A 72089-nucleotide genomic window follows, 5' to 3' on the forward strand; every position below is an offset into this window, starting at 1 on the left:
GGTGCCCAGTAAGATTGGCTAACAGCCCATTTTCCAGAGGAATGTTCTGCTTCTAGTAATTCCCAAGAACCTGAGATTTCTCACTGTCCAGCCAAGGGAAAAGGTAATGTTCTCAGCTCCGGATTTTTCTGGAGGCTTGGCTGGTTTAACACAGACATTTCCAGTTTGCTTGCAGTTAACTTGTAAATGATTACTCTTGGAATGAACAGGTCTGAGCCTTAAAGGAACTTTGTGGTAAACAATGCAATAAGGGACACCAACAAGTACCCGTGATATGTACAGGGAAATGTCACTGGGACTTTCTCCTCCACCTCATAGAGTACTTACCCCCAGATAATGTTGTGAAAGCAAGCCATTTACACCCCAAGGTGAGAGACAGCCACATGTATGGGTCACTCACCTCACGGTTTGTGCTTTGGGGACAGAGGCAGGGAAGGATTTGGCAGCACACAATTATAACACAGATGGAAATTTAGATCTGGGGGTCAATTTTTTGCTGGTGTGCCCAAAGACCAGAGAGGGTGTCAGATCCCCTTGAACTGGAGTTACAGATAGTAGTTTTGGGTTGTTTTGTTTTGTTTTGTTTTGTTTTTTCGAGACAGGGTTTCTCTGTATAGCCCTGGTTGTCCTGGACCTCCATCTGTAGACCAGGCTGGCTACGAACTCAGAAATGCACCTGCCTCTGCCTCCCAAGTATTGGGATTAAAGGCATGTGCCACCACTGCCAGGCCAGATAGTTGTAAGCCACGATGTGGGTGCTAGGAACTGAACCCCATTCCTCTAGAGGAGCAACAAGTACTTTTAACTGGCAAGTCATCATTTCTCCACCCCAATCTTTAAAACACACTCACGCGCATGCACACACATGTACAAGTGCACACATACACATGCACACACACACATGCCCAAGTGCACACATATACATGCACACATACACATAATTTTAAAGTTTTTGTCATTATTGCATATGGCTGTTTTGCTTTCATGTATGTCTGTGCACCACATGCATGCAGGGCTCTCAGACCAGAGAGGGCATCACATCCCCTGGAACTGGAATGACAGATGATTGTAAACTTCTGTGCTGGGAGTTGAACCTGCTCTCAACCTCTGAATCATTCCCTCTTTAAAAGGTGTTATTCCTCTAAGCTATGCCCTAGATGTGCTCATGTCTACACCACGAGTCTCTGCTTGAGTGTTCACGATCCCATTATTCATGTTTTGTGTTTGCTTCTGCAAAGAAAGAAAATACCTTAGGAAGCTCATCCTTGGGCCCAGACACTTGTGTTTGTTCTTATTTTTTGAGACAGGGTCTACTTTGTAGCCTGGATAGCCTGGAATTTTCTTGTAGACCAGGCCGGCCTCAAACTCACAAAGATTTGCCTGCCTCTACATTCCTGAGTTCTAGGATTAAAAGTAAGTGCCACCATGCCCAGTTTAGGCCTCATCATTTGAAAATGTGTGTATTCTGGATCACCTTTATGACTGACTTTAGAAAATGAATGTCAAGCAGATCTATCCTCAGCTTATTTTACAGAACAGCACACAAAGACTGTTCATTTTGTCATTTTAATAAATCCGTAGACTCTCCGTGCGGAAATAAAGTAGACAGTCCTAGATAAAGGAGCCTTAAACTGGAGTCTGTGGGGGCTACTCAGGTGAGCTGTGCCACACAGTCAGGAAAGCTGGGTTTGGGAACTTGTGTATGAGGTAGAAATACTACATGGTGGTATGTCACTGTGCATCTCTTCCCAGTGCCATAGTCTGGCAGCTTGAAATTGCTTCGTAGGAGTATTTACACCAGAGAAATGGGCAGCTGCTGATTGTGACTGGGCTTCTTTCTTAACTGATTGTCTAAGCCAAACAAGGCAGGGGAGTGTTGTGAATTTGTTGAGGATAATATTCACAGGCAGGCACATCTGAGCCACTGCATTGTGAATAGCAAAGATGTTTGTGGAAAAACGCTGCCAATCCTCTCTGTTATAGCAAGGAGGCCACAGGTGTCATGGGCAGATGAAGTTACACCAGACATCTTTACCAGCCTTGCTTGCTCATTAACATAAACAAATGCCAACTGACATTGATGTTGGAAAGAGACTCATCTGTCAATGACAGCAGCTACTTCTTTGCTGACTGAGTTGGATAATAAGCATTTCTTCTACGTCTTATTTTGTCCAGGCATGGTTAAACTGCAGACTGGGTATTGATGCAGGCACTTGGCAAAAATCAATGGAAGCATCTATGAGAATCAATTAGCTACACAGGCTTCACTATAGAGTAGCGGATATCTCTGAATGCTTTGCAGGGTGTGTGCTGTCCAGTCTATAAGTCAGCAAACATAAAATAAGTGTTTTTATGGATATACACACACATCTATTTTCAGAGACTAGCCTTTCAGTATTTACCAGCCCACTTTGAATACAATTCTATCTTTCCTGCCAACAGGCAGAGAAGTGGCCCTCCCAACTCTGATTCATGCTCCTGGAATTAAATACATATAGGATTAAAGCCCTGATACACTGAAATGCAAGCAAAGGCAACTAGTGTTAATAAATATTATTTGTCTTTCAGCAATTAAGGGAATGCCATTTGTTGTTTTCAAGCACTAAGAATAATACAAACAAGTGCCAGAGAAGGGCGGGGTTTGTTTTCATGGGAAAGCAAAACAAACCAAAAAAATAAGAGTTTAATTAGCACTCCATATGCAGATAGCTTTTGCTAAAGCTTTTAAAGAGTGCTTGCAATACTTTATTTTTTTTCTTAGATCACAGCACTGTCTTCATAGCTGGGTGTGGTGGTGCATGCCTGTGATCCCAGCACCAGTGAGGCTGAGTGGGAAGCTTAGGAATTTGAAGCTACAAATTCTGGGCAGCAGAGCCGATTAGAAGCCAGAGATAGTGAGATCCTATTTCTAGAAAACAAAACAAAGAAACAAAAAATCCCTCTTCCTTCAGCGTGTGGATGCATTCATAGGTTTCTCTCCCTCTCCTTTAGATGGGGCAGGCATTTGTCCATGTTTTCCTATTGTCTATGAAATAAAAGTGAAGCTCTTGATTCTACTCTAGCCCTTCCCCCAATCCTTCTCCTAGCTACCCTCTGACCTCTAAGCACCTCCAAACCCTGCCTGCATGTGTAGGGGCCTTCCACTAAGAATAACTTTGACAGGTTCAGTGGGACTCAGCCGTGAATGACTGGGAAACATTTTTTATTATGCATTTCATAACGTGCACATAGTATATAATATGCTGCATAGCCTTCTAACAGGAACAGATGAACATAGCTGAGTGATTTTTCTCATCAGCCAGGAAAACACTTCCTTAGTCAATGTTCTCCAGGCCCTTGGGACTGAACTTGAGCAGCTCTGTTTCCTTGCCCCTGTTGGTGAAATTGTGGATGGATGCAGTGGACACCCCAGGGATGATCAAGTACACCCCCATAATGGCGAGGCCAGGGAAAATCTAGAACCACAACTCCACACCTTTACTCACACTCCAACCCGTCACTGGCTCCTCTGAGGTGACCCGGCTTTACCTCTCTTCACCTGAGAAACTTTCTTTCTTTGTTTTTGCTTTTGTTTTTGTTTTTGCTTTTGTTTTTGTTTTTGGAGATAGGGTTTCATTGTATAGCCCTGGCTGTCCTGGAACTCACTTTGTAGACCAGGCTGGCCTCGAACTCAGAAATCTGCCTGCCTCAGCCTCCCCAGTGCTGGGATTAAAGGCATGTGCCACCATGCCCGGTCTGAGAAACTTTCTTGACCACACCATTCATTCACCTGTAGAGAGTTGAGAAGTTGCAGCACTCACCCAAGAGCCCCACACTAAAGCATCTGCAGTACACTAGACCTGCTCAGCAGAGAGTGTCAGCCACATCCTTGAGACTTCAAGCTGCCCTTCCCCAGAGCTCACAGCGCCCCTCTGTGTTTCCCCACTGAGAGCAGCTCTGCTCCTCATTGGCTTCCTGTAGGACAGGCTAGCTAGCTTTTGACCCTGGAACATTGTGAGCTTCCTCATCTTCACACACCTTCATAACCTCACACCAATTCCTTGGCCTGGAACACTTTCTTTTTCTTGACTGCTTGGGAAGTGTCTTGGTCATCTTTCAGAGTCAACCCCAAACCTGAGCCTGAGGGTCCAGCTCTTTTCAATTCTTTCTCAGCCTGTCTGGGCAAAATTCGTGGTCTTGGCTACTCTCCTTCCTTGAAGCATTAGACAGAGAATCTGTAAGGCAGCAAAAAGAAACAGAGCAGAGCACAGCACTAAGATCTTGGTGCATGGGGGCATTGAGAAGGGACATCGTCTTGAAGACTGGGAAGAGGAAAGGGATGAGAAACTGTCGGAGGTTAGACCAGGAGGGGGATAATGACTGGACTGTAGAAAAAAGAACTATTATTAATAAATAATACTAATAGATCTTGGTGCACAGTGAGACACCTACCACACTTTTCTCTGCCTGTCTCCATCCTCACTGATATGTGAAGTGATTGGTTTTTGGCCAAATACTGAGTCAGACAAGGTGAGAGCACTAATTTCACTGAACTTACAATACATCTCAACCCTAATCTGTTCTAGAAGCTTCCATTATAGAACGATTTGCACTTATTGCTAAAGCATCTGCTTCTTAATATTTATTTATTTATTTATTTATTTATTTATTTATTTATTTATTTATTATATGTAAGTACACTGTAGTTGTCTTCAGACACTCCAGAAGAGAACATCAGATTTTCTTACGGATGGTTGTGAGCCACCATGTGGTTGCTGGGATTTGAACTCAGGACCTTTGGAAGAGCAGTAGGCACTCTTAACCACTAAGCCAGCTCACCAGGCCCAGTATCTGCTGCTTGATGCTCACCTCTTGCACTCAGCTTCTGGGAAGCTCTAAAATGGGACCGACACAGAGTAGGACCTCCATAAATTTCATTTGTCTCTTTGAGACTGGGTCTTTCTATGGATTCCCTAACCACTACTAGAAAACTAATTGCATGGCACCACTTAGCTTTTGGAAGGCAGAATGAGAGGCGACATGAAATCCTTACTTAGAAAGCCTGCCATCTGCCAAGAAGAGAAGAAACAGCTGAGCCTAAGGGGCTGGGGAGAGTCCTCCAAAGGAATGTAGAGAGCCAAAGCCCTGAGGTGGGAACTTGTTAGCTGTGAGAAAGAAGGCCTTACCTGGGTTAGAGCCCTGCCCGCAAAGGAAAAGAAAGCCGGTGTTGCAGACATGGGCAGGCACTGATTGCACAGGGCCCTAGAACCTTCTAGAGTGTGGTTTTTCATGTCTGCAACTAACACAACTGTCCTTTCACTTTAAAAACAAAGAAGACTTGACTCTGGGGAGATGGCTCAGCAGGTAAAGTGGTCACTGCTCCAGCATGGGGATCCCTAACACTCGGGTACAAACTGGGTGTGGCAGCTTTTCATCCCGGGGTGTTGATAGACAGAGGCAGGAGAATCCCAGGGACACACTGCTCAACTCTGTAGCCAATTGGTGAGCGTCAGGTTAAGCAAGAGACCCTGTCTAAGCTTAACAAGACCAGAGGGCAAGGGAGCAATGAAAGGGGATATCCAACAATCCAATGTTAACAGTACTCCAGAAACTCACACACATGCATATACCACACACTACACACACACACACATACACACACACACACACACACATACACTAATATTCCTTTGGCTGCTTGCAGATAAATTATTTCATGGGTTTAGGGTGGAGCCAAAACAGATGGTAAAGCAGTTATTAGTAATAGAAAGTCGGATTACATCCACCTTTTAAATTAATTAGCTTATGTTATTTGTACAAAATGACAGGGTTCATTATAAAATTATACATGGGTGTGATTTGGCAGCACACATCAAGGAAGTAAAGGTGGGAGCCAGAGTGGGCTCCAGATAAAGGGGGCTCCTCGCAGTGCTGGCCTTGCTGCCTGCTGCTAAGCAAGCAAGCGATGGAGGTGAGCATAGTGATGAGCTACAGGCCCCAGAATGCAAGAATTAGAAGCTTTTGTTGGATGCTGGGTTTTAGGAGCCTATCAGAGCTCTGGAAAAGCCCCTCCTGACCATGCACTAACTTTTCAATGGATTCTTAATTCTCATCATGTGTCTCCTCCAAGACCAATCTGGGACTTCCTAAAAGCTTTGCTGAAAAATAGCTGGCACAGTCAACTGCATGTTAATCACTAACTAATTAATTACTCACTAATTAAGAAAATGCCCGGGGCTGGCGAGATGGCTCAGTGGGTAAGAGCACCCGACTGCTCTTCCGAAGGTCCAGAGTTCAAATCCCAGCAACCACATGGTGGCTCACAACCATCCGTAACCATCTGGCACCCTCTTCTGGAGTGTCTGAAGACAGCTACAGTGTACTTATATATAATAAATAAATAAATCTTAAAAAAAAAAAAGAATAATAAAAAAAAAAGAAAATGCCCTACAAACTTGCCTATGGATTATATAAAGTATATGATTTGGATAGCTAGAGAATACATATCTGGAGATACACATATACATACATATGAATGTGTGTATATCCATCTACAAATATTATCACAATCAAAATCGTAAATCACATGGGTTGTGGTATAGCTTTAAAAAATTTAGGAATGACTGAAAATTCAAAGTAAAGCTCAGTGGAAACAGTAGACTATTTAGCATGCAACAAACCCTGTGTCTTATTTAGGGTTCCTGTTGCTGAGACAAAACACCATGACCAAAGCTGGTGATGGTACACACCTTTCATCCAGCACATGGGAGGCAGAGGCAGGCAGATTTCTGAGTTTGAGGTCAGCTTTGTTTACAGAGGGAGTTCTGGGGTTGCTGGGCCTACATGGAGAAACTGGTCTCTGTGTTGAAAAACAAACAAAACAACCCCGAACAAACCAAAGAACAAAAGCAAATTGGGAAGGAAAGGAAAGGGTTAATTCCATCTTTTGCTTCCACATCACTGTTCTTTATTAAAGGAAGTAGGGGCAGAAACTCAGGGCAGGTACTGAAGCAGAGGCCAGTGAGAAGGGCTACTTACTGGCTTGTTCCTCATAAGTTGCTCGGCCTGCTTATACATTCCAGGACCACCTGCCCAGAGGTGCCCAAATGGGTAGGGCCTAACCCTAATAGTCACTAATTAAGAAAATGCCCTACAAACTTGCCTACAGGTCAGGTTTGTGGACGCATTTCTTAAAAATTATGGTTCACTCTTCCAGCTTGTGTCAAGTTCATATACGAAAAGAGATAGATGAATAAATAAATAAATTTACCTAGGAGACCCTGGTTTCATCCCCTATACCACAAAATAGGAAAGTAGATAATGGTTGACAAATATAGATTATAGATGATAGTGGTGGATAATAGAAGACAGATGACCAGATAGAAAGATTGATAGATAAATTATAGATAGATAGATAGACAAGATGATAGAAAATAATGATATAGGCAATAGGTAAAAGACAATAGAAGAGAGATGGATGACAGATAACGATACTATCTATAGATGATAGGGAATAATAAGGTACATGACCCGTAGATGAAGAGATAATAAAAGAGAAGACAGAGCTAGGTAGATAATAAAGACCATAGATAAATAAAATAGCCGAGCATGGTAGCCTGATTCTTTAACCACAGTACTCAGGGGCCAGAGTCAATAGGATGTTTGTGAGTTCAAAGCCAGACTGATCTAAATACTGAGTGCTAGGACAGGCAGGGCTATTCAGAGAAAGCTTGTCTTGAAAAACTAAAAATAAAACAAACCAAAATGTAAATGAAATAGATGACACATCTAGATCATAGAAGAAGATATCACAGAGATTGATTGTCATACAGGAGATCTGTAGTTAATAGAGACAGATACTAGAAGATTAGATTAGCTGGATAAGTAGATGAAGATAGAACAAATATAAGGGAAGGTCTGGTAAGGGAGCATGGGAATTGTTAGACCACAGAATGAGAGGACAGCCTAGTTGGAACTGGGCAAGCTTTCCACATTTCTCCTTTCATAAGGACAGCAGTCATATTAGTTACTTCCTATTGCTGAGGAAAAAACCCACCATGACCAGTAGTCCAGAGCTCATGTCTATCTTTTTTCTTCATTTTTCTACAATAGTTTTCTTTTTTTTTTTTAAGAAAATATTCGTTTTCATTGTAGTGCAATGGTATTTCACCTGCATAAATGTTTTTTTTTTAAGATTTTATTTATTTATTATATGTAAGTACACTGTAGCTGTCTTTAGACACTCCAGGAGAGGACGCCAGATCTTGTTATGGATGGTTGTGAGCCACCATGTGGTTGCTGGGATTTGAACTCTGGACCTTCGGAAGAGCAGTCTGGTGCTCTTACCCACTGAGCCATCTCACCAGCCCCTGCATGAATGTCTTAAGTTAGGATGTCCGATCTCCTCGAGCTAGAGTTACAGACAGTTGTGAACTTCCATGTGGGTGCTCACCTCGGGATTCATTCCATCAACAGCAGCCCCACGTTATTTCAGAAGTACTCTCCAAAGATGGGCTATAAACTCCAACACACAGAATAGTCCAGCAAAACCTCCCCTCTCCACCTGTTCAGAATGCTGGGTCCTTTCTCATGGCCAGCCTAGGCCTCTCCACTCCTGGGTTGCCATAGGTACAGTCCTCAGCATCTTTTCTCACCTACTGGGGCTATGGTTACAATGACCATGGTCCAAGCCATGATCATGTCTTTGGATGTGATCCCGTGCCAGAGCTGCCATGCTGCTGAATTAAAATTCCTCTCCACATGTGTGCTAGGCTTTGAACTCAAGTCATGCTTGCCCAATAAGTACACTTGCCCTGACCTCATTTTCCAAATCTAGATTCTGGGAGGCCTTACTTAGACCTTTAAAATTAGTCTTCAGGAGAGGAGCTCAGGTAGCTTGTATGCTTAATAGGATTTCCAGTATTTTCCATCAAACAAAATTCGGAAGCTTTATGTGGCAGTTAGGTGGAGAAGCTCAAAGCCAGAGTGTTGGGAATTTCTTTTTGAGTGTAGGCAGGCAGGGGGTCATTCTTGGAGGTAAGTGAGCAGTGAGCCCATTCCAGAGCCCACAATCCAGCAAACCTCTGAGGATCCGTCTACAAAATAATGACTCGAGAATAAACATGGCCAAAAAGTAGGGAAAAACACTTGCCACAAAGCCTGGTGACCTAAGTTCAGTTCTCAGAACCAACATGGTAGAAGAGAGAACCAAGTCCTGCAGAGTGCCCTCTGATTTCCACACTAGTGCATGCTCACACAAATATAATGAGAAATACTTTTAAGACCAAAAGTGTTCCCAGTGGAGCTGAAAGTGTCATATCCATGGTAGGATCAGTCCTTTGCTCTCCTGGTATTTTGAGACAGAGGGATTTGCTTGTAGGATTCTGAGCTACCTGTAAGTGGAAGCAATGCCCAAATCACAGAGGTGACCTAGTCCCTACAGACTGTTTTCTCAGTGCTGTGGAATTCCTAGTGTCTGACGCCCTGTGGGGGGCTTTCTTTGCAAAAAGCTTATAGATTGTTTTCCTGAAGCTTTTTGATTTGCTTGGAAAACTAACTCTAGCAGCCTGAGGGTTGGGCATAATCCCCCCAGACAGCAGTGGGGAGCCAGGCACATTGCCCCCAAACTTTCTCTTTCCTGTTAGTGCTTTAAAAACAGGGTTACATTCTGGTTCTGTTTGTTCCAGTACTCCTCTCCTCTCTCTCTCCTGACCTCTCCCACTCAGCTTGAGCTTCAAAGCCAATGCTGATCTCACTGGCTGACTCTGCATTGCATTTTGGTGAGTCCCACATACTAATGCCAAGAAGTGAACGCAGAAGCAGCTAGCTCCTGTCCTGGTCAAAGTTTCCTAGGGGCTCCCAGCCTCCCCAGGGTCATGCCCTGAACCCTCCCCTGGGTAGGACCCCTGAGTGTGGCAAAGAAGGTCCCTGCATGGGCCAGACCTGTAGAAATGTCTGATTAGGCAGGCTCTCTGTGTCCCTCTGAGTAATTAGCTGGAGATGGCAGCCCAGCAAGGCCAATACCAAGGGATTTGACATCATGGTTGCCAGCTGATCAATGTGGTCTTTGTTTTTGTTCCAAAAAAGATGACACAGCGATCCAGCCTGGAGCTTTTAGGAACAAGCAGCATCCCTGGAAGATGCTGCTCACTACAGTGAACCAGGAAGAGCACTGATGGCAAACCAGGAGTAACCTCCATCCTTCATGTCTCAGGGGACTCATAGCCCATATAAGCAGGCTTCACACTTGTCTGAAGTCTGATCTCAACATGGCAAAAGACCCTACAGATCCTGTCCTGGCTAGTTTTATGTCAACTTAACACAAGCTAGAGTCATCTGAGAGGAGAAATCTAGATTTAGAAAATGCTTCCATAAGATCCAGCTGTAAGGCATTTTCTTAATGAAGAAATTAAGGCAATTTCATAATTAGGTGGGGGAGGGCCCAGCCAATTGTGGGTGCTGTCATCTCTGGGCTGGTGGTCCTGGGTTCTATAACAAAGCAGGCTGAGCAAGCCAGGAGGAACAAACCAATAACTAGCACTCTCTCCTTCATGACCTCTGCATCAGCTCCTGACTCCAGGTTTCTGCCCTGCTCTAGTTCCTGTTCTGACTTCCTTTGATGATGAACTGTGAGGTGGAAGCCTAAGCCAAATAAGCCCTTTTCTCCCCCAAGATGCTTTGGTCATGCTGTTTCAGCACAGTAATGGTACCCCTGACTTCAACATGTCCCTTGTCAGATTAACTACTTTGGGCAGTAAAACATGTTCACTTTCACGGAGGTCCCAGTGGTTGCCAACCCACAGGGAGTGGACGCTTCTCTTGCCCACTGTTCCCTGTCTTTGTTCTTCTCCCTCTAGTTATCTAAGCAGAAGCTTCAGCACCACGTTCCGGGCTCTTCCTCTTCAACTAAGGACAATCAGTTGGTAACGAATCCACGGGCCATTGGATTGGATATTTCAGTTTATTATCCACGGGCACTGTGGTCCTGAGCCCTCATTTCCCATTGTGCCCTTATGCATTTAGGTCTCTCCTCATCTGCAAGTGTTATTTTATAATAAATCTTCCCATCTCTAGATTAATCAACTTTCCAATCACCCTGTTTACTGGGTGCCAGACTCTTTCCCATAGTGATCCTTCTAAAAATCAAATGTAGTTTTAAGTGGCTCAAAATCTTCCAAGATCTCCCTACAGTCTACAAATAAACCGTAAATTCTTCAATATGCTCTAAGAGATCCTTCATGGCCCAGAATGCCTGACTGTGCTGACTCACTTCTCCTCCAACCTTGCTTGTACCCAGAGATTGAACCATAGTCTATTGACTCAGGCATTTCCTCATTCAGTTCCTGCTTTCTTTTTTTAAAGGTGTATTTATTGTATGCATATGAGTACACTGTGGCTATCTTCAGACACACTAGAAGAGAGCATCAGACCCCATTACAGATGGTTGTGAGCCACCATGTGGTTGCTTGAAATTGAACTCAGGACCCCTGGAAGAGCAGTCATTGCTCTTAACTACTGAGCCATCTCTTCAGCCCCAGTTCCTGCTTTATTTATCATTACACAATTCGTGTTTGGGAAGGGGGGGGGGCTGGAGCATACATATAAGGGAGTGTGCATTTGCCCTAGCATGAGGTCAGAGGGCAACTTGCAGGAATTGGTTGTTCTATCTTCCCATGATTTAGGTCACAGGATCAAACTCAGGTTGTCTGCTCATGGAAAGTCACCAAACCACTTCAAGAAGGTTTGCATTTTCAAAGTATCTCCCTGATTGGGAATTTAAGAACATTTTGAAATCCAGGCATAGTGGTACATGCCTTGAATCCCAGCACTTGAGAAGCAGAGACAGATAGATCTCTGTGATTTTGAGGCCAGCCTGATCTCCATAGTGAGTTCCAGGTCAGCCAGGGCTACATAGTTAGACTCTGTCTCAAGAAAACAAAATCCAAAAAGAATGCCTTGAACCCAGATTACCACATGGTGTTCTGCGCTTAATAGAAGCCAACCAACCTTTTATCCACTAGGGCTGACTTCCACTTCAGTCTACCTGATGAAATCATTCCCACAGTTCAAAACTCAGCTTGCAAGCTTTAAAATTCAAGAGCACTCCTTCCCTTGCCATGGTGAGCATATCTTCAACACTTCCCAAGGCACCTTGTTCTGTTATAGCATGTGGTAGTTTAGATGTGAAATGTCTGCCAAAGAACCAAGTTTGAAGAATTGCTCCTCTAGGTGTGGCCTGAGGAAGAAAGTTAGATCATTGGGAGCATGCCTTTGAGGCTCTGTTGGGACCTTGCTCCCCTTCCCCTCCCTGTTTCTCTGCCATGGTAAACCTGCTACAAGCTGCTACCATGATGCACTAAGCTGCTAGATGCCCAAAGCTACAGGGCCAAGCAACCATGGACTGAAACCATGAGCCAAAACGTAACTCTTTCCTCCTAAATTGATTCTTTCATTTCGTCACAGTTATGTAAATGTGAGTGACACACAGCACTTTCCACTTACAGGTCTGTCTTTGTCACTAGAGTTTGCTGCAGATCAGGTATATAATCCTTTCAGCTTTATGTCCCTAAAACCCAGCACTTGATTTAATTGAATTTTTTGTATGGATACATTTATACTGGTGTTTGTGTGTGTGTGTGTGTGTGTGTGTGTGTATGTGTGTGTGTGTACGTGTACAGAAAGGTCCTCCTTTGAATCATAGAAAATGCCTTTATTCACTGTCTTTCTCTACTGGAGGACCCTGTCCATCTAAGACCCAAAAATCTTGTAAGGGATAGGTGGACCCTGTGTGTTGTTCAATATTCCACAAACAGGCTTCTAGAGGACAGGGAAAGAGGGCTTATTTTTATTGATTTGATTAGGTTTGGCTGTTGCTGTTGTTGTCCTGGGGAGTCAAACCCAGGGCCTTAAGCTTGCCAGACAAGCACTCTGCCATTGAGCTGTTCCTTAGCCCAAGGAGGGGGGTTTTGAGCATTCTCCCAACATTGCATGATTTGGAATAGAAGTCTCTTGAACACAGACCTACATGGGAGGTGTAAACTCACAGTAGGCTTCAGTGAAGCAGGGCAAAAGGCCATGCTGACTGTGTGACATGGAACTATGGGGAGGAAGGGTCCCCTTGTCCTTCACAATTGGCAAGATGGACCTGCAGATTTCCTGGGCTCCATGGCCTATGGTTGACATTGGAAATAAGAGAAATAGGTAACTTCCCCATGATGTAAACAGCTCCCCATGGACTAGACATAGTAAAGCTTGTGAGGTTTGAAAACCAGAAGGGGTGTTTGGGTGAGAAGAAGAATTTGTGACTAAATCCTGTCAGTCTTTAGTTGACATTAATGAGTCAACTAGGAGCAGGTTGGGACTCGAACTCAGAATGTACCTAACACCTTTGCTGAAATGGTAAGCTGATTTCTATGTACGAATCCTTAAAAACTGAGATTCACTCATTCTTTCATTCATTTCCTCATTCATCCACTCAACATGTTCATGAAGGGCCGCTTTTCTAATATTTTTATTTTATTTAACACTTTAAAATTATTATTTTAATAGCCGGGTGTGGTGGCACACGCCTTTAATCCCAGCACTCGGGAGGCAGAGGCAGGCGGATTTCTGAGTTCGAGGCCAGCCTGGTCTACAAAGTGAGTGCCAGGACAGCCAGGGCTACACAGAGAAACCCTGTCTCAAAAAAAAAATATTATTTTATCACTTTTATCATTATTAATCTGTTTGCATCACACACATACCATACTAGGCATGCAAAAGTCAGGGGACCATTTTCTTTTCTTTTTTCAAAAATTTTTTATTTTTAAAGTTTTATCTATTTATTATTTATGTGTACACTGTTGCTGTCTTCAGACACACCAGAAGGGTGCATCAGATCCCATTACAGATGGTGGTGAGACACCATGTGGTTGCTAGGAAGCGATCTCAGGACCTCTGGAAGAGTAGTCTCTGCTCTTAACCACTGAGCCATCTCTCCAGCCCCATCTGAGGACCATTTTCAAGAGTAAGTTTTCTCCTTCTACTGTGGGTTCCAGGGATTGAACTCAAGATGTCAGACTTGCATGCGGGCACTGTTACCTACTGAGCCATGTTACTGGTCCAAGCATCACTTTTGTGCCTAGCAATGACTCTGCACAGTTTATTCTCACAAAGCCTTTTTAGTGCATCTATTATAATCGCCACTGTGCTACTTACAAAGCTAAATAAGTGTGCTTAATTTAGGACATAATGTAGGGTTTCAGTCTGGGTCCTCTCCCTTTAAGAACTGAAGCATGCCAGGAAATACCAATGACCTGCAATAGAAGGTCCTATCCTGGAACTCACTATATAGACTAGGCTGGCCTCGAACTCACAGAACTCTGCCTGCTTCTGCCTCCCAAAGTGCTGGAATGAAATTTTATGCCACTATGCACTTTGATTTTTTTTCTTTTTTTTTTTTTTAGTTTTTTTATTTTGATTATTTTCTTTGTTTTATACAAACCCTTGTGTTGAGGGCTGACTTTCAATAGATCGCAGCGAGGGAGCTGCTCTGCTACGTACGAAACCCCGACCCAGAAGCAGGTCATCTACGAATGGTTTAGCGCCAGGTTCCCCGCGAACGTGCGTTCAGTTTGACGGGCGAGAGGGCGGCCCCCTTTCCGGCCGCACCCCGTTTCCCGAGAAGAACGGCTCTACGCACCGGACCCCGGTCCTGACGCCCGGCGAGGGGAGACCCGATTTTTTTAAAAATTTTTGATTATGTGTGTGTGTGTGTGTGTGTGTGTGTGTGTGTGTGTGTGTCTGTGTCTGTGTCTATGTGTGTGTGTGTGGGCTCGCCCACAGGTACGTTCATGAGTGTGCTTTCCCAAGAAGCCAGAAGCCAGAGTGTGATCCCCTGGATGCGATCCCCAGTTGGGAATGCTGGGAACTGAACCCAAATGTTCTGAAGGGGCAGTAGATCTTAATTGCTGAGTCATCTCTCATTGATCATTGATTCATCTCCCTGGCTCCAGGAAGAACCTTCCAGACTGGCAACCTATGAGGCGGCTTCTTGGCACTGACAGAATTTGGAGATGCAGAAAAGAGGATGAGATCACAGAGCAAGTGATTGTTGCATGGAGCTCTGGTTCTCAAGCTCAATCATCCTGGAAGGGTGCAAACATCAGGAGGTGTTGAAAACAGAAGGGTGGAAGGACTGAGTTATGCAAGCCTCAGCCCCTGGCACTAACCTTTGAAAAGTCATAGCCTCTGCTCCAGTGATCTAAAATTTAAGAGGCTAGGAAGGGACCCTATGCCATCCAAGCACACATAAGGTAGGAGGGCTTCAAATTAGCAGAACAACCTCCAGATTAGACTCTGTGTTCGATTGTATCTTCCTAGGCAATAAAACGTGAAGCACATTCTTTGGCAGCGAGGAGAAAGGCAGACTGTGGGCTATTCCTAATTCTTTGGAGTTTTATAGCATGTCAGTTATTATAGCTCTGCTTACCACAGAGCCTGTGTCTCAGGAGCTGGAGCAGGCTGTGGATATGAAAGGAAGTGTGGTCAGATCAGTAAAGCTCATGGTGGAGGGAGCGCTTGGTATCCAGGCTCTTAACTCTTTGGAGATCTGTTCAGCGAACAAATGCACGTCTGACTGACTGGGGTTAGAGCTCAGTTGGTAGAGAGCTCACTCAGTCCTGGCTTCAAGTCCCAGCACTGCACAATGTGGGAGTGGGGATGGTACAGGCCTGTCATTCCAGCCCTTGGAGGGTGGAGGCAAGGTCAAAGTTCAAGGCCATTTTCCTCCTTGCAGCAAGTTGGAGGTCAGCCATAGTTATATTGAGATCCTATTATTATAAACAAACAAACATAGAATACAGTTTGTATCTACATTACATACCAGGACTCCCCTGGGAAACACTCCCTAGACATTAGGGATCTATTTTACATGAAACCTGTTACCCTAGGCTCTCTACTGTTATGGATGCTTTAGTGTGGTCTATGCTGTTCATGTCTAAGGGGTTTGCTACCATTCAAATTTATTATGCTTTCAAAAGTACTTGGTAGATGGGATTGCTTTCAATCTTATAATTTCATAGCTATCTTTTGAATAGAGTTTAGCATATATAAAATGATTATACTATAAATCCTGATGATTATCCCTTCATGATAAACATCTGCTTAGGAGGATCAGTTCTTTTATAGAGTAATGCTAAGTTTTCCATGTCTGAAACACAAGTTCTCAGAAAGAAAGAAAAAAAAGACGGGATTACTGGGTGAGAAAATTTTTGGTGCTAAAACACTGGTGTCCAAACCTGTGTCTTCAGGCTTACCAAAGTGCTGGACTCAAAGATGAAGAACAGTTGGCATGAGAAGTAGAAAGGAACCTTCAGAAGATAGACCTGCGTCATTCAGTCCCATACCTGTTGCTGCTACTGTGAATGGAGCTGATCTCTGACCCTAACCCAGAGGGCTGGATCCCAAGGACTAAGCTGAATAGCAGGAATCATGGTACTGGAATGCTGGCCAGAGGGCCTTTAGCAGGTGAACATTGTTGTAGAACACAGCCCTCTGACCAATAACAGAAACCATCTTTATCAGATCAACCCTGCATTCTCTCAAGAGACCATCAGAAGCAACCTGTGGAATGCTGACCTTCCCTCAGAAAAGGAGTCCCTGGATCCTTGGGAGAGACTCCAGCTTCTCCTTGCAGGCATTTAATTCAATTCTGCCCTGATTGTACTTAGTCTGGGGCTTAGGGATTACTAAAGCACAATGGCTGTGGAGGGGATGTAGTTATATGGGATGTATCAGATGTGCTGAGTGAAGAGTTTCCAGTGTGCCTTCTTAGGGTTCACCCGTGTACCTGCTTGTAACTGTTCACACCCACACTGTAAGGAAATAGTTTGCTTAGTTTGTTTTCTATTGGTAGGATAGACTGCCGTTAACAGAAGTGACTTGGGGTAGAAAGGGTTTATTTCATCTTACAGCTTGTAGTCCATCATGACAGGAAGTCGGGGCGGGAGCTAAAAGCAGGGATCTGGAAGCAGGAACTGAAAAAGAAGCCATGGAAGTATGCCGCTTACTGGCTTGCTCCCATGGGTTGCTCAACCTCCTTTCTTATGCTGTTCAAGAGCATGTGCTTAGGGGAACACTATCCCTGGTGGGCTGGGTTGTCCTCTCTCAATTATCAGTCAAGATAACCCTGCAGATTTGCATATAGTAAATCTGATGGAGGCATTTTCTAAATTGTGGTTCTTTCTGTTTGACTCCAGCTTGTGTCAAGTTGAGAAAAAACTAACCAGGACGTAACCTCAGTAAACTCATTGGTTCTGCTGGATGATCCTCAGTAGAAACATATGTTGGTTTGTCATTGGGGCCTTAGGAGGAGGGAGTAGATGCTGCTTATGTTTCTCCAGAGAGAAACCAAGGCCTATCATTGCATATCTAGCCATAGAGTAAGAAGGAGGAATTTCCAAGATCATAAGACTAAGCTGGCACACTAAGCCTCACAGAAGCAAAAATCTATGTTCTGTGTTTTTCCCCATCAATTCCTTAGAAAGCAGATCCCTTGGGATGATAGAAAGGGAAAGTGGGTTCATTGCTTTTCTGTTGCTATAACCAAACCCCTCACCAAAAACAACTCATGGAAGACAGGGTTTGTTTTAGCTCATAGCTACAGTGGGATATGAGTCTCTCATGGCAGGAAGGCACAGCAGCAAGTGACAGGCACAGATGGAAGAAGATGAGGTTGAAAGATCACATCTTCAACTCCATTCAGAAAGAGGAGAAGAGCAAAAGTGGAAGTGGGGACCATTTATGAACTCTGAAAGCCCACCCCTATTCTATGCTTGATCCAGCAAAGCTATACCTCCTGAACTTCCTCTGACAGCACCAACTGGAGATTTGCTGTTTAAATCCCTGAGCCTATAGGGCAGTGGTTCTCAACCCGTGGGTGGCGATCCCTTGTGGGGAGCCACATGACCTTTTCATACAGATCATATATAAGATACTTACATTATGATTCACTACAGTAGCAAAATTACAGTTATGAATTAGCAGTGAAATACTTTTATGGTTGAGGGTCCCCACAACATGAGGAACTGTATTAAAGGTTCACAGCATCAGGATGGTTGAGAAGCACTGCTCTAGGGGATATTTCTATTTCAAACCACTACAGAAAGGAGGTGTGGCCTGTGTTCTGTCATACTTCACCATGTTAACTATCTGTGAGATAGGCTTTCCATGCACACCTTACACACAAGACTCAGTTGGCTCTGTGAGCTAACATCACTTCAAAGTGGTGCTCGCCCATCTGTAAGCACAGCAGCTTCCCTGCTGTCTGGTTGTCATTCTGTGAATGTTCTATATAAGCCAGACTCTAAGGATCAGGGTCCATATGGAGGTCGTATAACCTACGCTAAAGGAATATGTCTTTTTAGGTTTCAAACTAAGCTGGCTGCACAGTGAACAGTGCACCTTCCTTGGCAAGGGAATAAAAACAAGATGCCTAAATCAGATGGGAGAAGAGACATCCGTATTTGGTCTGTCCATGGGTGGAACATGCCAGAAGCCTACCTGCTCTTGGAGATAGCACTTCAGAGTTCCTCTTAGCATCTTGATAACTACCAAGAAGGATAGTGATACCAAAATGTTACTTCTCCCAGAGAAAAAGCCAGGAGTAGGCCTGGCCTTGCAGCCTGGCCACTCCCACCGACCCCCCTCTTCCTAGCTTGAGCATTAAAGATTTCTCTGTGGAAGCTGGATGGTCAGTCAGTCCACTGAGACTATTCACAGCTGCCTGCCTGAGCTGACTAAAATAGAATGTGATCTCAAATGGGTCTCAGCAACCAGCTTGCTCCATTGTCATAGTCACAAGGTGAAGATGTCCAGGGTTGCTCTGCAAAAAAGGGACCAGCACAGGGCTCTGCCCACATAAGGGAGATATTTGTTTCATCTCCTGCTGTTAAAGTTCTTGGTATAAACTGCTCTGATCACAGATGATTTAACAAAAGCCACATAGGAAAGTAACAAGAGCCAAGGGTACTGAGGTCCCTCCACAGCCCACAGGAGAGACTTTGGGGGTCTAAGTGAGTTTGGGAAGTTTCCACAGAGTCGGCAGATCCCAGACTTGGGTCCCCAGAGGGGTCTGGGCCAGGGACAGTCCAGCCAGAAAGACAGAATTAAAACATGGCAAGGTCTTTGCCAAAGGCACGCTAATAGCTCCCACCTATCACCCAGGGAAGGCAATGTCTGGGAAGAGATAATTGACTTTCCATGGAACAGATGAAGTTTTACATGCCATGCTTCATGAGTGACAGCTTTGCCTTGGGACAGCAGCAGCATGCAGGAGGGAAAGCATGTCCAAACTCTCACCCTATCCTCAGGCCGGGGTCTAACTTAGACCTGCAAGGTTATTTCCATCACTTAGACCCCAACCTCCGTCTGTCTTTGTAGTCATCCCAGAAAACGGAATCGTCCCCACATTCCAGTCCACAAATTGCTATTACTTATATTTTCAGGTTTTTGTAAAAATGTGCTTACAGATTTTGTACCTTTTTATTGCTACCCTAGTAACAGATATGCAAATGTATGCAAGGAGTGACAAGATTTTATCTGGTTTACCTGTAGGTAGACAAAATGGGGGTGGGCACTAATATGCCCTCTGAAGTTAAGAAAGGCAAAGTGGCACACTCATTGTCACAGAGCAAAGCTGGGCTTGACCTCATCCTTTAGTTCTCAAGCTCTGCCTAGACACTGTGCCACAATTCAGCCCACAGGTAAGAAATGCCTCCATACCTGATGCTCAAGGGTCATGTGACAGAGCTACCTGCCCATTATCCTCAGTGTTTGTCATGAGCCTCTCCTGTAATGACACTGCTGCTCACAGAGTCGCAATCAAGTTGTCCCCAAGCATACACACGCACACACCTGTCTTCCTTAGTGGGTCTCTCCTGTCTTTTCCCGAGCTTGGTGAGGCACCAGACCACACTGCCTGTCCTTCCTGTCACCTTCCAGCCTCACAGCTGGGCTCTCAGAGTCACCCAAAGGGACATTTATATCTCTGTTCAGACTTCTGGAACTCCTGAAGCTGGTTCAACCAGTCTGATTTTTCTAACAATAGAGGTTTTGCCTCTGTGTTGCTGTAAGCACCTTATTTGGATAAGGACTTCACGCGGTGTCTTATACATGATCAACAATTAACAACTGAGGATTAGAGGGTATTCCTAGAAAGGACCACACTTGGAACAGGGACACAACACAGGGACACAGTCATAGGAGCACCTAGGAGATGGGTGACAGAACACAGATGAGGATGTCCCTTGAGGCTCCAACACCTCCCAGGGGGCTCCTCTTCCTACCAGTTCACACTGCTCAGCATTCCACATACTGTCTAAAATCCCTCTGTATTACTCAGGGCTCTTTCTGTTCTGAGAGATCAAAGTCCTATTCTAAGGGACTTAATTACAGAAACATATGTTGATTGGCTTTCATGCCTACCTGCCCACTAAGGAGTGCTGACAGGAGAGTCACAGAGAGGCTACCACATGCCTGGCTTCCTGAGGCAAAACCTAGGAGATGCACACAGTCATGGGGGAATGAAGAGGCAGAATAATGGGAGGTGTGGCACTGATTGTTCTGAGCTCTGGCTTTGATGCCATCACAACACATGGGCATGCAGGGCAGCCTACTGCTGTCTCTTTGGGTGGCCCCCCAGTGAGTGTTAAGGACTTTCTATAGGACTTCCCTAGTTAGGGTAAGGAGAGAGGGAAACACTCCCAGCAAAGAGAGGAGGTAAAGTGGTCAAGAATGACCACCCAGAGCAAGTCATTTACAAGAAACCCCTCCTCCATGTGGTTATCATTTCCTTCCTGTTAAGGAATCAAGGAGAGAGCTTCAGGCCCAGGGCTTCCCTGGATAATTTACACTTGGGGCCAGAAATCAGAGAGCTGCTTCCTGCTCCTTCACTGTGATTTGTTGTGACTTCCCCTTTGTCAACATGGGATTTCCCCCATTCAAAAAGGTTGATATAAACCAGCCGCATTTTCTGGAAACCCCCTGGAAACCCAGGACAAGTTGATGAAATCAAAGTTGACAGCCACAGGACCACTGCCGGCATTAGACTTGTGCTTGGCATGGTGTACTGTGGTTCACAGCTGATGGGTTCCTGTTGGCTGTGTGTATAGGAGGGACACATTCACCATCACTGTACATTCAGGCAGTTCTCATCACAACAGATCAGGATGTGCTGGAGGCCCATAGAAACCTTGGGTGTTTTCCTCTGCTTCTCCATCCAACCACTGCACACAGAGGGCTCAAAGCCTGAGTGAATCAGATAAGACCTGGAGAAGATGTTTAGGACATACCACTATCCAGATCAGCTCATGTTTACTGATTGTCTCCTCCAATAACAGTATCATCCACCTCCTACATTAGAATCTTTAAGTGAAGGGCTGGAAAGAAGGCACAGCAGTCAGGAACACTAGCTGTTCTTTCAGAGGACATGGGTTCAATTCCTAACACCTGCATGGCCCCTCACAACCATCTGTAACTCCAGGTCCATGGGATCCTATGCCTTCTTCTGACCCCAGTGGTCAGCAGACACTTGAGTGGAGCAAAGCCATACATGCAAGCAAGACACCCATCCACAAAAAATAAATAAAATCTAAGTAAATTTTTATCCATCAGGTACAGTCTAGAGCAGTCTCTCTCAACCTTCCTAATGCTGCCATCCATAAATATAGTTCATCCCTTAAATACAGTTCTTTAAATGGTGGTGACCTCCAACTATATTTGTTGCTATTTCATAACTAATTTTTTTCTACTGTTGCAAATTGTAGTGCAAATATTTTTGGAGATAGAGGTGTGCCAAATGGGTTACGACCCACAGGTTGAGACCTGCTACTCTAAATAGACACTGCATCTAGTTGCCTGGTTGTCTCCACAGAGACATCCTCTATGTGACCCTGGCAAGTCTCTAACTCTTTCTGATCCCTGGTTCTTCCTTTGGGAGGCTAGAAAACTTGGTTGTACAACACACAGAACTGTGTTGTACCTAAGTAAATGTTCCATAAGGGACTCAGGATTATCTATTATACTGCTACAGAAAGTGATTCGCCTAGAAGCACAGCAGACTGTAGACACAGCATCTTTTCTAAATAGCCCTGGGAAAGCTGCTTCCCTTTGCCACCAGGGCCAGGCTCTTTACCCCCCACCCCCACTCTGGGCCCAGGACCAGGACACAAGATCCTCATGGGGAAGGTCAACTGGGAGCTTTGGGTGTGTTTCCTCTTATTTGCCTAAAGTAGATGGGCTGATGGCTGTTTGGGAAAAAGCAGCTGCATTCTTCATGTGTTTTCCCCATCAGAACATGTCTGTTTCGTTCTCTTTTAAAGGGCACCAATGAGTCACTTAACAGGAACAAAGACGTCTCAGTCTGTGATTTCCCCGACGATTCAGCTTCAACAGTGTGTGTGCATAGAATCTTTTAAGATCTGAAAACATGCCCCAGAGATTCCCACAGGCACCTGAGAGCAGGGGCTGTTCTGACAGGCCATTACAGAGGTGACATCAGAATTCTCAGCATCCTTTACTCACAGATGTTGTCTGGCAGGGAAGCAGTCATAGGCAGCCTGCTTGTTCTGTCAGGGAAGAAAGACAGACACAATGTGTTTCCCCAGGCTAGCTCGCTGGGTAAGACACAATGTGTTAAGCTGGGCAGTGGTGGCACATGCCTTTAATCCCAGCACTTGGGAGGCAGAGGCAGGCTGATTTCTGAGTTCAAGGCCAGCCTGGTCTACAAAGTGAGTTCCAGGACAGCCAGGACTATACAGAGAAACCCTGTCTAGAAAAAAAACCAAAAAAAAAAAAGACACAATGTGTTTCCCCAGGCTAGCTCACTGTTGGAGCATCATGCTCTCAGGATGGTCTCCACTCTTTTGGGGGACAACTCTCCACTCAGTCCCCAGGATTAATAAAGACACCTAAGGCAGATGGGATGAGAGGAGATAGAATAAACTCCAGACTGTTCCCTGGGCCTCTGGGCCTCTGATACCTTCACCCTATGTATCTCAAGCAGGCTTCCAGTTGAGGGTTCCCTGGACACCCGTTCCACACTCCACTCGATTGTGTATCGGCTGGGAGAGCCCAGAGGTCAAGAGCACAAGTTAGATGCTGGTTTTCCTCACTGAACTTGTGATCAGACCCTGTTTCAGGGTTTCAAGAAAAGCACGGTCCCTTATCTGATACTGAAGAAGCCCAGAACAGAGGTTACATGCTGTTCTCAAGAGCATGTTGTCCTGACTGCCTCTACCACCACCACCACCAACAACAACATCGGCAACACCACTAAAACCACCACCACCACCCAATTTCTTCCTCTGTTCTCAGCAATTGGAACTCATTCTCAGCTCCCTAAGATCATGTGTATGCTGGTTACCTTATGTCAACTTGACACAAGGTAGAGTCATCTCGGGGACGGGGTCATACCTCCAATGAGAAAATGCCTCCTTCTGTAAGGCAGTTTCTTAATTAATGATTGATAGAGAAGGGCCCAGCCCATTGTGAGTGGTAGGTTTCCCAGAGCTGGTGGTCTTGGGATCTATAAGAAAGCAGGGTGAGCAAGACATGAGAAACAAACAAGAAAGCAGCATTCTTTTTTTTTTTAATTTTTTTATTAATTAATTAACTTATTTATTTATTATATGTAAGTCCACTGTAGCTGTCTTCAGACACTCCAGAAGGGAGCATCAGATTTCATTACAGGTGGTTGTGAGCCACCATGTGGTTGCTGGAATTTGAACTCAGGACCTTTGGAAGAGTAGTCGGCGCTCTTAACCACTGAACCATCTCACCAGCCCGAAATCAGCATTCTTTCATGGCTGCTGCATCAGGCCGGGCCTCCAGGGTCCAGCTCGGTTTGAGTTCCTGTCCTGACTTCCTCTGATGATGAACTAACTACACGTGCAAGTGTAAGCCAAACAAACCCTTTCCTCCCCAAGTTGCTTTTAGTCATGGTGTCCTAACCAGGACAACCTGTGATCTCACCTCCCTAAAACCATCAGGACATTAACACAAGCGTCTGTGCACGGCTTACTGCACCTTCCATTCTCTGACCCACTTGCTCATTCTTTCACTTACTTACACATTTGTTCACAACACTGAAGAGCACGGTGAGGCCATTGCCTTCCAGACACTGTGTTCGTCCAAGGCAACAGAGCTATGAAATGTCCCTTCTCTGCCTCTTAGAGCTGAGGTGACACATTCTAAGGGACAAACTGTTATTAGTAGGATGGGAGATGGAGGGAGCATGGCAGTAACCAGCAAAAGTGACCTGGATGGAGGCTGAGCCAGGATCCCAGGAATCTCCTAGAGAGTGTCCTGAACTTCTAGGGATGCCCATTTATTCCCTCAGTCTTCCATACCTCATCCAAGGACTAAAGAACTATAATCTGTGTTCTCTATTTGGCACAAGCATCTTCCCTCTTGAATCTTGCTGGCTCTTCCAGCCTCCTTGGCCTTTGCCCTCTCATCCTCACCATGGTCCATGCCCTCTGAGGCTCACCCAGCCTAGTATAGAATTTTTCATTGCTTGCTTCCTTATGTTTCCTTGGTCTCTTGTCTGTCTCCACCAGACTGTGAAATCCCTGGGGGAAGGGACTGTCTCACTGGTGTCTGGATCCTGGGAGCTATACAGCCATTGTAAGGAGAGTTCTGTTCTCAGGAATTACTGACCCAATGGCTAAGTGGTCTTGGGGCAACAAGATTACTCACTGCAGGTTACCCAGTTTGTTCTGGCTAAATCTAATCTTAAAGAGCAAATAATCTGGGGGCTGGTGAAATGGCTCAGTGGGTAAGAGCACCCGACTGCTCTTCCGAAGGTCCGAATTTCAAATCCCAGCAACCACATGGTGGCTCACAACCATCTGTAATGAGATCTGATGCCCTCTTCTGGTGCATCTGAAGACAGCTACAGTGTACTTACATATAATAAATAAATAAATAAATAAATAAATAAATAAATAAATAAATAAATAAATCGTTAAAAAATAAAAGAGCAAATAATCCAGCCGTGGACTCAGATTTTGTTAATGTCCCTGGATCCCTCTTGAGAAAAGCAGTTTGTTGGGGATTTGTTGTTAGGCAAACCAGTGTGATTTTCAAACTATTCAGTAGCCAGGAAGCCTAGGCACAAATATCTCAATGAACAAGTCCTGATGAGAAAGGGACTCCTGGAATCACCTCTATTTGAAGATATATCTGCAGTCCATCCTAGTATGGTGGATTGAAGGAGAGTGGCTCCTGTAGTCTCATATATTTAAATACTGGGACTCCAGTTGATGGAACTGCTTGGGAAGGATTAGGAGGTGTGGATTTGTTGGATGAGGTGTGTTATGGGGGTGGGCTTTAAGCTTCAGAAGTCTCCTGCCATTCCCAGTGTTTCTTCTCTGCCTCTTACTTGCAAAATCAAGATGTGATCTTCCAGCAGCTGTCTCAGTGTCCTGTTGCCATCCCTTTGCTCTACCAGCATAGCTTCTAACCCTAAGCACAGTAATAGAAAGGTAACTAAGGCCCTTTAACAGCCAGCAGTGACATGGCTGCCAGGCCCAATGACTTGCACCTGCAGACTCAACACTTGGGAACCTGAAGCAGAAACATTGTCACAAGTTCAAGGCCAGCCTAGGCTACATGAGGAAGTCCACACTAGCCTAGCCTGGCTGCAGAGTGTGACTACTGTCTCAAGCAAAAAAAAAAAAAAAAAGAAGCCTGGAGAATCTATTGGTATTGATGAGACACTGCACAAATTCTGGGGCCTGTCTGCTTTCATCTCTGCAGAATAGGAGAGCCCAGCGAAAGGATAAAATCTAAAATTAACCAAGGATCCTAGGAATCCCTGCCTACCACATATCCCTGTGCCCTAGAGCAAAACACTTCACATTCTGGTATTTCCCCAGTCTAGGGTATGCTTGTTATGCCAACTACACAGGATGCTGATGCAGGAGGATTGCAAGTTCAAGGCATGTCTAGGCAACATGGTGAGCCTTATTAATCTTATTTATCTCAAGATAAATAAAAATGAGCATGAGGGTATAGCTCAGGGGTAGTGTACTTGCCTAGTGCACATGAGGCCATGTGTTCATTTCCTGATACCACAAAAAGACAAAAAGTGCTTGGATTTCAATTTCCTTTTCTGTAGCATGGATCGAGAGTCCTGTGAAGTAAGAGAAAACATCCATGCAAAGTGCATGTAATGACAACAGCTTGCTGTTCCCTTGGGCTGCTGTGGCAGACAGGCCCTCGTTCCTCTAGCAAATGGCCTGTTCCCCAGGCTACTGTCATTCAGCTCTTGAGAGCCAAGCATGGTGCTCACCAAGGGCCTCTGCTTACTCTGAGCCTCTTTACATCCTCGTGCTTGTGACTCTAAGTCCATGATTTTATTATGCATCTGCAGGCAGTAAACCCGTGGTGTAAATAGAGTTATACAGAAGCAGCACCTTCATCTTAGAGTGGTGGTTCTCAATGCTGCGACCCTTTAATGCAGCACCTCACATTGTGGTGACCCCCCACCAACAAATTACTTTGTTGCTGCTTCATAACTGTGATTTTACTATGTTATGAATCTTTTGGTTTGTTTGGTTTTGTTTTTGGAGACAGGGTTTCTTTGTATAGCCCTGGCTGTCCTGGAACTAACTTTGTAGACCAGGCTGGCCTCGATCTCAGAAATCTGCCTGCCTCTGCCTCCTGAGTGCTGGGATTAAAGGCATGCACCACCATGCCTGCCTTATGTTATGAATCTTGATGCAAGTATCTGATATGCAGGATATGTGATTGGGAGTTATGACCGAGAGTTTGAGAACCACCACCTTAGATGAAAGAACGTGGACAGCTGCCTTTGAGCACTGATCATCCCAGCCACCTCTCCATTCATCTCTCCAGTCATCTCTCCATTCATCTCTCCAGCCATCTCTCCAGCCACCTCTTCAGCCATCTCTGCCTGTTCTTAGACATTTATTTTAACTGTAAATGTACATTTACTCATCTGGTCAGTGTATTACCATGGCAATAGCAAAGTAACTACGGCACTGTCTTCTTTCCACAAGCGGTCATGGCCCTGGCTCCCCATTTGACACTCCAGAGTGCTCACAGTGAGGAACATTTCCTTTTTGTCCCTGCAACAGATTTTCCTATGCTGACAATATTCAGATGACTCAGATGAGAGTGTACTTTGAAGTGAAAGTTAATGTTGAAGAACAGGTAGAGAGGACTGGAGCTATGGCTTAGCAGTGAGGAAACATTTTTTCTGCTCTTGGAGAGGAACCAGGTTCAGTTCCCACATCATATGGCAGCCCACAACTGTTTGCCATTCCAGCTTCGATGAGCAGATGTGCTCTTCTGGTCTCCTCAGGCACCAAGCACACACATGGTGCACATACATACATGCAGGCAAAAAACACAGACACATAAAGGATTTTTTTCCTTTAAAAGAGAATGAGAGAAGAAAAGAAAATTAGCAGCTTCAGTCTCATATTTTTGTCTCTCTCTTCCAATGAGGAAACAGACTAGGGAACAAAGCGTGGCTCCACCAGTATCCAGATGCTAACTAGATGCTAACTAGCTGTCATGGCTGGCCTAATGCAGTGGATGCACTTGGCTACTGATGAGTCATATGTCTCTTGGGGCATCTGCATGGCTGCAGCTTGGAAGCCCATCCTCCCCAATGCTGAATTAAGAGCTCCAAGATGGATCTAGGTCCTATTTATCCATGGCAGGTTTTCAATTAGTTTCCTTTTTTGAAAAATGGTCATAGCAGCTTGGGTCATTATCTTGACATGATTCTTCAGAACACTTTCTTTCTAAAAGGAAGACTCGTCAAAGGAAAGTATCTGTGAAGATGGGTCTGGATGTTGTCAGCATAGGAGAGTCCTTTGAGGGGATGAAAAGGAAGTGGTCTTCAACTGGAGTGTCAAATGACAGAAAGGTGTCATGACCTAAGAAGACAATGTCTTAGTTACGTTTCCATTGCTGTGATAAAACATGGAACAAAAACAACTTAGGGAGGAAAGGGTTCATCCAGGCTACCGTTTATTCTCCATCTTGAAGGGCAGTCAGGGCAAGAACTCAAGGCAGGAACTTGGGGGAAGAACTGAAGTGGAGACCATGGAGGAATGGTGTTTACTGACATTCTCCCTTTGGTGGTAGTTTGCCTTCTTATACACCCCAGGACCCTCTGTCGAGGGATGGGACTGTGGGACCTTCCAATCAATCACCAATCAAGAAAATGCCCCACAGACTTGCCACAGTTAATCTGATGGGGGCATCATCTCAACTGAGGTGCGGCTTCCCAGATAACTCTAGCTTATGTCAATCAGCACATTTGGCCCCTGTTAACTTGTTACACCAACACTACTATTAAGCCAGAACTCTTCCTTCCTTGTTTATCCTCAATATTTCGTATACTAATGTCAATATTACAGCATGAATAACTTTAAAAGTCCAACCATCTTTGCATTTTGCGAGACTTTTAGTCCAAAGTCTTTTTAAAAATACAGAATTTTTTAAAAGGTCAGTGTCTTTAAACTGTAGACTGCTGTGAAATAAAATAATAATAATATGTTCTCATTTCATGAGGGAAGACCCAGGGTGTAACCACAGTCTGAATAAAACAAAGCTAAACTCCAACCATGCTAATAACTCAGTCCCCAGGGCCTGGCACTCATGAACTTCTGGGCTCCAGAGATTCTATGCAACTCCACTTCTTGAGTTCTGACATTTCTAACACACAGTTCAACTTAACTCATAGGCTCAGGCCAGCTCCACTCTACACCCTCTGCTCTCATGGGCAGTAGCCTCACCATCCTGACATCTGCATCTGCTGGGGGCTCTAAAAGCTGCAACTTCACATAGCCTCCTGGTCTTTCTTCAGGGACCCTGACACTGACATATGGTTCCAAGCCTCAGCCTCCTTTCACAGCTCCTTCAGGCTTTGGGTTCCCACCACAGCTGAGGCTGCACTTTCACTGATGACCTCTGCTGGCCTCTCAGAGTGCCAAGCTTCAGCTGTTCTCCATGACCCCACTGTGTCTTCAAAACCAGTTAGATGTGAGAGACTCTGACACATTACTGTGTTGGCTACCAGCATCGCCTATGGGCTTGTCTCCCTCTGAACAACAGCTTTAGTGTGCTTACTCTAAGGAAACACTCCCAAACTTCACCTCAACGATGATGGTCTCTTCTTAATCACCACTAATTTCTCAGTTCCAGCTACTTTTGATCAGTTCTCTATTTTCCCAGTAAAGCAAAAGTTTCAGTTTAGTGGTACTGGTTTCTTATTAATCACACCAGATTTTTCAACTCAAATTGACAAGACCCACAGATTCATAATTCAAATATACCATACACACTGCCCTGATAGAATCTTCAAGGGATTCTCAAATATCCCTCTGAAACCCCACAAGCCAGGCCTCCATTGTCTGCATTGCTCTCAATATTCCCTTCCAAGCTCCCACAAGACAGCTCATTATGCCCCTATGACTCAATGGCTCTATAAAAATACATTTTATACATTTATTATTATTGCAAGATGTGTGACAGAATCCCTGTCTGCTGTTTGTTTTTTGTCTACTTGACACAAGCTAGAGTCTTCTTGAGAAGAGGGAACTTCAACTGAAAAAAATGCCTCTATCAGACTGCCTATAAGCAAGACCTTTGAGTATGTTCTTGGTTTCAATTGATGTGATGCTGAGGGATATAAAAAAGAAAACTGAGCAACCCAGGGGGAGCAAGCCAGGATGCAGTCCACAAACCCCCAGGTTCCTGCCTTGGGTTGGTGGCCTGACTTTCCTTCCAGATGGCCCATAAACTGTAAGCTGAAATAAACACTCTGTCCTCACATTGTTTTTTTTTTTTTTTTTTTTCCCAGTGTTTTATCACACTAACAGAAAAGTAACTAAGATAGAAACTAAAATTGGTACCAGAAGTAGGGAATTGTTAAGAGCTGGTCCCGTGTTTTGGGAAGGATTGTGGAAGGAGTTTGAAACACTGGGATAGAAAAGCTACTGGGGCCGGGCGTGGTGGCGCACGCCTTTAATCCCAGCACTCGGGAGGCAGAGGCAGGCGGATTTCTGAGTTCAAGGCCAGCCTGGTCTACAAAGTGAGTTCCAGGACGAAACCCTGTCTCAAAAAAAAAAAAAAAAAAAAAAAAGAAAAGCTACTGGGTACTTAATGGGGCTTACTGAGCTGTTATGTGGGACCTGTTATGTGAGGTAGAGAATGGTTCTGGGCTGGGACCATTCACTGATTGAGCTTGGATAACATGTACTGCTGCTTTGCATGGCTGTCACACCAGAACTCTGAGGCTGGGTCTCCTCTCCCTGCTTAATGTTTATATGTTTTGCCTTAAGAAAATAAATGGCCCTATAGAGCCTGTGAGACTGCCCAGAGATAAAGATACTTGCTGCACAGACCTGACACCCGAGTTCCATCTCAGAACTCACATGGTAGAAGGAGTGAACTTACTCCTGAAAGTTGTCCTCTTACTTCAATGTACCATAGTGCATGCGTACACACATGTGCACATGCATGCACAAAGAAACAAACAAACACACAAATAGTAATAAAACAAATTTTTAAATGGCCTTGAAAACTCAGAGGTAGGGAAAGGATGCTCATTTGATACTTTTTTCCCCCCCAAGACAGGTTTCTCTTTCCAAGACAGGCTTCTCTGTGTAACCCTGGCTGTACTGGAGCTCACTGTGAAGTCCAGGCTGGCCTCAAACTCACAAATTAGCCTGCTTCTGCCTCTCAAGTGCTGTTATTATGTGCCACCAGCTCATTTGATAATTATTGATAATAATAGAAACATTCACAACTTTTAAATTCAATTCTAGGGCCATGTATCATGGCACGTGCTTTAATCCCAGCTCTTGAGAAGCACAGACAAGGAGATCTCTGTGAGTTCCTGGCCAGCCTGGCCTACATAGAAAGTTCCAGGCTAGTCAAGTTTATCTAGAAAGAACCTGTCTCAGAAAGAAATAAAATCAATTATTGAAAGGGAGTCAGGATGTAGCTCAATGGAATGCATGCTCAGTGTACCTGAGGCCCTGTCCTCTACCCTCAGCACTTCATCTACAGGGCATAGTGGCACATGGCTGTAGCTGTAAAACACAGAATGTAAAGACAGGAGGATCAGAAGGTCAAGATCAACTTTGAGTACAATGGGATTTCAAGGCCAGACTGGGTTACATAGAGCCTGTCTCACGATAGATAGATAGATAGATAGTTGGAGAGATAGACAGACATAGATAAATAGATAGATAGATAGATAGATAGATAACAAACTGTCAAAGAGAAAGAAAGAAAGAAAGAAAGAAAGAAAGAAAGAAAGAAAGAAAGAAAGAAAGAAAGAAAGAAAGAAAGACAGGAAGGAAGGAAGGAAGGAAGGAAGGAAGGAAGGAAGGAAGGAAGGAAGGAAGGAAGGAAGGAAAGAAGGAAGGAAGAAATAAAGAAATAAATTACCAAGTGAAGAGGAACTGGGAAATCACACAATTCAGGGAGGGCAAAACCTTGCCATCTTATGCCTGCCACCTGTGCCTCCTGGTCAAACTCTAGGAAACCTTCAACTCAGAGGACAGTGACCAACAACCAGTAAGTGCAGGTCCCGGTTCCCTTTGTCAGCAGCTTGTTCAAACAGTACAGAGCTGAAACTTAGAATCTAGGCTTGTCACTGTAATCCCGGGCTTCCCGCATGCACTCTGTGCTTACACCCAGAAATCATTTAACATCCTGTATTCCCCAGAGAAGAGCTATGAAGAAGTTGGCCCCAGTGCCTCAGTGTGTGGCCTTATTTAGAAATAAGATCTTGGCTGAAGTGAGCATTGTGTGTCTGTCCTAATAGCATCCCTGTCTTTCTGAGAAGAAAAATTTGCCTTTCTTCTTTTTCATTTTCAGTTTGGTTTAAAAGCCATTACAGTCAAGGACTTCTTTTTTTTGTTGTTGGTGTTGTATTTATTTCATTTACATTTCCAATGCTATCCCAAAAGTCCCCCACATGCTCCCCTACCCACTCCCCTAACCACCCACTCCCACTTCTTGACCCTGGCCTTCCCCTGTACTGAGGTATATAAAGTTTGCATGACCAATGGGCCTCTCTTTCCACTGATGGCCAACTAGGCCATCTTCTGATACATATGCAGCTAGAGACACGAGCTCCGGGGGGTACTGGTTAGTTCATATTGTTGTTCCACCTATAGGGTTGCAGATCCCTTTAGCCCCTTGGTTACTTTCTCTAGCTCCTTCATTGGGGGCCCTGTGATCCGTCCAATAGCTGACTGTGAGCTTCCACTTCTGTGTTTGTTAGACCCCAGCATAGTCTCACAAAAGACAGCTATATCTGGGTCCTTTCAGAAAAATCTTACTAGTGTATGCAATCGTGTCAGTGTTTGGAAGCTGATTATGGGATGGATCCCTGGATATGGCAGTCTCTAGATGGTCCATCCTTTCATCTCAGCTCCAAACTTTGTCTCTGTAACTCCTTCCAAGGGTGTTTTGTTCCCAATTCTAAGAAGGGGCAAAGAATAACCCCATTAAAAATGGGGCTCAGAGCTAAACAAAGAATTCTCACCTGAGGAATACTGAATGGCTGAGAGGCACGTGAAGAAATGTTCAACACCCTTAATCATCAGGGAAATGCAAATCAGAACAACCCTGAGATTCCCCTTCACACCAGTCAGAATGGCTAAGATCAAAAATTCAGTCAAGGACTTCTAAAAATTACTTTTTTAATGTATGAGGCAGGGGTTATCTCACTGAAGTTGGTGCTAGGCAGGTGGCCAGTGCTCCTAGTGATCCTCCTGTCTCCACCCACCACAGTGCTGGGCTCACAGGGCCACTCCTGGCTACTTATGCTGGTCCTGGGAAAAGAATCCCAGACGTCAAGCTCACACAGCAAGCACTCTGTCCACCTTGTCATCACTTCAGCCTACAAGGACTTTTGCTCCATTTGTTTCATAGGAAAGACAATTGGGAAACAGAAGCAAATATGGATAGAAGAAGGAAGACACAGGAAGATGGCTAAACACAAGCCAAAGAGAGGCTTGGGCAAAGTTCGGCCTACAGGCTTGTCTTATTTAGGGTTTCTATTCCTGCACAAAACATCATGACAAAGAAGCAAGTTGGGGAAGAAAGGGTTTATTCAGGTTACACTTCCACATTGCTGTTCATTACCAAGGAAGTTAGGACTGGAACTCAAGCAGATCAGGAAGCAGGAGTTGATGCAGAGGCCATGGAGGGGTGGTACTTACTGGCTTGCTTCCCTGGCTTGCTAGCTTGCTTTCTTTTTTTTTTTTTTTTGGTTTTTCGAGACAGGGTTTCTCTGTGTAGCCCTGGCTGTCCTGGCACTCACTTTGTAGACCAGGCTGGCCTCGAACTCAGAAATCCGCCTGCCTCTGCCTCCGGAGTGCTGGGATTAAAGGCGTGCGCCACCACGCCCGGCTTTTTTTTTTTGTTTGTTTTTTTTGTTGGTTTTTTTTTTTTTTTTTTTTTTTTGCTAGCTTGCTTTCTTATAGAACCCAAGACCACCAGACCAGGGATGGCACCACCCACAATGGGCCCTCCCCACTTGATCACCAACTGAGAAAATGCCCCACAGCAGGATTCATGGAGGCACTTTCCCAAATGAAGCTTCTTTCTCTGTGATTACCCTAGCCAAGTTGACATCACAACACCAGCCAGTACATGGCCTCACATGGAATCAACCCCTTCAGCACATTGATCTCGGCCCTTAGTGTCTAGAATGCTAAGATGATACATTACAATTTGAGCCACCCTAACTGTTAACCTTTTTTAAAATTTTTTATTTTTAACAATAGCCCCAGGAAGTGAAGAAGACACTGATGAATGTTACAGTCATCTTAAACTAACTACTGTTATGGGAGACAGTGGGGTTTTGTGTTTGTTTGTTGTCTTTTGAGACAGAGTCTTATGCATCCCAGGTTGGTCTGATATAAAGATAATCTTGAGCAGGGCAGTGATGGTACAGGACTTTAATCCCAACACTCAGGAGGCAGAGGCAGCTGAATATCTGATTTGCAGGCCAGCCTGGTCTACAGAGTGAGTTCCAGGATAGCCAGTGCTACACAGAGAAACCTTGTCTCGAAAAACAAACAATAACAAACTGCTTGCAAGTACTAGCATCACAGGCATGTACCTCCAAACCCATTTTATATGGTGCTGGAACCCAGGACAAAGCAAGAAGGACAGCAGAGTCTGGCTGTTTCCCACAAGTGTGAGTACCAGTAAGGCCATTGCAAGAACAATGTCCCTTGACTCTACATCCAGTGCTCACACTAACGAGGATCACCACTTACTCACTGATGGCTCTGTGACAGTGGATAATGATTGTCAACTTGATGGAATCTAGAACTACCTAGCCAATAAACCTGTGGACACATCTGCAGGGGAATTTTTAGGTAGCACCATATAAAAGGAAAGACTCACCCTAAGTGTTGATAGCACCCTTCTGTAGGTTGGGATCCTGGGCTGAATAAAATGGAGAAAGCATCTGAGCACCAGGATCCATCTCTCTCTGCTCCTGAGTACAGATGTGTTTCGGTTTGGCAGTTGTGGTCAAGATTCAGCCCGTGGTCGACCCATCCTTGTCTCTTCTCAGCACACAACCCTTCCCCATATCTGTCCTGCAGGCTGGCAGCACTAGAGACAGACTCCTGCTCTGGCTAGTGTCAGGGTCCCAGCACTTTCTTTATGTCAGCTTGAAATTCCTGGTGAAAATTCCAGTTTTTTGGGGTCCATTGTCACAGTCCTCAGAAAGCTGAAGGGAGGGCACAAGTATGTCTTTAGAACAACCTTGATCTTGTCACTGAAAAAACCTAGTGGGTAAACCCTCCCTCAATTCCCTATTCGATGTGCACCCAAGGAATCATGAGAGACCGTCTTGATGCAAACACATGAGGTAGTTAAATGACGGAGCTCCGGGCCAACATGTATCTCACACAGGAGACAGAGGTTGTTGGCCATGAGACTTGAAAGCTAGAGGTTTTTAAAGAAAAGGGTCTGGAGCTGGGGGAGGAATTGGCGCGGTTTCACATGATTGGTTCATTTAAACATCAGCAGAATGATTACACATCAGAAAAAGAGTATGTGCAGGTCAGGGGGTCAGGAATTCTGAGGGCCCGGTGCTTATCTAAATCAGCAGAGCATCTGGTTAACATTTAACCCAGGTCAGAAGGGAGGGAGATAGGGAGGCGCTGGTCTAGTCCGGACATTCTTGTATGTGTTCCCTATCTTTATGGCTAGTTGGTTCCTGGGATGACTTTACAGCCTTTGTTTATTGCTCTAGGCCCAAAAAGCCCTCCTAACTAGCAAGCCTCATGAGTCATGGACCTTGAATTTTGTCTTTCACCACGACAGTCACAGTTTCTTCCTGCTTTCCAATCTGATAACTCCAACAGAGTTTGCATCTCCAACCTGCCCTATCTACACGATGAACTCTGTGCTTTTCTAGTGGAGTACAATCTAGAGTGATTTATGTGGGCTCCCTCTTCTCAGAACAATGCTCCTGTCTTCTAGTATCCCATGGTCTCCACTCCCATTCTCACAAATCAATGGCTCTTGAACAAACCACTTGGCTCCCCAGCTTCAGTTTTCTCATTGAAAAGTGAAGGTTTTTATGTTGGGAGACTTCAGTTTCTTTCCATTAGGAGAACCCTGCCTTCTCAAAGGTTGCTCCAGGCTTGCACTGAAGGGTAAGACCAGGGCTCTCAAGCTTCAACTCCCAAAGGAATTGCCTCAGGAGAGGTGTAGGAATCCAGGTGCCACACTCCAGCACTGTGATGCTGTGGCCTGGGGCAAGGCCCAAGGAGCTGCATTCCAGGAGACCCAACCTCAGGCACATTGCTGCCTCTCTGGTTGCTGAAGACTGACAAGCCTACAGGCCAGGGGATGGCTTGAAGAACACCCAGAACCCTCCCTAGACCTGAGCATGCTCTTCAGACTGGCTGGTCCCATGAAGGACAAGTGTTTTGTTTTGCTTTGTTTTTTCTTTTTTGCTCCTTCCTCTGACTTCACAGCCAACGAGCTCTTTTTTCCAGGGAAGCAGCATCCTTATTTGGCTAATGGAAGTAGTAAGGGAGTTTCTTTGTGAGATCTGGGTGACTTCCAGAGCTTCAGAGGAGCCCAGACTAGGTCAGGCATTATGCAGCTAGAACCACATGTGAACTGTATACAGTAGTGTTTGTCCTCTCAGGACCCTGCTGCCCAGCTGTGGCTTCTGAACATTCTCTGATGGTAGAGGGGGGTAGTTAGATCTTTCTGCTGATGTCTGCCACCCCAGGGAGGATTCTTGCCTCCTTTTCACAATAAAATCCCAGTTCAGGACCAAGGCCAGGATGTAGGCACTGTACAAGGTGGCTGGGACTGTAGTTCTGGGATTTCAGTTTCTAAAAACAGAAGGGTTTTTGCTTAAAGGAAGAGTCAGTGGCAGACAGATAAAGGTACAGAAACTTCTGCTTTATAGGGCAGAAGAAAGCTTGTCACTAGCCCTGCTGCCTCCCTTGACAGCAGAATCTACCTTTCAGAGTCCTGGCCCCCATGCTCAGGGGGAAGACATGAGGACACCATCCAAGAACAGACTTAGGGTCTCTAGGAAACCAGAGAGGAGTGTTGTTCAATGCCTGTGGCTCCTCCCAGCTCTCCCAGCATCCCTCAGTACCTATGGCTCCTCCCAGCTCTCCCAGCATCCTTCAATACCTGTGGCTCCTCCCAGCTCTCCCAGTATCCTTCAGTATCTATGGCTCCTCCCAGCTCTCCCAACATCCCTCCATACCTATGGCTCTTCCTAGCACTTCTCACCCCCTCCTCTACCCTAAACTTCTCTTTCCTGGGAGCTAGACTTTAGATTCCCTTCCCCAAGCCTGATCCCTGTATAACTCAACCATTTGGGTTATGCTGTTCTCTTGGCCCTGGCCACCTCTCTTGGTCAGTGCTTCTCTCTCTCTCTCTCTCTCTCTCTCTCTCTCTCTCTCTCTCTCCTCTCCTCTCATGGATTAGTCTGCCGGCAAGTTCAGTCTGGCCTCTTTCCTCTGTCTGCTTTCTTCCTTATAGCTACAATAAAAACCTTCCCCGTGCTTTAGGAGTAGTTATGCCCCCTCTACTATTTAATTTTTCATTCACATTGTGAAGTTGATTTTCATCCTTGAAGCCATACTAGAATCACCTAGATGATTTAAAAATTCCCAGCAGACATGAGTTGGACCAGAACCTTGCAAGCTGGAACCTGCCCATGGTTATGTCTCTCTCTCTCTCTCTCTCTCTTTCTCTTTTTTAAACATTTTGTTTATGTATTTGTATACATAGGTGGTATGCATGGTCAGAGGACAACTTGCTAGAGTCCATTCTCTCCTTCCACCACATTTGTCCACAGGTTCAATTAAGCTTGGTAATAAGCTTTTTTGTCCACTAAAGACATCCTGCCAGGCCTCATGAATATTCTTCAACTTTCTACTCAACTGATCTTACCTCACATCAGGGCTGGGAGCCATGTGTCTGAGTGTGAAAATCTATGTTGACTGTGTTCACTAGGGAAGGAGGATTAGAGAAGTAAGGGAGTGGAGAGCAGTGCTCCTGAGCTAGAAGGAAGAAAACAGCTGGGAAGGGCACCTGAGAAGGGGCATTGGGGTGGGCCTGTCTTTGCATTCCTATGCTCCAGCCCCAGGTCCTAACAGGAGCCAGGGAGAGCTATTTAGTTTCCCACTAGGTGGATCTGACTCGGCTTGCAGAGTTTATTACATCCTCAGGCACAGGGAACATTCAAAGGTTTTTCCTTGTTTGACAAAGGCAGATTCAGTCTGGATACTCAAATCAGTGATCAGAGAGAGTCCTTGTAGTCTGGAAGAAACTTGTGATTTGGACCTTAGAAAGGGTAGCCAGATAGACCGGAGAGACAACTGTGCAGATAGAAGATGTCAGCCGTACCACAGACACACATTCTGGCATTCTGACATGCTACATCCACTCTAGTAGTGACAAGCGCAATAGGTCCCGAAAACCTGGGCGCTGTCCCGAGGCGAAAAGTTCACGGAAACTAGGTCTCCTTGAACCGTGGTTTCCTGTATAAAGAGTGCTCCAATGCCCTTGCTTTAGGTGGTAAACGGATCTGTGTGCTTTCTCTTAATATTGCTTTATTACAAGTGCTCCTGGGCTGGTGAGATGGCTCAGTGGGTAAGAGCACCTGACTGCTCTTCCAAAGGTCCGGAGTTCAAATCCCGGCAACCACATGGTGGCTCACAACCATCTGTAATGAGATCTGATGCCCTCTTCTGGAGTGTCTGAAGACAGCTACAGTGTACTCACATATAATAAATAAATAAATCTTAAAAAAACAAAAAACAAAAAACAAAAAAAACAAGTGCTCCTAAGGATTGATATTTTGACATATAGCTAAGTTAGATTCTAGGCAGTCCTTGATCAGACCTTGCTAAGTCACTGCCCTACTAAGAAATTTACCATTATCTAGGAAGAAGGAAGTTGTGACCTAAAGAGGAACCAGAGTAGATACTTAGAACTATAGGTAGCTGAGTTACACCCATACACAAACAAGTATTTACAATGGCCTAGGGGGAAGGTGGACTACACAATAGACTAGAGTAGGATCTATGGCAAGGGCATGAAGCCCTTGCCCCTGGCTTCTAAGATTAAGTGCACCTTAGTGGGAGCTGTCTTTTATCCCAGTGGTTAACATTGAGTTTTAACCCAGTTGGTTCCTGCCAGTTCTTCCGTGTTTGTATTCCTCTGTTTTGTGTAAGAATCCAGTAACCTCTTTGTACCTTGCTGGTGTGTCACCCAACTCCCCTATTTTCTTCTGTATAAAAAGTTTGATGCTCGATTTGACAAATTACATTCAGATCCACACTCCCTTGTGTTGAGTCTGTCTGTCAATTCCTGCCGACTCCTTGCCCACCTGTATCAGAGACTCATTCTATGCAGATAAGGGACCAAGAGGGTCTGCGGCACTGACATCCATCGATATATAGTCTGTGATGAGTGGCTGGGTGAGTTGCAACACCCTGTAAGGGTTCCAGCTTGCTCACCTGTAAAACAAGATGGATTCTATTAGCTCTTTGATAGGGGGTGTGCTGGTTAGTGGTTTTGTCAGCTAAACATGAATTAGAGTCATCTAAGAATCCAGAACTTGAATTGAGAAAATGCCTATATCAGATGGCCTGTAGGCAAGTCTATGAGACATTGTATTGATTAATGGTTGATGTGTGGGAAGGCCCAGCCACTGTGATTAGTGGGACTGGTGTGTATAAAAAATGCTATCTGAGGAGATGGAGAGATGGCTCAGTGTTTAACACTGGCTGCTCTTCTAGAGGACCTGGTTTCAACTTCCAGAATCCACATGGTGGCTCACGACCATTTGTTGACCCAGTTTCAGGGAATCTGGAGCCCTCTCGTGGCTGCTTTGAACATAGCATGTACATCTTATGCAGACAAGCAATAAGTAAATACATACACACATACATACATACATACATACATACATACGCTAAAAATAAATAGTCTCTAAAAAAAATCAAGCCGAGCACATTGTGAGGAGCAAGACCATAAGCAGCCCTCCTCCATGGTCTCTGCTTCAGTTCCTGCCTCTTGGTCCCCGCCCTGTTTGAGTTTCTGCCTTCTTTTCCTTCATAATGGACTGTGAGCTGCCAAATGAAATGAAATCATTCCTCCCCAAGTTGTTTCTGATCATAGCGTTTAACGCAGCAATAGGAAGCAAAGTAGTTCAGTGAGTTAGATGTTGCTTTTATTGGCATTTGGGGACCATGAAGAGCCATGTTCAGTTAATAATGGAGGGAGGTTATCCTCCGTAGATCCACACATGACTGTGTGGGTGTCAGGGAGATCAGCAATAACTCTGAGGAGGTGGGGAGCAGATGAACAGAGATGGTTTAGTTTTATCATGAATCAACTGAAAAATGTCTTGCATTGGCAGGGCTTTACACCCGGCACTTCAGGGGACTGGACCCTAAAGACAGAAAGTTAAGTCTAACCTGAAAACGAAAGAACCTAAAGAAAACTAAAAAAACTAAGAAAACTAAAGAATGCACCTGAGCATGCAGATAAAAGACAAGCTTTTTCAGCCATGCTGTGGTGATGGTTGTGGCTGCTCTCTCACCTTTATTCCCAGTACTTGGAGTGTGGGGAAGAGGTAGACAGATCTCTGAGTTCAAGTCCAGTCTGGTCTACAGAGTGAGTTTCAAGACAGCCAGGGCTACACAGAAAACCCCTGTCTTGAAAAAACAAAATCCAACCAACTAACCAAACACACAACCAAAAAACAAACACAAAAACTACCACAAAAAATCCAGACAAACATACAAAAACCAACAATTTCTCCAGGACAAGAGAGATGGATCAATGAAAGTCCTTGTTTTTCTTTCAGAGGACCCAAGTTTGATTCCCAGCACCTGCTCACAACCATGGTAACTCCAGTTCCAGATGAGGGGGTGGGGTTTATTCTCTCTTCTGACCTCCACAGGTAGCAGCCACACATGCACTGTATACCTCGAGCATGAATGCATAAAAAGTGTTTCCCTGGACACTTTACATCAGTGAAAGTTTTATTTAAATTTTCCCCGATAATTAATTATGTAGAGATTTGTGTTTGTGTGTGTGTGTGTGTTTGTGTATTTGTGTGTGTGTGTGTGTGTATATTTGGGTATAGATGCATGCAATTGAGTGCAGTGCCCATGGAAGGTAAAGAAGTGGTTGGTTTCCTGGAGCTGGCCTTACACTTGGTTGGGAGCTGCCTGATGGGGGTGTTGGGAACTGAACTCCCATCTTCTCTAAGAGCATCAAATGCTGTTAACCACTGAGCCATCTTTCTATCCCCTTCTCTTTGTTTTTAATCAAATAAACCCCATAGTGAACTATCATTACTTATCTGTCAAAATGGTTAAAATAAAAACAGTGACACACTAAACACTGACAAAGGTTCACAGTGACTGAATTTCGCATAATTTGTGGGTGGGGATGTAAAATGTCCCAGCCACCTGTAATGGCAGCTTTTGGTTGTCAACTTGACTTCATCTGGAATGAAGTAAAACCCAAGCTGCTGGGAACACTTGTGAGAACTTTTTTTCTTTTGATGTAGGAAGTCCCACTTTTAATCCAGGTTTTCCAAGGTGGGAAGACCAACCTGTAATCTAGATCCTTTGAGGTGGAAAGGTCCACCTTTAATCTGGCCGAGCCTTCCCGTGGCATCCAGTAGAAAGAACACGGAAAAGGGAAGCTTTTGCTCTTGCCTGCTTGCCCTTGCTCTCACTGGCAAGCTTAATCCTTCACTGGCTTTCTATGTCTTCGGGATTCCAGTGTCTATTGAAGACCAGCCGAGATGCCCATCTTTATGAACTGAAAAACTACTGGATTCCTGGACCAGTAGACAGCCATTGTTGGACTAAATAGACCACAGCCTGGAAGACACTCTAATAAATCCCCCTTTTATGTCTCTGTATAGGTTCGCTATCTGTTCAGGTCTCCTAATTCACCTTCCTAGAAAACAGTTCAGCTGTTTTGTAAGAAACAAAACATAGCACACTGTGGGTACTGAAAGAACCTAGTGGGGAAACCCCCCTCAATTCCTGATTCGGCATGCACCCAAGAATCACGAACAGAACAGAATGCCTTGATGTAAAAACATGAGGTAGTTTAATGGCGGAGCTCCATGTCAAAACATATCTCACGCAGGAGAAAGTGGGCTGGGGCTGGGGGAGGAATTGGCACGGTTTCACATGATTGGTTCATTTAAATATCAGCAGGGAGGAATTGGTGCAGTTTCACATGATTGGTCCAATTAAACATCAGCAGACTGGACATGCAGATAACATTTAACTTAGGTCAGAAGGGTGGGAGATAGGGAGGTGCCGGGCCAGTCCAGCATGTCATTCTCTTTGTCTTTATGGCTAAGCAGCCTCAGGAATGTCTTAACAATGGGCCTGCCTGGGCATGTCCTGGCCTGTTCTGCTATGTTCTCTGCCCCAGGTTTCAAAGCTCACAAACAACTCTTTGGGCTATTTGACATAAATTACATGAATCACATGTCTCAAGTTTTATATTCTTTCAGGTACTAAAGGGGGGCAAGTGAAGGAGGGAGAATGGAGGATAGCCCATGTCTGGCCAGAGTTCCTCCTATGCTCTGGGCAGGCAGACCTAGAAGGGCTGCCAGACGCTTTCCACTCGGACCCGGGTGGGAATCATGTCCAGGAGACATGAGAGAACTTCCGTCTCATGTAGGTGAATTATCACCACTGGGTCCCGGGGTTACACCTCAGCTTGACTGGAGACCAGACTGTCAGTGTATAGCCCAATGCCCAACAGCACACAGGCTGATAAGATGACTAAGTGGGTAATGGTGCTTGATAACCTGAGGCTAAAACTCAGGATCAATGTAGCAAAACTGACTCCTTCAATTTGTCTTCTGACCTCCACATTCACACACTCCACATATGAAAGAAGTAAATGAATAAAATTTTAAAACAAACAATTGAGCTGAGCATACAACTGCTGTGAGGTCCAACCTTCGTGCTCCCGGGCAGTTATCCCAGAGACATGGAAACTCATGTTCACAGATACACCTTTTTGTAAGTGTTCACAATGATTGTGTGTAATGGCCATAAGCGCTGTCCAGATGTCCTTCAATAGTGACTTGGTAATTCAGCTGCCATGCACTGGTGCTGTGAAATGCAGCTTAGCCATAAAGAGTCTCTAGGGAATTCTAGGGACTGAAAAAATATCCCAAAAACAAAGAGAGGAAGACACACACACACACACACACACACACACACACACAGAGAGAGAGAGAGAGAGAGAGAGAGAGAGAGAGAGAGAGAGATATGATTATTAAAAGGCAATGGGAGGCTCCTGAGGGGGCTGGAACCATCTGGAGAATTTTTTGGGGGGGGGGAGTTGAGACAGGGTTTCTCTGTATAGCCCTGGCTATCCTGGAACTCACTCTGAACACCAGGCTGGCCTCCAAATCAGAAATCCACCTGCCTCTGCCTCCCAAGTGCTGGGATTAAAGGTGTGCACCACTACTGCCTGGCTTATTTGAAATTTTACAAGTGTCATTTATTTGTTTGTTTGTTTATTTCCAGGATAGGGTGTATATAGCCCAAAGTGGACCCAAACTTCATGCTTGCTGTTCAGAGGATGACAATGACCTTAAATTTATGATCCTCCTGCCTCCACCTCTGAGTTCAGGGACTATAGATGTGTGCACCCATGCCTAGTTTTATGTAGCACTGAGTACCCCACCCAGGGTGTCATGAAAGGTAGGCAAGCCCTCGACCACCAACTTCGCTACATGCCACGCGATTATGATTTATTTTGTAACTACAGGGGAGATTTTGCTTTAAAAATAAACCTCTTCATATCTGTAGCAGTTGCTTAAGCCTTGCTAAGCTGGAGCCTAAAGTACTTTCTTGGGCTGCTGAGGGATGGTGAGAATGCAGACACTACTATTGCAAATGAAGACTTCTAAATTTCTACCCAACAACTTCCATCTCCACCTGGGTTGGTGACACATGGTTTCTTAGAGTCACCTGCAGCCTCAAAAGCCACAAGGATGCCTGTACCTCACAAACCATAGGCACGGGTTCTTGTTCTTTGCCCTCACCTCTTTCTGAAATCCCTGGCTGCTGGAAGATGTATTAACTGCTGGAAGATGTATCAGTTGCTGGAATATGTATCTGCTGCTGGAAGATGTTTCAGTTCCTTACAGATATATCTGCTGCTGGTGTTCCTGTTCATACCCATCTACAGGTCTCTTTATTATCTTCTCTGTCCCTCTCCTACTCCAAACATCCTCTTTGGCTCTATCAGGGCCAGGTCTTTCCTTGCTGAATAAGCATGACATGTTTGTTCTTCAGAGGTTGCCTTGCCTGAATATTGTAACCAGCTCCCTCAGGAAGGATAGGACCCATCTCACTGCTAACAGTTTTCCCTTCTGAATTCCCATGAGCATGTCTGTTCTGCCCATGACTGAGCTGTATCTGTGAGTAAGGAAGAGAGTTAGTTAATACTTAGTTGAATTCAGGCTCTTGGGTGAGGCTCTGTGGGGCTTGTGTCTTCTGGGGCAAAGTCAAGAAGCAGCCCCACATGTCAGTGTCCACACATGCTGCCTTGAGTGTGCTGAGAAAGCCTATTCATCAGTCTAGTCTAGACAGACCGCACCTCCTCTCCTGCCTCCTCACTTGGAAAATGTCACTGAGCTCGCTTTGTGGAGAAAGCGGGAGCTGGGAATTTCCTAGGTCTGTGCCACTTTGTGCGGTGGAAGGGGGCCTGGCTCTTTTCTGATGATGGCAATAAGGACATGTTGCTGTCTTGGATTACCCACTTCTGGCTCTTGTTACTATGGAAGAAAGGTTCTTTCTCAGCTGCAAGTGAGTAGCTCAAAAGAGAAAACCATGTCCAACAGAAGCCCACAAAGGAGGAAGGACAGGACACTCAGGACTTGATATGGAGGTGCCAATTACGCTGTAGAAGACAGGTGCTTAAATTGCTTCACATCAATTCTACTTTCTGTTTTAAAACATTTGGAGCCGGGCGTGGTGGCGCACACCTTTAATCCTAGCACTCGGGAGGCAGAGGCAGGCGGATTTCTGAGTTCGAGGCCAGCCTGGTCTATAAAGTAAGTTCCAGGACAGCCAGGGCTATACAGAGAAACCCTGTCTCCAAAACCAAAAAAAAAAAAAAAACCAAAAAACCCAAAAAAAACCATTTGGTTTGTTGCTATGAAAACAAATATATGGAAAGAATGCAGGTCTGTGACACAAAAGGCATTTCTTCTTCCTAACTTTAGATGCTGTTTCCCTCTACCCTTGGACAAGTCGCTGGCCAGCAGAGGAGACAGACGTGGGAGGGCAGCCAATGCTCTTTCTGGAGAAGTGGCCTCAGCCCAAACTCACAAGGTGTGTGTGGGGTGGGTCGGGTGCAATTTTAAACTAATTGATGAACTGCTATGGGGAGTCTCCTCATTAAAACACACTCTTGGTACTGATGAAACCCTAAGCTACAGGGGCCAGTAGAAGGCATGGAGATGCTGGTCAAGGGGACAGTCTTCATGGTTCTCTGTGACTCACCAGGCTGTCTTCTGCAGACAGGGGACAGGACAGTCTTGGTGGCAGGGAGAGTCTCAATGTGACTGGCCGTCTATTTAAAGCTCATGAGGAAACACGAAGAGGAAACAATTGTCCCACAGGATAGTCTTCTGTAATGTCACTGCTACAGACCCTTCTACATGGGACTCATTAAAGGTCTGGCTCTGAGGACCAAAATGGGGCAAGGTTGTTTGGGATGGAGTAGAAGTGCAGGAACAGCGTGGCCCCTCTAAGTCCCTCCCTTGGTAAAGGGAGGGTTTAACTTACATTGATGTATTAGGTCTATATTTTGCTGTGAGAAAGGATATCTCATACAAATCATAGACCTTTTAAAGCAGGTGAACTGTGGGTTAGACTCTCCTAGTTTCCAAACTGGCCTCAGAGCACACAGCAGAGGGACAACTGCAGTCCCAGGTGAGCTCCCTAATGGCCCTCTCCCCACCCTGAGGGAGGTGATTTCCTCATAGTCCCTGCCAGGATGGGAGCCCATTCCACCCCGGTACTCCTAGCGATGCCATCCTTTCTGAGACCAAATGTTTCTCTTTTCTCATACAAACCCATAGACAGTCAATTGCTGTGCTTCCTCTACTGATCCCAGCTCTCAGACAGGCAGGCCCACCTCACTAACAACTCTGGAGTAGGCAAGTGGGCAGAGGAAGCAGTGAGATGGGCTCATGTGTGTGCGTGTGTGTGTGTGTGTGTGTGAGAGAGAGAGAGAGAGAGAGACAGACAGACAGACAGAGACAGTGACAGACAGACAGACAGACAGACAGACAGATAGAAGGTGAGAGCACTGAGCACCTATCTCAGTGTGTCTTGAGAAACTCTTGGGACTGATTCTCCCTCCGTTACTTGCTGGCCAGTCTGTGCTGGAGACCAGCAGTTGGCATGGTGGGAAATGGGATGGGATGAGTGGGCCATTTCTTTACTTCAGCCCAATGCTCCCTCCCTCCATCCTCTCCCTTCTCCCACCCTTCTCTCTCTCTCTCTCTCTCTCTCTCTCTCTCTCTCTCTCTCTCTCTCTCTCTCTCTCTCTCTCTCTCTTTCTCCCTCTCTTTCTCTTTCTCTCTCAACGCAGACCAGGTCTCTCTATTATGTAACTTTGGCTGTCCAAGAACTCACTATGTAGATACAGGCTGTCAATCAGGCTGTATCTTTGTGTGCTGGGATTAAAGGTATATGCCACTGTGCCTGGCTTCTGCTTTTTTTTTTTTAAAAGGGTTTGTTTAATTTTATGTGTATAAGCATTGGTCCACATGTATGTAGGTGTGCCACATGAGTGCAGTACCTCTGAAAACCAGAAGAGGGAGTCACTGGAGAAACTGACAGCTGTGAGATGCTGTGTGAGTGCTGGGAACCAAATGGGGTTGTCTGCAAGAGCAGCCAGTGCTCTGAATCACTGAGCCATCTCTCCAGCCTGTCTTATTTTTGTTTTAAATGTTGTCTGTAACTGTTGAAGAGCTCTTAGTGACTGTCAGCAGCCCAGGACTTCTCAGGAAGCAGTCACATTCCCCATGGGTCCCCACAGGTGTGTCTTCAGACAGTGGACCTCCTCCCAAGGTTACCCTTAAACTATTAGTGTTTGCTCTCCCAGCATTCCTGTCGCTCAGGAATGCAGTAGCTCAGCTGGCCCAGAATCTGGGCTGTGGCCAGGGCAACTTTCTCTCTGTGTGTTTTCAGGTGGCAGCCGGCAGGCCCTGGTTCCTGTGGGCTGTTGCTACCTGGGCCTCTCTATAGGGCTCCTAACACTGGCAGGTAGCCTCCCTCCTCATAATGAGTGGGCAATAAGTTGATAGAGACCAACTCAGGGGCCTGTTTTATCACTAGATGTTAGAAGTCACCCGTTGCTTGAGGTTGGAACCCCTGAGGACCCCTAAGGAGGTTGCCTCTCATTTCTCTCCTTTATTATTTATTATTTATTTATTTATTTGAGATAGGGTTTCTCTGGGTAGCCTTGTCTGTTTGAGAACTCACTCTGTCCACCAGGCTGGCCTCAAACTCAGAGATTCAGCTATTGGTGCCTCCTGTTGGGTCAAAGCCATGCTCCACCACTGCCTGCTGCCTTATTCTTATATACAGAAGCATGCCAACCTTTTTCATGTGGCTATTTAGATATATCTTAGTCTTGTGAATGTATGTACCTATGTCTGTGTATCACACATTCTGCATACTGCATTCCATACCCCAAAATTGCTTGACTGCATCTCTCAGGATTGATGTTCAGTTCTTATGACAAAGAATGCTCTAGTGAGCGTTTGCCAGTCCTGTATGTGTGGCTGAGGGAGAAATCTCCGATGTCAGTCTAGTCGCCTTCCTTCCTCCCTCTGACCTCTAACTTACCTGCACCCTGGCTCATCTCATAGCTTGTTAACAAATACCAGCAAGGCCCAGACAGTTGTCTCTGCTCCCCTCTCCTCTCATTCCCTCCTCTCCCCTCCTTCCCTTCTCCCTCCCCTCTCCCTCCCCTCTTCCTCCCCACTCCCTCCCCTCCCCTTTTCCTCCCCACACCTTCCCTCCCCTCCCCTCCCTTCCCACTGATCATCTTGCCTGCCTTTATCTTATGCTTCTTGTTCTTCCCCAGGTGGCCCTCCTTGCAGCCTAAGCTCCATAACTCCCCATACCAGCTTCAGGCAACCTGTATGAACATTCCAGGTCAGACTGGGCATCTCTCTTCCAGGTCCCACAGTGAGCTGAGCAGGGTTCCATTCAGAACCTGGAGGCTACCTCAGGACTATCTGGCATGTCTGTCTTTCTGGGCCTGGGAGCTCTCTGCTAGCAAGTATCAGCTGAAACTCTGAATGGAAGCCTTGTACAGTCCTGGCCTTAGCTGCCACGCTCTGACAGCTAGTGCAGGAATAATGGATCAAACACACCTTGAACATGAACACTGTTGTTAACAGAGTTGCCTTTCAAGTCTGGAGACAAACATAGGGAACAGTCAGTTCTAAGTACTTGTGCAGAGTAATTGCATCTCTGGACTGTGGCTCTCTGACCTCCATTCCTTTTCCATACAGCCCTGAGCACGATAGAGTTTTCTTCCTCCTTTGGACCTCTGACATTGATTTCTGCTCAGCCCTAAGACCTGAAGGGGCGGTCATCTCCACACTGAGTTACAGTGCCTAATGTTGGCCTTCCTCACTCCAAGGCCCCTGACAACCCATGCTCACAGTGGCTGCTGGAGGTCAGGAAAGGCATTTATCTCCCTGTCGTTAGTCTGTGCCCACTGGGGAGACACAATGGTGGCAACTTTTCTTCTACCCAAATTTTAAGAATCAGCACAGTGAGGCTCAGTGGGCCAAGTATGGATGGAGTTCCATTGGAAGAGATCTGTGATTGAACCTCTGTGGTTGCTCAATATTAGTTGTTAATTTGACAGGATCTAGTGTAGCGATTCTCTTCTCAGCCTTTCTAACCCTACGACCCTTTAATACAGTTCCTTGTGTTTGGAGACTCCGAACCACAAAGTTATTTGTTGCTACTTCAAAACTTTATGTTTCTACTGTTACAGATCAGATTGTAAATATCTGATATGTGACCCCACCCCCTACCACCAAAGGGGTTGAGACCCACTGATCTAGCATCACCATAGAGATATGACTCAGGGTGTGTGTTCAGGGGACTGTCTGTTAGGTTAATTGAAATGGGAAGAGCCACCCACCTTAAATATGGGCAGCAGTACTCCCCCAGCTAGCGTTCCAGAGAGCATAAACAGGAGAAAGCCAGCTGAGTCCCAGTATTCATCTCTCTGTGCTTCCTGCTGCCATGATAGACTGCATCCTTTTAAACCATCTGCCATAGAAACCCTTTCTCCCATGAGTTGCTTTTTGAAGATATTTGGTCACAGATACCAGAGAAGAAACCAGCAAACCCTGCCAGCTCTGGCTGCATTGCTCAGCCACTCTGAGCTGAGGAACTGTCTCTAAGAGATCTGCCCTAGGGGACATCAGATGTGGCTCAGTGAAGGACTGAGTGTGTAATTGCTTGGAGTCTCCATTAGAGTGAGGGGCCCACTCCCAAGCATCATTTCTTAAGTCTTCGCTCTACCACTTCAGAGACCACATCCCTGCAGGCTATAGTTTCATATTACAGCTGACCCCCAATGTCCATTTCCACAGTGGAGCCTGAAATCCTGACAAGAGCCACCATTGTAGTACAGCTCTGGCCCTTGAGCACAGTGTCTGTTGAATGGACTGACTGTCTTCACTGCTGACCTCCTACCCAAGCTCCCTGCCACAGTTAACCCTCACTGTGCACCTCTTCCATGCCAGTACCGTTCCAGGCTTAACAAAATCCATCCTAGTTAGTATCCAACTGGCCACAGTGAAGAAAGTGCTGCCCAGCCTCTCTTTGCCCCCAAGACCACTGATCTTGGCCAGTTATCTTGACTACATCTGGCATCAACTAAAATCCAAACTTGTTGGCTATGTCTGTGCACCAGTAGATTATACAACTGCAAACACAGATGAGAGAGTTAGGGTGTGGTTGGTCCCTGCTTGCTCTTTATCTCCTGCATCCCAGCCTGCACATCTGTGGGTTTGAGGTAGACTGCCCCATCCTGGCTTAAACAAACTCCCTCCAAGTTGGCCAGGGCATCTGGGAAGACTAGGGGCGGGGCTCCTTCATGCATATGGCTATGGAGAAGAACTGGTCCCTGCAGGATAAAGGCTTTCTATGTGTAGCCTTTTGGTGAGGAGCACCCACACTACTGCAAACACCTCCCCCTTATGTTCTCTATGGAAGCTCAATAAACTCATTGGCTTTACAAAATGAACTTCGGCAAATCTTGTTTCCGTTTGACGTTGAGACCTTGGAGGGAACTGTACCATTTTGTCTCCCAGAGGAGGGATTTTAGTACTGCATGTGTTTAGTTAGTCTCACTTCACAAAGGAAGGAGCAGAGGTTTGGGAAGTTGTGTGACTTGTGGGCTCACACATATGTCACACGGGTCCTAGTTGTGGGTGAGAAGAGCAGCTGAGGTACAAAATGTCCTTAAACTCCAAACTCCCCTATCACATGGCCACTTGCTCCCATGGAAGTTGCTCCAGGCCTCTTGTCTGGTGCCTAAAGCCTGAGAGGTGCTGAGTAGACTTTTGGAGCAAGCCCTGGCTCTGGAACCAGAGGATCAGATTTGGCTAGTTGGTTCTGACCAGACAGAACCTGGTCTCTCTAGAGACTACCTGTCTTTCAGTCTGAAACTCTCCTTAAATCTTCATGTCTTTTGCTTCAGACACTGAATTTTTCTAAAATTTCCACAAAAGAGGAGGACATTACCTACGGAGACAAACCCTGTGTCCACCATAGGGATACCCTGTAAGGCAGGTACCCAGCCCACAGGGAGCAATGCCAGGTGATTTTGGTGCTGGGAAAGGCTCCTGGCCAGGGTGAAGGGTCTGGACTTTGGGTCTATTCTCAGTGTCAATTGCTCAAGATGACAGTTGTCAGGAGCCTGAACTCTTGACAGGTCTAAAGATGGAGAAACTAGCCCCAACCGGAGCAAGGCAGATTTATCAGTTCTCAACCTGAGGATTATGACCTTTATGTCACACCTCTATCTCCAAAAATATTTATATTAGAATTCATAATAGCAGCAAAATTACAGTGATGAAGTAGCAAGGAAAAATTTTATTTTGGCTGGAGGTCAATACAACATGAGGATCTGTATTAAAGGGTGGCAGCATTAGGAAGGTTGAGAATCATTGTTTTAAGTGGACATAGAAGGAGATGCTAAGGAGGACCCCAGTTTCTAGCATGGAGTGGGCCTGGAATTCAGGACCAAGGCAGTGATGGGTTTCCTTCAGGTCAAACTAGTTTGAGAAATCTGGGGGATATGTAGAGAGGAAAGGGATGGATTTACAAACCTCAGCTGAAGTGAGAAGAATGGACTGGTCACAGACAGACAGGCCTACAGATTTCTTTACATTTCTGATTTTAATGTTTTTGCATGTGTATGCATATGCACTGTGCATGTGTATTTCCATATGTGTGGGCACATGTGCATGTGTGGACAGCTCAAGGTAGACATTGGGTGTCTCCCTACCCCACTCTCCACTGTATTTATTGAGGCCAGGTCTCCTGAACTGTAGCTTGCTGATTCCAGCTAAGCTAGCCACTCAGCTGGCCCTGGGGATGTCCCGTCTGTCTCTCAGATGCTGGGATTACAGGTAACTGCCATACCTGCCCAGCTATTACATGGTTCTAGAGATCTGCATTCTCGTCTTCATGCCTACACTGAGCATGTTTTATGCACTAAGGCATTGTCTCCCCACAGCCCTGTTTTAAAAAAATAAAATAAAAGTTTTGATATTTGAGTAATGACAGACCCAAGGGAAGCTGCAGCTGGGTTCATGCATCTGTCCTTCAGGTTCAGCCCCTGGTCTTGTTCTGCACAGCTACAGTGACATTGAAGTCAGGGATCGGGACACTGCTACCATCCACACAGCTTTGTCATATCATGTTTGTGTGCATGTGCAGGCATGTGCATGGTGTGGGCATGGTATCTGATGCAGTTTCAGGGCATGTTTTGTCACTGTCACTGATGGCTCTTCCTATGGTTAGAAAATTGCAGAGAAGATTTTGTGGGGAGGTGACCGTATGGTCTCCTAATAATGAACCTTCTTGCCCATCCTCGGTTCTGTACCCTTATTTGCTGCCCCATCCTCCTCTCTGTACCCTTTATCAAGGCGGCTTTCTGCTCAGGCTCACTTCTGAGTACCCTGCCCCTGTGGTCCATCCTGTGGTAAATAACCAGCTTAGAAATCACAATGGACTAGTTTCTAAGCTGCATTTACCAGAAAAGGCTACATGTCTCGAAGACTTTGCAGGGCCTTGTGTTAATTTTAGCTTGAATCAAAGAAAATACACTTTCATGATTTGTCGATTACATTTAACAGCTACAGCTGACGCTGGAGTGACTCTGAAGTCTGTGTCATGAGCTTAAAGCATAGCTCCATGCACAAGTGATGCCATTGGGCGTGCTTCTGTTTTTTGTCTAAATTCTACACTTTTAGGGTCTTCCTTACTGAGACAGTATCTGAGAAACCTAGCAAGTAAACTCCCACGAAAGCAAGGGGGAGGGAAACACTGTATCTTCTTGATATCAATTTTCTGCTCCACATATTTTCGGTCACTCACTGGCATATGAATTCTTCCATCCATGAACTCTGATGTTGCAGGTCTGTAAACAGAAGCCCCAGACTCACCCAGTGGAAAAATAGTCCTTCAGGCTGCAGAAGCAGCAATTGAGTAGTGCACCACTGCCATCTAGGGCTCACATTCAGTGTTGCACCATAGGGTGGCTCTTGAATATCTTGGAATCTGGACTTGTTAGACTGTTCCTGGGCCTTTCAATAGGAACAATTCAGTCAACTTCAATGGCTCCCAGAAAAAAGAAGTCTAGTGTAGAGAAGCTGGGTGTCAAGGGGACCGTGAGATGAAGCTGACAAGGCTTCCCACAGCCTTTGGAAGGGGACAGAGCCAAGCAGTGGTAACAGTATCTAGGGGCTCTGGGTCAGGCAGCACAGGGTTTGAGTCCTGAGTCTGTCCCTTGTCAGTTACTGGACCTAGAACAAGCTACTTAGGCCTCTTCATTCATTCTATGAGACAGGGCTTTTCTGGGGAGCCAAAGGTGGCCTCAAATTTGAGATTCTTCTGCATTAGCTCCTCTAGTGCTAGGATTGGAAGGGTGAACCATCATGACTGGACCACTTAAACTTTTGGAGACTGGTGTTTTTAATACGTAGTGGGAAACAGTACTAATGATCTGACCCTAATTAGGCCAGCATGGCCATTAAAAATATGTGAACCACGAGGAACATAATAGAGCCTCCAAATGGAAGGTATATATAGTTCTTACTGACTGGTAGCTAGTAAACTAAGAAGTAGGTATGGGGGACAGTGAAGGCTACACAAATGAGACAGAGAGCCAAGGTTTTATAGGGTCAGTAGCAGTTTTCCATTCAAAGTGGGAAGGACAGTCCAGATGCAGGAACCGTGTGTACAAAGGCATTTTAGTAAGAATTGCCCCACTGTGCTGAGTGCATTTCATTGAGTTTGGCCTGGTCTAAGCTCAAAGTGGATGAGGTGTGGCTGGAGAGAAGCTCAATGGTTAGAGCACTTACCGCTTCTGCTGGGATCTGAGTTTGGTTCCCAGCACCCATGTACCAGGGCTTACAATTGCCAGTAACTCCAGCTTCAGGAGATCCAATATCTTGCTCTGGGCCTCCACAGGCACCTGCATGCATATATGCAAATGCATGTAGTCTTTCTCTCTCACACACATGCCCACAATTGAAATAAAAAAATAAATCTTAAAAATCCACTGAGTGAAATAGATCGGGTGAGTTTGGCTAGAACCTCCAGGAGGGCTCAGGAGTCCATCTTGCTTCCAAACTTCCTCCAACCTTTCACCTCCCCACCTTGACATTCCCTCTCTGGGCTTCCTGCTATCCAACACTGTATCCAACACTGTCTAGCTACAAGGTTTGGTATAGGGCAAGGAGTGGATTGGGGTTAGCTCCACCCACAGCCACAGAAGTGCAAAAGCCACATTCTGCAAGGCTCACCAAGACTTTGTCCCTTTTGGGTGGTGCTTCCTTCAACTGCTGAATGGCCCTGGCTTCCTGACAGGAAGTTCATCTTTAGATTTGAAAATGGACTGTGGAACTATAATCTTAGGGTTGTGCTGGTAGTGTCCCTAATTCTATGAAAGCTGATGAGCACCTTCACTTCCAACAAGACATCCTGTGGGTGTTTTGGGGTCCCATGGAGAAGGCTAGCTCAGGGTTTGGCCACAAGACAGCTTCTTCCTTGAATAAGTTCTTCCTTTTCTTTTTAATTTATTTAATTTATTTCACAGGCATTGGTGTTTTTCTTTTTTTAAAGATTTTATTTATTTATTATTTGTAAGTACACTGTAGCTGTCTTCAGACACTCCAGAAGAGGCCGCCAGATCTTGTTACGGATGGTTGTGAGCCACCATGTGGTTGCTGGGATTTGAACTCTGGACCTTCGGAAGAGCAGTCGGGTGCTCTTACCCACTGAGCCATCTTACCAGCCCGGTGTTTTTCTTGTATGTATGTCTGTGTGAGAGTGCCAGATCACCTGGAACAGGAGTTACAGTCTTGAGCTGATATGTGGGTGCTAGGGAATTGAACTCAGGGCTCTGGAAGTACCACCAGTGCTCTTAACCACCAACTCCTAATAAGTACTTCCTATGACAATTGTCACATTTTGTTTTTGAGACGGGGTCTCACTATGGAACCCTGGCTGGCCTCAAACTCAGTATGTAGCTAGGAATGGCCTTGGACTCCTGATGCAATTGTCAGGTTCCCAGACTGCTGGGATTGTAAGCACAGGTGGAGGCCAGAGGACAACTTATGGGAGTCGGTTCTTCCCTTTCACCATTTGGGTCTAGGAGATCAGACTTGGTCTCTACTCTTGAATATTTGAGCTGAGGTCTCGCTACGGAATCCAGGTTGTCCTAGAACTCATGACTTTCCTGCCTCAGCCGCCCCATTTTTGTGCTCTTATTTCTACCCCTCACTGTACTCTTACATCTTGTGTGCCTTTGGGTTCTCCATTTGAGAAGACTACCAAGGCTGGACAGATGGCTCAGTGGTTAAGAGCAGTGACTGCTCTACCAAAGGTCCTGAGTTCAAATCCCAGCAACGACATGGTGGCAGAGAGAGAGAGAGAGAGAGAGAGAGAGAGAGAGAGAGAGAGAGAGAGAGAGAGAGAGAGAGAGAGAGAGAGAGAGAGAAGTCTTCATGACTGGGCAGACACATCCATCCATTCTCTTGTTCCCCACTGTTTGAATAAGCGATCCTGAACTTGCTGTGTAACCTTCCCTCAGTCTGAAGCTGGCTGAGCTAGACCTTGACCTTGCTGCCACTAAGGAGATTAACTAGGGTTGAGCCTTCCTCCCTAGATCACTCAATTGTTCAGGCAATGTCTCTGTTCCTCTTCAAGATCCTGCTACCTGCTGAGAGGCCCTGGAGCTATTCTGGAGACTACGCCCTAGCCTTCATTTCATCACCTGCAGCTGGTTTCAGGCTCCAAGAATGAATGGGCGGGAATGGGCCTACCACCTCCCCCCCCCCCCCCCCCCCGCCTTATAAGTGCATTTGTCATTGAACATTTGAACCTTGATCAGAACACTGTTTTGGCTCCATTTCTCTCTCGTCTGCCTAGTTTCCCTTTCTTTCAGTGGCGGCCTGCCACTCAGGTGTACCACGTCCATGTGAGCCACTGGATGGCTCGCAACAATCTGGCACCAGGACTGGGACCACATGAAGTTCAGGAAGATGCTGAAGGAACTCTGTTTCGTGTGGAGCTCCAAGAGGAGAAAAAGAAAAGGATCGTATCAGACACCAAAGCAACAGGTACACATTCTAACGCTAGCTTAAAACTTCATTTTTTAAGGGGTTGCTAGAGGTGTGGAAAGATACAGACTATGTTTGGATTTGGCGCTAACCCAGCGCTGGATCAATTTAGGTCTGCAGTGGAATTATTGGAACTAGGAATTGATCAGGCGGTTGTCCGCAGCTTTTAAAAGCTGCCTCAGGCCGGGCGTGGTGGTGCACGCCTTTAATCCCAGCACTCGGGAGGCAGAGGCAGGCGGATTTCTGAGTTCGAGGCCAGCCTGGTCTACAAAGTGAGTGCCAGGACAGCCAGGGCTACACAGAGAAACCCTGTCTCAAAAACCAAAAAAAAAAAAAAAAAAAAAAAAGCTGCCTCAGGCGAGAAGAAAAGGGTTTAAAAAAAGAAATGAATCAGGCGATTGCCCTCAGTTTTCAAGAGTTGCTTCAAGCAAGAGGAGTAGGGATCGAAGTACAATTGATAGAAAATCTTTTAGATAGGATAGATTCTTGTTGCCCATGGTTCAAGGAAGAAGAAAGTTTAGATATCAGAACCTGGGAGAAAATTGGAAAAGCCTTGAAAATCACTCAAGCAGATAATTCCACCTTTAGCCTCTGGGCGCTCGTAAAAGATGCTATTGAAAGGTAATCTTGCAGGGGTCAGATAGTACCCAGGCAGAGCTTGATGAATCTCAGGAAGAGCGCCTGTCAAGAGAAGGCCTTCTCAGAAAAGGGTCCTCTCAATTCTAAATTTGATAGGTATAGAGACTCTGATGATGAGCTAATTTTAGACAAAGAAGATCCTTAAGAAAGAGGAGCTGCCAAATATTTTGAAGAGGATTGGCCTCCTTGTGAAAGACTCAAAAACTCCCAAAGGGAGACACTTACTCAAGCCTCGGGACAGCCGCGCACCCAAGAAGACACTGAGACCGAACTTAAGATGTAGAGAGTAAGATTTAATACAGCAACGACAAGAAAGCACATAAAAAAAGCACATATACCAGATATCTGGGGTCAAAACTCATGCAGCCAGCAAGGTGCAGAGGAGATTCGGCACCCAGCCCAAATTTTCACAGGCTTTTATAAGAAAAGGGCAAGGGGGGAACAGGGTGGAGAAAGTACAAATTTACGTCACCAAGGGGTCGTGTCCTATATTTTGGCAATGTATTCGATCTATTGGAACATTCTGGGGTAGTACCAGGAGGCCCCTATCTCAAAAATGTTCTTGGCATAGTCTTTAGTTGGGAGGGGTTGGACTGAGTTCGCTCCAGGAGACCCTTATCTCAGAAATGCTCCTGGAACCGTTCTCACTTGGGAGGGGTCGGACCCTGGGGTGAAGAGTGGGGTGAAGAGTTCAGAATGTACTCTGAGGTAAAAAGTTCAGGTGTGTTCCGGGAACAACCTCTAGATGGGAGGGGTAGGACTCCGAGTTGAAAAGTTCAGTAATTTTCCTCTTTCATTCCCCCCTTCTTCTAGTGAATAGCTCTAATCTTAGAGCGGGGTCTTGGCCTCCTGGAGGACCTGAAAGACTCTATTTTAACATAGGAACAAAAACAGAACAAGAAGCATTAGTAAACAGAACTAGGCAGGGGCCCTTTTAGCGAGGCTTGAGGGTCTGGGCATGATGCAGGTGCACGTAGATCAGATCTCTGGCTGGAACTGGTGAGATGTCCTTGGGGTACCCAGCTCGTTCACTGTCTCGGCTGTTGGGATCCCTGGCGCGATGTCGTCCGCGTACTCAGTCCGATCCTTTTCAGTTGTGACCAGACCACCTGCAAGCCTTTTAACTTAACATACAGAGCATTATTATCACAACATAGGTTTAAACACATCATTTGAGACTATGATGGGCATAGGAGTCTCATAAAAGATCTTAAAAAGAGTAAAACTGAATCAAGAAATAGGGCATAGGGAAGGAACACCAAGTCCATGCCAGTCTCCACAATTAATTTTGTCAAGGTCTGTCTTAGAGTTTTAAACTAATTTTTATCTATCCTGAGCTCTGAGGTCTATACACACAATGTAATTTTTGACCTCTGAATACTTGGCCACACCCTGACTTACCTGGGCAACAGGATTATTGTTCTTTGGGATGCCTGTTTGGCGGTTAGATCTGCCATCTGATTTCTTTTGTTCACAGCATCTTAGGTCTTTTTCTGCAGATGTCAACAGCTTTCTTTGTCTGTATATTGTTCCATACAGTGGCAAAAGCATACCTGCTGTCAGTGTAGACTTTTCTTTTTGTCATTTATAAAGCTTGTATCAAAACCACAAATTCAGCTTTCTGGGCTGAAGTCTCTTTAGGGAGGCTGCTGGCCTAGATCACCTGCTTTTTGTCCACTGCTGCACTGCTGTCCCCGCCTTCCGCTTACCTTTAACCATGAGGCTACTGCCATCTGTGTACCAGTTTAAACTTTCAGGCCAAGGCTGATTTGATCTTTACCTGCCGAGGTAAGTAGCCCCCTCTGTTGGTAGATGGCCCCATGGATATGAGCTGCTTTCCATCTACTACTGCTGCTCCTGTGACAAAGCTGCTGCCATCTGTGTACCAGGCAGGCACACCTGGCCAAGGCTGATCAGTCAGATCTCTCCTTGTTCCAGTTTTTTCAGCCAGGACATCAGCACATTGATGTACAGGAGTGGAGTTGTCCGCCAAGGGGAGGTGGCAGGATTGAGGATGGCAGGTGGAGCAAAAGTCACTCAATCATTCAGCAACAAATTCTGGTAGTGGGTATAGTCACATGCTGACCCAGAGTAAGCTTGTCAGGGCCCCAGAGTCTGAGTCAAAACCCCGCGGGCTACTCCAGCCCGCTCATCAACATATAGGGTAAAAGGCTCAGTCAAATCTGGCAAGGCCAGGGCGGGGGCTGCAAGCAAGGCTGCCTTTATGCTGTCAAAGGCTTTTTAGTGTTCCTCAGTCCAGGTGAATGGGACTTTTTCTTTAGTAAGTGGATATAGAGGGGCCGCCAGTGTCGCGAACCCTGGTATCCAGAGTCTGCAAAAGCCCACCGTCCCCAGAAACTCACGTACTTGGCGCGGGGTGGTGGGGGTTGGGATCAGCATCACAGTCTTTTTTCTGGCCTCGGTGAGCCACCGCTTTCCTTCCCGGAGGATGTACCCTAGGTAGGTCACCTCGGTGCGACATAGCTGAGCTTTCTTAGCCGATACCCGGTACCCCAACTCACCTGGCTCATTCAGGAGTTTCTAGGAGGGCCAGAATTTTTTCTTTGTCTTTGATGTCTCTGCCTTCAGCCAACCGCAGGGCTTGGGTTAGTGCCAAGAGTTCAGCCTTCTGAGCCGAAGTTTCTTCTGCCAGAATGTCAGAGCAGTGATGAGTAGGTGAAGACTCAGCAGGTTAGCAGGGGAAGCAAAGGTCACTTGTTCTGTCAACAAAAAGCTCTAATAATGTGTCCATCAGTCAGGGAAACAATTGGATCATGTACCAAGTTTTGTCTCAGAGTCGATTTATTTGGGCAGTCTCAATAGCATCTAAGGCCATCCAAGGTTGTTCTTTATTTCTTATACGAAAGGCTGTTTATCTTTTTGGAATCTACAGTCTACAAAGACCCGCAGTGTCCAGGAACCTTTTAAACTTGCTTTGCATTGGTCAGTGGAGGAATATGAAACACAGTCTCTTTTTAGCTGCATCAACAGGTAGGCCACCAGTCTCTTTACTTTTAGCCACGAACAGGTGAAGGGTTTGGTCATGAGGGGGGCTCCTCTTCTTCTTTTTGTTAGGGAAGACTTTAATCTTTAGCCAAAAGCTTTTTTTTTTCTGTTGCCAGGTACTAAGTTTTCTAGTCTCCCTGACTTTTGTGGCCAGCATTATTAGTAAGTGTCACTTTGCTAGGTTCTAGTCTTTGTCATTTATCTCTTTTTGCTCCTGTTTCTTAACTGCAATGGAGATCTCATATAATGTCTCTCTTTCTATCTATATATATCTCTTTCTTGTCTTTGCTTACTTTGAATGTTATCTAATTATTACATCTATATTCTGTCACTTAACTTTTTTCATAGTTTACCTCTTTTTACTGTTAACCTATTTCTTTTGAGTCTGCTGAAGCTTTGCTCTCAGTTCTTCTTTGCAGACCTCTATCCTTCATCAGAGCCTGGCAGTTAGACTCGTAGGTGCTCCTTACCTTGTATATCTCCCTCACCGGAGCTTAAAACAGATTCACTGCTAGCAGCTCAGGGCGATGCCTGAGAAGAGAAAACACACGGGGCAGAGAAGGGAGTGCAGCTCTCACATCTGGCTGCACCAGACCACTGATATTTAAAATGAACACAATTTTTTCTCTGTTAACAAGAGACAGGATACAGGGGACAGGAGAATGAGCCTTTCTCCCACCCAGGAGGCAGGCAAAGGCTGAAAACAGATCCTTTGATGTGAAGAGCCCAGCGCGCAGCGGCGCGGGGGAATGCGGGGTAAACTCCTGGGAGTGGCAAACAAACACTGGCAGGCAGAGGCAGCAATTTAACTATTTAACTACCTGATAGACACCCGGTGCTCTCTGCACTGTCTTTGGGGAGGGAGCACGCAGCCAGGCAGGCACAAGGGAGTGCGGGTAGACTCTGGGGGGGGGGACCAAAGGAGGGACGGTGGCTGTAGTCGGCCCCTCCCCAGCTGTGGCAGGCTTCACGGCCACTCCGGGACCGGCAGGCCGCCACACTCACCACCAGCATCTCACAACTCGCTTGCGGGGCACGGACAGCCTCTGCTGCTACTGTGTCTGCAGAACTCAGAACCTCAGCGCCACTGCTGCTATCAAAGCCCTAACTGCGCCGCCAAAGCCGGAAATTTTTAGCCCAGCTCTGCAATCTCAGAGCTCTTTTGAGCAGCCTGGGGAGGACCGGCCTGGTGGTTTTTTTCTTTTTTTTTTTTTCAAACCATTGCTGACAAATTCTGTCCTGACGTCAGTCCAAGTCTACAGTCGACAAAGGGTTAACACACACACACACACACACACACACACACACACACACACACACACACAGTCTTGTCACGTGGCCACAAACAAGCACACTCATCCACGCCTGGACTTACACAACCAGCCAAACGCTATTTTCTGACGGGGTCGGATTCTACATCGACTCCCTTTCCTGACGGGGGTGGGACTCCACATCCACTCCCACCCTGGCAGAAAGAACACTGTCCTGACGGGGGCGAGATTTTACATTTACTCCCGTTCTGGCAGATTGTCCTATTTCCAGAATAATAGCAGACACAACAAGAGCAGACACGAGACTCAGACAAAAAGAAACCAAAAACAGCGGCGACTTCCCGTCGCTCACAGGCAACTTACAGATTCAGATGGCCTCTCCAAGGCCGGCCAATTTAGACCTTCCACCAAAGTGATAGTCTCTTGGCCTTCAGAGGGGTCCGCCAAGCGTCCTTGACCCTCCCCTTGTCTTCCTGGGGCGTCCCCCAGGGCGATCGGACGGTGGACACCGGACACGTCTATCTCTATCCACACCGCGCTCTCTCTCTCCCGGAGCACGGTCTCTGGTGCTCTTACTGAGCACAGAGCGTCACGCAAAACTGAAACTGCGATCGCACCAGATACAGAATGGCCTACCTGGCCTCCAGAAACAGCAGAACGGCCTACCTGGCCTTCCAGAAACAGAACACAGACACCAGACCAAAACAGAATAGAAAATCTTACCTCTGAGTGGGTTCAGGACTTCTGGGTGGTCGCGCTGATTCCCGGCCAACACACCAAATGAAAGACTCAAAAACTCCCAAAGGGAGACACTTACTCAAGCCTCGGGACAGCCGCGCACCCAAGAAGACACTGAGACCGAACTTAAGATGTAGAGAGTAAGATTTAATACAGCAACGACAAGAAAGCACATTAAAAAAAGCACATATACCAGATATCTGGGGTCAAAACTCATGCAGCCAGCAAGGTGCAGAGGAGATTCGGCACCCAGCCCAAATTTTCACAGGCTTTTATAAGAAAAGGGCAAGGGGGGAACAGGGTGGAGAAAGTACAAATTTACGTCACCAAGGGGTCGTGTCCTATATTTTGGCAATGTATTCGATCTATTGGAACATTCTGGGGTAGTACCAGGAGGCCCCTATCTCAAAAATGTTCTTGGCATAGTCTTTAGTTGGGAGGGGTTGGACTGAGTTCGCTCCAGGAGACCCTTATCTCAGAAATGCTCCTGGAACCGTTCTCACTTGGGAGGGGTCGGACCCTGGGGTGAAGAGTGGGGTGAAGAGTTCAGAATGTACTCTGAGGTAAAAAGTTCAGGTGTGTTCCGGGAACAACCTCTAGATGGGAGGGGTAGGACTCCGAGTTGAAAAGTTCAGTAATTTTCCTCTTTCACTTGCAAGTCTCCCGCTCCACCTATAGCCTCCACCTTGGGAGATGCTACTCATAGGGACACACAACTAAGCAAATTAGAGTTTGAAGTTAGGCTGCAGAAATTGACTAATGAGCTTTGGCAGCTAAAAAGGATGTCAGATACAGGAAGGAGTAACTCTTCTGAAATGTACCAATGCCGCTAGGATTAGCTGTGAGTCAGGCTCATGGGAGAGGACAGAATACATCGGATGTGCTAGCCTTTCCTGTCGTTGAAGTAATTGACCAGCAAGATACTAGAGTCAGATATTACCAGACTTTGGATTTCAAGTTGATAAAGGAGTTAAAAACAGCTGTTGTGCAATACGATTCTTCAGCCCCTTTCACACAAGCATTACTGGATACGGTCATGGAGTCACACTTAACCCCCCTAGATTGGAAGACTTTATGTAAGGCTACCCTGTCAGGAGGAGATTTCTTACTTTGAGATTCTGAATGGCAAGACACCAGTAAGAAACCTGCCGCTTTAAATGATCAGACAGGTAATCCAGACTGGGATAGTAACATGCTTCTTGGAGATGGTCCCTATGAGGGCCAGGCTAATCAGATTGGTTTCCTGTTGGAGTGTACGCACAGATTGTGGTGGCTGCCCACCGTGCCTCAGGACAGTTACTGTTAGAGGGGATGTTGGTGGGAGTTTAGCCAGCATTCGGCAGAGTCCTGATGAGCCTTACCAGGACTTTGTGGATAGGCTATTAATAGCAACTAGTAGAATCCTTGGAAAATCTGACACAGGAAGTCCTTTCGTTATGCTTATGAGAACGCTAAAGCAATGTGTTGCACCGCTATCCAGCCGCACAAAGGACAAACAGATTTAGCAGGATATGTCCATCTTTGTGCAAAGATCGGGCCAGCATATAATCAGGGTTTGGCTTTTGGTGCCACTTTGCAAGGGACTACCCTACACGCAATGTTCTCATGGAAACGAGGGAATAATGCATGTTTTAAGTGTGGAAGTTTGGGTCATTTTAAAAGTGGTAGTGCTAAGAAAAAAGGTGCCAAGAGTGGGCAAGCAGGCCATGCACTAGTATTTTGTCCCCAGTGCAGGAAGGGCAACCATTGGGCTAAGGTGTGTAAATCTAAGCCAGGTACTCTGGGCTGTCCGTTGCTGGGAAACGAGAGGCTGGGCCAGCCCAAGGCCCTGCCTTACTCACAGAAAACAGCTTATGGGGCCATGAACTTGCTGCCCAGCCAAAGAGATCAGTTTTTCAGCTTGTCAGGGCAAAACCAGGAGGTGCAGGATTGGACCTCTGTTTCACCACCCACGCAGTATTAACCCCAGAAATGGGAGTCCAAACTCTGCCTACTGGAGTCTTTGGACCTCTACCTGTAGAAACTTGTGGATTTCTTTTAGGACAAAGCAGTTCTATTGTAAAAGGTCTGCAGTTTTATCCAGGTGTTATAAATAATGATTATGAAGGAGAAATTAAAATCATAGCTGCTTCCCCTCATGGTGTTATAACTGTACCCGCTAATCAAAGAGTTGCTCAACTTGTTTTAATTCCTCTACATCCACCACTGTCCAGATTTGTTAAGAATGAGAGAGGACAAGGTGGTTTTGACTCCTCTGGTGTGAATTGGGTTCAATCTATTACTAATCAGAGACCTAACCTTAAATTGACATTTAATGGAAAAAGCTTGGAAGGATTAATAGATACTGGAGCTGATGTAACAATTATTAGAGGACAGGATTGGCCCTCAACTTGGCCTTTGACTGATACGCTTACTCACCTTCAAGGAATTGGTTATGCTAGTAACCCAAAATGAAGCTCCAAATTGCTAACCTGGAGAGATGGAGAAGGTAAATCAGGACAAATTCAGCTGTATGTTATGTCAAATTTGCCTGTAACTCTATGGGGAAGAGATCTCTTGTCACCGATGGGCGTTATAATGTACAATCCTAATGAGATAGTGACTAAGATCTCTATGGGGAAGAGATCTCTTGTCACAGAGGGCATTATAATGTACAATCCTAATGAGACAGTGACTAAGCAGACGCTTAGACAGGGACTTTTGCTTGGTCATGGACTAAAAAAGAAGGGGCAAGGAATTAAGACTTTTGAAGATCCTAAACCTCACTCTAACACAAGAGGTTTGGAGTATTTTTGGTAATGGCCACTATCTTGCCTGCATCCCATGCAGATAAAATTCAATGGCTTAATGATATTCCGGTATGCGTGGATCAGTGGTCTTTAACTAAAGAAAAAAATAGAAGCCGCTTCTTCGCAAGTGCAGGAGCAACTAGAGGCAGGACATTTAGTAGAATCTCTGTCCCCTTGGAATACACCATTTTCATTATCAAGAAAGAAAATCTGGTAATTGGAGATTGCTACAAGATTTAAGAAAAGTTAATGAGACCATGGTATCTATGTGACCTTTACAACCTGGGCTTCCGTCCCCAGTAGCCATTCCTAAAGGATATTATAAAATTGTGGTAGATCTGAAGGATTGTTTCTTTACTATTCCTTTGCATCCAAAGGATTGTGAAAGATTTGCTTTTAGTGTTCCTTCTATAAAATTTTAAGGAACCTATGAAGAGATATCAATGGATAGTTCTTCCACAGGGCATGGCTAATAGTCCTCCCTTATGTCAAAAGTTTGTGGCACAAGCCATTCAGCCTGTGAGACAACAATGGCCTATTATTTACATCATTCATTTCACAGATGATGTTTTGATGGCGGGAAAAGACCCCCAGGATTTGCTTTTGTGTTATAGAGATTTACAAAAAGCTTTAGCTGAGAAAGGATTACAGATAGCTCCTGAAAAGATACAAACTCAGGATCCTTATAATTATTTGGGCTTTAGACTTACTAATCAAACTGTTTTTCCCCAGAAGATAGTTATTCACAGAGACAACTTAAGGACTTTGAATGATTTTCAAAAATTGTTAGGTGATATTAATTGGCTTCGCCCCTATTTAATGCTTACTATAGGGGAGTTGAAACATTTATTTGATATTCTTAAAGGGAGTTCTGATCCTACCTCCCCTAAGTCTCTAACCTCAAAAGGATTGCTGGCTTTACAACAAGTGGAAAAAGCTATTGAAGAGCAACTTGTCACTTATATAGATTACTCTTTGCCTTTACATCTGTTAATTTTTAATACAATCCATGTGCCTACAGGATTGTTATAGCAAAAGTCTCCTCTAATGTGGATACATTCGAAGGATTTCTCCTAAACATAATATCTTGCCATATTATGAAGCAGTAGCTCAGATGATTATCCTTGGAAGGAAGCAGGCACTAACATATTTTTGGCAAAGATCCAAATATTATTGTTCAGCCTTACAATGTAAGTCAAGACACTTGGCTGAAACAGCACAGTACAGATTGGTTGCTTGCTCAAATAGGGTTTAAAGGAACTATAGAGAGCCACTACCCTCAAGATAGGTTGACAAAAATTTTGAGTGTACATGAGTTGATATTTCCTAATATGACCTCTTTACAACAATGCTTTTGTGGTGTTTACTGATGGTTCCTCTAAAGGGCAAGCTGGATTTCATATAAATAATCAACAGGTAATCATAAAGACTTCTGGCCTCTCAGCTCAATTAGCAGAATTAACAGCAGTACTGAATGTCTTTCAGTCTGTGAATGAGGCTTTTAATATTTTTACTGATAGTTTATATGTTGCACAATTGGTACCCTTATTGGAGAGCTGTGGCACGTTTAACTCTAATACGCCAGCAGGATCCCTGTTTTCACAATTGCAAACCATCATTCTTGCTCAAAAACACCCGTTCTATATTGGCCACATATGATCTCCTTCTGGTCTTCCTGGACCTTTAACTGCAGGCAATGATTGCATCAACAGAGCTCTAATAGGAGAAACCTTAATTTCAGATCCTGTCGCTTTGGCCAAGCGTGATCATGAAAATTTTCATCTCTGTAGTCATACCATAAGCATCCGACATAAGATCACTAAGGAGCAGTCAAGAATGATTGTAAAACAATGTCCTAAATGTATCACATTATCTCCTGTGCCACATTTAGGAGTTAATCCAGGAAGTCTTATGCCTAATCATATTTGGCAAATGGATGTAACTCATTATGCAGAATTTGGAAAATTTAAATATATACATGTTTGTATTGACACTTGTTCAGGATTTCTTTTTGCTTCTCTGCATACTGGAGAAGCCTTCAAAAATGTTATTGATCATCTCCTACAAGCCTTTAATTCCATGGGATTGCCTAAACTTATTAAGACAGATAACGGGCCATCCTATTCTAGCAAAACTTTTACTTCATTTTGTAAAGAATTTGGCATCAAACATAAAACTGGAATTCCTCATAACCCCATGGGACAAGGAATAGTTGAACGTGCTCATCGCATTTTTAAAAATTGGCTTTTAAAGACAAAACAGGGGCAGTTATATCCTCCAAGGTCACAAAAGGCACATCTTGCTTTTGCTTTATTTGTTCTAAATTTTTTTGCAAACTGATGTTAAAGGTCAATCTTCAGTGCATTGCCACTGGCATCCAGTTACTTCTAGTTCTTATGCCATGGTAAAGTGGCGGGACCCATTAACTAAGGACCAGGTCCTAATCTGGGGAAGGGGCTCAGCCTGTGTTTTTTCTCAAAAAGAAGATGGAGTACGATGGCTGCCTGGGAGATTAGTTTGTCAACTGGACACAGATCCTGAATCTTCTAGTAAGTATGACTCTAACCTTGATTATGGCTAAAAATCCTCTTTAGCCGAAAAGTTAATTTGGAGCACAGCCTCCACCTCCAGAGAAGCTGCAGCCTTTCTGCAATTCTCCAAGCCACCTTCCCCACACTGAAGCTTTAAGCCTAAGCTTGAGTGTTGATAATTTGCAACTGAATGGAGTACCTGGACTTCTCCAAAGAAGCTTTTATACTGTTGCTTTTCAATGTCCCACCCTTGTTTCTCAAGCAGGTCAGCCTGACTGCAGCAGGTGTACAGCCTCACCTCCAACAGTGCAGGTGGCAGTTATTAATCTTCATCAAGAAACATTCTAAGTACATATTGTGGCTTTGGTCTGAATTGGGAATAAGTTGTGCTAATGAGGGCTGGACAGTCAATGACGAGCACACAGATCACGGAACCATCCCAATCTAAGACAGGGGTACATGCCAAAAGGCCGTGGCTGTTGATAACACACCACAGAGCCATGTTTGTGTGAAATATAACACAAACTAGCTGCAAGTAGCCTCCAAGACAGAATTGGATGGTTTGGGAAGATCTACGATTTCCTAAGAGAGGTGCGGCTGCCAGCCAGCATCATTCCCAGGCAGGACTATGGAGCATAAATAAATTTTATGCTTCAGTCCAGTTATTTTTTAATATTAATAACAGGGAGGAAATTGTAACCTTCCCTCAGCCTGAAGCTGGCTGAGTCAGACCTTGACCTTGCTGCCACTAAGGAGATTACCTAGGGTAGAGCCTTCCTCCCTAGATCACTCAATTGTTCAGCCACTGTCTCTGTTCCTCTTCAAGATACTGCTACCTGCTGAGAGGCCCCAGAGCTATTCCGGAGACTATGCCGTATCCTGCACATAATCACCTGCAGCTGGTTCCAGGCTCCAAGGATGAATTGGCGGGAATGGGCCTCTCCCCCCTTATAAGTGCCTTTACCATTAAATATTTGAGCCTTGATCAGAACATGGTCTTGGCTCCATTTCCCTCTCGTTCGCCTAGTTTCCCTTTCTTTAAGTGCCGGCCTGCCTTTCAGGTGTACCCCGTCCATGTGAGCCGCTGGATGGCTTGCAAGATTGCTGGGTGACATTAGCCAAGGCACATGCCATGTTTGGCCCTGAGGGACTGCTTCTGTCCAATATCTAAAACACCTTCTGGCCAACAGCACCTTTCTCCTTGAAGTGAGGTGGGAGCAAAGACAATGTCTGGCCAATCTCAGAGTCTCCAGTGCTCACCCAGGACAGATGCTCAGTGGGTGCTTCCTGAACATCATCAGATGGTCTGGGGCTAAGTCTACAGGTTCTGTGGCTTAAAGCAGGAGGGCCAATGGCCTTGCTGTGTGTGAAGCCCACTGAGTGGGGAAAGGCTGGCATGGACTCCTATCTGACTAAATTCTCGGCTGTTCCAGACATCCAGGGACTTTCCCCATGTCTACCACTTATCTCCTTCATCCCCACACTTACTGCAGAGTGAACCATGAACAGGGTGCTTGGGGCAACACAGGAAACTCACAGACCTTGGTTTATTTGATCATTTTAATATGCCAGGCCAATGGAAAGCAAGGACATAACACACAGGAACACCTGTATTTGCAGGACGGAGGGCAGATGTCCACAGCCCTGGGCATGCATGTATCTCCTGTGTAATTAGGTAAATGAATACATAAATACCACAGCACAGCTAGACTTGGGGGTGGGGAGAATCACAGGTCACAGGGGACCATGCTTTAAAGGTAGTCAGAGGCTTTAAATACAGGGGCTGAACCTTCTCACTTTATACAAAACGTATATATTAAAAGTAAGGATACCACAGTATATACATGCAAGCAGCTTTGGTCAGAGAAAATAAACAAGGGAGGTGGAGCCATGCACAGGAAGGGCTTGCCTGTCTGCTCTCCATCTTCTTCATCCTCACAAAGGCAGCTGGGATCATCGAATAAATCAGCTGGTCTCAGTAAGATACTAAAACATCCTGTCTGGTGTCCTTAAGGGCCTCCAGGCCCTCTGTGGGCAGGGAAGGAGCCCTACAGCCTAGAACACTTGAAACCTTGGAAGGAACCAGCCTGGACTGGATGGGGAGGGACATCTATTGGGTCAGATAGAGGAGGGAGCTGCATCCAGCCAGACCAGGTGAGTGTGATGTGCTGCCTGGACCCAGGTCCCTAGAGAGCAGGAGAAATCACGGAGAAATCCACTTTTGCAAACAAAGCTGAAGATGGCAGGTCAAGCCTGTGTTTCTCACAACTGTGTAAAGCCCATTCCCCTCAGAACTGGCTAGCACTGCCGGGATCACACTGCAGCAACTGGACAATGGATGGTCCCTCTTGGCACCTTTGTTGAATTCTTCCAGGGACATTTTGTCTGAGGAATGGAAGAGGGAGACTTAGGATTAGCCAGTGCTCTGGTTAAAGTCTGGAACCCTCTGGAAAATGGACAATGTCCAGTCTCCTGTTTCTCTCTCTCTCTCTCTCTCTCTCTCTCTCTCTCTCTCTCTCTCACACACACACACACACACACACACACACATGCCATTTTGAGGCACACAAGTGATCAGAAGACAACTTGTAAGAGCTGGTTCTCCTTTCAAGGTGTAGGTAGTGGGGATTGAGCACTAGTCATGAGGTTAGGTTTGGTAATGAACTCTGGGGCTTGATGTAAGCTGATAGCCCCACCTAGAGGCCTGGAGAGCCACCACGATCTGGGGCAGCTGGGAGACAGGACAAATTATGGTTGCAGGTCAAATTACATTTCTGTTACTGTGATAAAAATCCCCTGACTAAAAGCAACTTAAGGGAGGAAGTTTTCCTTGGTTTACTTCTAGGTTACAATTCATCACTTCAGGCAGTCAAGGCTTTAAAACCTCATGGGGCAGAGAGAATAGAGGTATGAGCACCTGGCTCATAATGAGACTCTGCACTTCTTTTCTGATACTCTTCTTTTCCCTTTATTACACTGTTCAGGCCCCCTGTCTAGAGAATAGTAATGGGGTTTCCCACATCAATTAACCACCAACACAACCCCCAACAGGCATGCTCATAGACTGCCATGATCTAGATGAGTGGTTCTCAGCCTTCCTAATGCTGTGACCCTTTAATGCAGTTCCTTGTGTTGTAGTGACCCTCAACCATAAGATTATTTTCACTGCTACTTCATAACTGTGATTACACTATTGTTATGAATCTGAATAGGAAAATTTGTGTTTTCTGTTGGTCTTAGGCCACCTCTGGGGAAAGTTCATTTGATCCCCCAAAGGGGTTGGAACCCGTAGGTTGAGAATCACTGATTTAGATAATTCATTAAGAATCTTCTGGAAACTATGCTGGGGCCAAACAAACACAGAAGTGGATGCTCACTGTCAGCTATTGGATGGATCACAGGGATCCCAATGGAGAAGCTAGAGAAATTACCCAAGGAGTTAAAGGGATATGCAACCCTATAGGGGGAACAACATGATGAACTAACCAGTACCCCGGAGCTCTTGTCTCTAGATGCATATGTATCTAAAGATGGCCTAGTCGGCCATCACTGGAATGAAAGGCCCATTGGACATGCAAACTTTATATGCCCCAATACAGGGGAATGCCAGGGCCAAAAGAATGGGAATGGGTGGGTAGGGAAGTGGGGGAGGTATGGGGGACTTTTGGGATAGCATTGGAAATGTAATTGAGGAAAATACGTAATAAGAAAAAAAGAGATATCAAAAAAAAAAAAAAAGAATCTTCTGAGCTGAGCAGTGGTGGCACACATCTTTAATCCCAGTACTCAGGTGGCAGAGGCCAGTGGATCTCTGGGTTCAAATCCAACATGGTCTAAACAGCAAGTTCCATCACAGCCAGGGCTACACAGAGAAACCCTGACTCTAAAAAACAAATCGACAAGCAAAAAAAGACTCCTCTAGCGCTGGGAGATGGCTCAGTAGTTATGAGCAGTTGCTGCTTTTGCAGAGGGTCCTGGATAAAGTCCACAGCATCCATAGGGCGGTTCCCAATCATTTGTAACTCCAGTTCCAGGGCGACCCAGTGCCCTTTTCTGGCCTCTAACATATTACACAAACATACCTTCAGCTAAATGATCATGTAGAAAATAAATACTAAATCTAAAATAAAATAAAAATTAAAATAATAATAAAAAAAAAGACTTCTGAGGTGATTCTAAACTGAGTCAGGTTGACAAGTTAAAACTATCACAGCGCCCCCTAGTGTAGACTCTTGTCAGCTTCGGGTGTTGCGAGCTATCCACCTTTGCTGTCCTATCCTTGTCCTATTCTGTACCAGTTTCTCTGACAGCCCAGACTTCTCATCTCTTCAGTGCTAGCAAGTGGCCCCTGGCTTACAGGGCAGAGTATGCACTCAGTGGCCTCCATCGTGAGACACAAACAATTGGACAAGTGCACAGTGGGGACACGGTCTCCACTCTGAAACTGGTAAAGCTCCTGGCTTTGACATTCAGAAACAATGGCCCTCCATGTTAAGTGTGCCACCAACATAGTGCTACTTCAGCCTCACACCCACACCAGTGGGCTTATCCCCATTTCACGGAGAAGAAAGCCAAACCTGGGAAGTGGGCAAGCCTCACTATGGTCTATTGGAACACAAGCCTCTGTGTCAGAGTACACAAGAGAGTAAAGAACACTTTAGAAAATGGCTGAAAGGCAGCACCAGGCAAGAGGCTGCATTGCTTTGTGTGCATTGAAAAGCATTTCCTTGATGTCTGGGAAGCTTTTTGTTGTCTACAGTTCCCTGGAGCCTTGAGTCCCACTGAGCCCTGTCCTCAGCTCACCTGCACAGAGCACTGGAGGCTGTTCACTGCTCTTTCCTGTGCATTAGCTTACATTCAATCTCAGTGAAACCTGGGGAGCCTTTCACGCCTTAATGCTGCATTTCCTGTTGGAACAAAACCCAACCAGTCTTGGCTCTACAAAGCCACAGAGGGGCAGAATCAACTCACCATGCAGCTACCTCACCCTTGCTGAGGTCCTGTGAGAAACTCAGCCAAGGCACAGCAGGACCTCTCACCACCTCACCTCCTCCTGAGACCTGCATTTTTGATCTGTGGTAGAACCTCAGACTCCTAGGTAAGATGATGCTCAGTGGTTTCTATGTTTGATGAGCCCCATGAGAATCCGCAGTGCCTCACATCCCAGGATGATGGCCTGGTTCAGAATCTCAAGACTCAAAGCCCCTTGATTCAGTGTCTCACCTCTCAGCCACCAGTGTGACCTTCCTCCCCTCCGCATATATACTTGTGGAAATAGTAAGACCACTGTTTCTCTCAACATGTGTGCTGGCTAATTTTATGTCAGCTTGATACAAGTTATAGTTATCAGGAAAGAGGGAGCCACAGTTGGGAAAAGGTCTGTATACAATATCTGCAGGAAAACTTGTAGGGCGTGTTCTCTCTCTCTCTCCCCCCCCACCTCTGTGTACCTCCCTCCCTCTCTCCCTCCTTTCCCCTCTTTTGTTTTGTTTTGTTTTGTTTATTGAAACAGGGTTTCTCTCTGTAACAGCCCTGACTGTCCTAGAACTCACCTTTTAGAGCAGGTTAGCCTTGAGCTCACAGACAGCCTCCTCTCTCCTATGAGCTCCGATTAAAGACATGTGCC

The 72089-nt window shown here is 45.5% G+C and overlaps 1 long non-coding RNA gene and 1 pseudogene across 1 annotated transcript; one reads left to right on the forward strand and one right to left on the reverse strand.

Moving 5' to 3' along the window:
• Positions 1-15152: 15152 nt before the first annotated feature.
• On the forward strand, positions 15153-44870 carry LOC147001134 (uncharacterized). Its single transcript, XR_015045105.1, has 3 exons — positions 15153-15272; positions 16269-16485; positions 44813-44870. It is a non-coding gene; the product is annotated as an uncharacterized LOC147001134 (long non-coding RNA).
• A 23881-nt stretch (positions 44871-68751) lies between these two features.
• Positions 68752-72089, reverse strand: part of LOC147001135 (hippocalcin-like protein 1) — a 5829-nt pseudogene continuing 2491 nt past the window's right edge.

Source organism: Mus caroli, unplaced genomic scaffold, assembly GCF_978045245.1.
Source record: "Mus caroli unplaced genomic scaffold, Mus_caroli_1 scaffold_14, whole genome shotgun sequence".
NCBI classification, from domain to species: Eukaryota; Metazoa; Chordata; class Mammalia; order Rodentia; family Muridae; genus Mus; species Mus caroli.